Here is a 63,643-nt window from a genome sequence, read left to right as displayed (position 1 = left end):
GATGTATCGATCGCCTTAAAAGGTTTAGTCCCCTCCTTTGAGCAAACGAACCATTTAGATTTTATAACACCATGATGCGTGTATTGAGAAGACTTCCTGGCAGTGAAGCCTGAAGCCATTGCATACTTCTGATAAAAGAGGAATGCGTTGTTCACCGTATCAAAGGTCATCTTATCCTTCAGCTTAAGCGATGCATCTACCTTCGGTAAATAAGTCTTCTTACCGGAGTTTGGAGACAGATGTAGTTTCCCAAGCGGCTGATAGGCTTGAAATCCTGCGAAAATAATTAAATTGAATGATTCTACAGTAAAAAAACAATACAACATAATACGTATAAAATAACACCACAAAACAACTGTTATAAAAAACACCCTCTATTTAGATGAAAAAACACATGTACGTATAAAACCCTGTAAGGAACATCACATGCAAAAAAAACACCATGACTCATCATCAACTGATATAAAGAACACATACCAGCTTCAACTTCGATAACATACATAAAAACACCATGCACGTATAAAAACACCATGAACGGGTTACACGTGGTGTCATTACAAATATTGCGTATAGTAATAACACACATGGAAAAACACCATACAGTGTACCAGAGTAAAAACACCACAACTAATATGCAAAAACACCCATGCAAAAAAAAAAAACACACCATACAGAGTTATAACTGGTGTTCATGAAAATTCCAATAAAAATAACAGATGATTATAAAATTGACAATTACAATTAAATGAACAATGTTCTTGAATATTGATTACAATTACATAATAAGTTACGAATCAAAATACAGAAATACCTTGATCGTCGTTCTCCATGAAGAAAGAAAGTATGAATCAGATTAACGATTGTAGGCATGATCAAATAAGAAATTGAAAGCGATTTTATATTGATCATTGATCAAGATAATTTAAAGATTTAGATGAATCTGATAATATATTCAAAAATCGAATTGCCTAAAAAACTCAGAAAAATCGGTTACAAAGATTTGATCCTTAATTAGGTTTATTGGTATAATGAAATTAATATGGAATGATCTAATGGCTGAGATTCTTTCTCACCTTTCTCACACTTTAGGCCTTTTTTACAGGATCCTTTACCTATATATAGATATATAGGGTGGGGTTCTAGAGTGAACACTAGTGTATTTGCGAACTGAGTGAACAAATCCTGACCATTGATCTACGCACGTGTATTGCCAGGATCTCATCATCAAATCGTAAAATAGACTAGTGTATTTCAACATCAAATCCTGACCATTGATCTACACACGTGTATGGCTAGGATTAGTTCACTCAGTTCGCAAGCTACACTAGTGTTCACTCTTGAACCTAATCCTATATATATATATATATATATATATATATATATAGGGAGCCGCTAGAATGAGAACCACCTCGAGTTGTAAGAACCGCGAGAACTACATCCCACGGAGCGCCGTTCGCCGCGATTTTTTTTTACAAGTAGATGTGTGCATTATAAACACGGCCGTAAAAAATCACGGCGAACGGCGCTCCGTGGGGTGTACTTTTTTACACCTCAAGTTTGGTGAAAAAAAAAGAAAAAAGAAAAAAAATTAAAAAACACCAAACTTGAGGTGTAAAAAAGTACACCCCACGGAGCGCCGTTCGCCGTGATTTTTTACGGCCGTGTTTATAATGCACACATCTACTTGTAAAAAAAAATCGCGGCGAACGGCGCTCCGTGGGGTGTAGTTCTCGCGGTTCTTACAACTCGGGGTGGTTCTCATTCTAGCAGCCCCCTATATATATATATATATATATATATATATATATATATATATATATATATATATATATATATATATGGGGAAGGATAAATCGAAAACCCACTTGAGTTGAGAAAACTCAGAAAACCTTTGTAAAAAAACCATGTAAACTCAAGAAACATTTCTAAAAAAAATTGGAAATGTAGTATACATATGTTTGAACATTTTTAAAAAAGAAACACAAAAAAACACCAAGTAGTTTTTTTTAAAAAATGTTACAAAATTTCAGGTTACATAATATATATGTCCAAAAAAAATGTAACATACAAATTTTCAACATTTTTTTAAAAAGAAATTGTAAGCGTTTTTTTCATTTTTTTTCATAAATAGGTCCGTGTACATTTATATTACATTCCCTATTTTTTTTTAGAAAAAAATAAAAATGTTACATAGGGTTTATTTGGGTTTTCTCAACTCACATGGGTTTTCGATTTATCTTTCCCCATATATATATATATATTGTCTATGACCGTTTGGTAATGGTCAAATTTGAAAAAAGAGACAACGTGTAGTGTTTTTTCAAGCATACCTCTCCCCAATTTTTTGAAAACAACGCCCAAGGGGGCGGGTTGTCGACGTTAAGGGGCTTTTTTTAGGAAAAAACACCCAAAAACCCCACACTATGGGTGTTCTAAGATATAAATGAATATGAACAATACTAAAACTTATATTATCAAAATCACCATCAGGTTTGCATGTTGAAGCAATGCGTTTAGGGTGGAGGGAGTGGTCAAACACACCCCACTTTCACTACCCAATAATCTCATGCTATGTCAAGTCCCCACTCCACTTCCTATTTTGAACCCAATCACTAGCAATGGTCAAACACATGGAGAGTGGTAAAAAATCAAAAAAAAAAAAAAATGTGATCGGTTGAAAAATGATAGAGCCCACTATTAACCCCCTCTCTCTCCTCCATCAATTCTCTTCCCCGTATCAATGTATACTCACCGCCCTTATACTATCTCCAATGGGAGATCCATAATCTCATCCAAGATGACTTGCAATAAATCCTTGTTTAAGGGCCCATTAGAGAACATTTGATTTTGGTATATCCAAAAGAAAAATCCTTCTCAAGGGCTTCATTTGTTTTGGTTAGTGTGCAAATTTCTTTATTTTATACTTTTTCTTTCCAATATTTATTCAAGAACAATTAAATTATTTTACTAATTTCTCATATAAAGGCATACATTTATTTACCATTAAGAGTTTACCATCCTTTAAAACTTAAACTTCTAAAACAAAAGATTTTTTTTTTTTTTTGAACGGGTTTCATATTCAATGACCATTAATTCATGTATTTATGTTTTTATTTACTTTTTATTTTTGATATTACTTATATGAATTATCTAATCATTTAATTATTTAAATCCATTTCAATAATTTAAGTAAGTAAACTTAAAGAAAAAATGGACGATGATGTGGAAAATGTAAGGATATGTAAAGATATATCTTTTTTTATGCAAAGATATATCTATAAAAGATATATATATATATATATATATATATGGAGAAGATCATGCGAGAACCACCTCTTATTGTGAGAACCGCGAGAACCAATGTGAACACACCAAAAATGCCTAAAAATAGCTAAAAATCACACAAAATTTTTTTTTTAATATTTTTTATATAAAAATCGCTACTTTTCGAAGCAAAAAAAAAAAATTTAAATTTTTTTTTGCCACTAAAAGTAGCGATTTGAGCATAAAAAATAATAAAAAAAATTTTGATTTTTTTTTTATTTTTTTAAATTTTTTTTAGCTTTTTTGGGGGTTTAGTTTTTAGTATTTTAGTTTGGGGGAGGGTTAGGTTTTTGGGGGTGGGGGGGGGGGGTGGGGGAGGGGGGTTTAGGTTTTTGGGTGGGGGGGGGGGTGGGTTTAGGTTTTTTGGGGGTTTTAGTTTTTATCATTTAGCTTTGGGGGGGGGTTAGGTTTTTTTTTTTGGGGGGGGGGGGGGGAGGGGGTTAGGTTTTTTTAGCTATTTTAGGTTGTGTTCACATTGTTTCTCAAGGTTCTCACAATAAGGGTGGTTCTCGCATGAGCCCCTCCCTATATATATATATATATATATATATATATGTATAGTGGAATATATATATATATATATATATATATATATATATATATATATATATATATATATATAGTGGAAGGTTCAAATGAGAAGTTTTTTTTTGTAAGAAGAAAAAAGAAGAAATTTCAACCAATAAGAATGCTTTATTTTACTTTATTTATTATCTGCATTTAATTTTAATATAAGGGTATATTGGTAAACTTACATAAATCATTAATTTGTATTATTCCTCTTTAATAACTAACTAAATTAAATTTGTATCTCCTTTTTCAAAATATATACTTTTTCCAAATTAAAAAAAAACAACTTTATTTAAAGTATAAAATAAATTACTAGTTGTGTAGGATAAATTACGAGTTGTGTAGGATATATTTCGAGTTGTGTAGGATAAATTTCGACTGTGTAGGATAAAATTCTATAATGTGTAGGGTATATGTTGGAAAATTTTGATATGTGTAGGTTTTGTAGACTATATGTAGGATAAAATGATTGGTTGACTAATTAATTAAGGGTTATTGGATTTTATCACTCTTAACTAATGGGTATTGGCTACTGCCACTCCCAACTATCACTTTGGCTCCCACCACTCTCAACTTAACACTTTGTATGTTCTGTCACTCAGGTTGAGTGGTTTTTGGCTCCCATTTTGTCTTTTAGGAGCAGATGTACCTGTATTTATTAGTAATTCACAAAATGTTAGCATAATATCACCAATAACATAAGTCAAACACAAAGAAATGTTCATCTGTGGGGTGATACAGCACCCAAAGTGTTAAGTTGGGAATGGTGGGAGTTAAAGTGATAGTTGAGAATGACAACGGCCAATACCCAATAGTTGAGAATGATAAAATTCAATAACCCATTAATTAAAGAGAGAAAAATTAATGATATGAGTTATAAATGAAATAGTATTTTAATAATATGTCATTTCTTCTTTTTCTTCTCACATTAAATTTCTTCTCAAATGAATCTTCCCATATATACATATATATATATATATATATATATATGTATATAGGTAGAGGATCCTGGAAAAAGTGCTCAAAGTGTATTATAACACTATATATAATACTATATAACACCATATAAACACCGTATAACAATATGTAACACCATATAATACCATATAACACTATGTAACACTATATAAAATTATATAACAAATATAACACTATAGATTGTCCGATAGCATGTCTATGATAGATGTATAGTGTTATATTTGTTATATAATGTTATATAGTGTTACATAGTGTTATATGGTATTATATGGTGTTACATATTGTTATACGGTGTTTATATGGTGTTATATAGTATTATATATAGTGTTATAATACACTTCTCACACTTTAGGCCCTTTTTACACTATCCTTACCCTATATATATATATATATATATATATATATATATATATATATATATATATATAGGGTGGGGTTCTAGAGTGAACACTAATGTATTTGCGAACTGAGTGAACAAATCCTGGCCATTGATCTACACACGTGTATGGCCAGGATCTCATCATCAAATCGTAAAATACACTAGTGTATTTCAACATCAAATCCTGGCCATTGATCTACACACATGTATAGTCAGGATTAGTTCACTCAGTTCGCAAGCTACACTAGTGTTCACTCTTGAACCTAATCTTATATATATATATATATATATATGTTTTCTTAAATTTTGTTTACTTTTCATTTTAAATATTATTTATTTACGTATATTGATTGTATAATCATTTAATTATAATACATTTACATTTTAATAATTTAGATAATTAAGTTTAAATAAAAAATAGGTGATGATGTGGAAAATGTAAGGATATTTGTGTGATTGGAGATAAAATTATGATCTTTAAGGATTTTTAAGGATATATAAGGATACGATGTGGCAGCTGACTAGGCAGCTAAGGGCGCCTAAGAACACCCTTAGCATTGGAGATAGCCTTACTCCTCCCCGATCACCGAACCAGGACCGGCATCCCCATCACCGCTCGACAACCCCCTTCCCCGTTCAAGTCCCCGAGAGCATACCCCCCCACCCCACTCACAATAAAAAGTGAATGATAAAAACTAAAACTGACCAAATATTCACCATGACACCATCATAATTATATTATACATATATTAATATTAATAATAAAAATTAAAATTAAAAATTGAATGTAATGAGCAGTGACAAAAGTTTTTGTCTTCACCTACAAAAAAGGCCAAGTGTTGGGGTATGGGGCGTGGGTTGGGTACAAACGGCCAAGTCACCACTCCGGGTGGGCTTGTGTTTTGGTGTGGCCCTTTGGGCGGGGGTTTCAGCCCGGGTGTTGGGCGTGCCTAGCGGTCTTCCATGGCCGGCTCTCATTGGCTGGTTGGCTAGGCTGTAGCGGCTAGGTTTAAAATTTAAAAAATAACCGTTTGGCCATGCCAAACGGTTCACCCAACTCCTATACGACTGCGGGTGATATAAGTCACGAAGACCGGATGGTGGTGGCCAACATCGAGTTCCGGGGCAAGGAGCGAAAGCCGTTTGACAAGCTCGCCCTGTTCAAAATCTACCTAACGCTTAACTAGGCTTTTTTTTTGTAATCCTTTTTTTTTGTAGGATTTTGTAATTTTTAGGAAATTTTAATAATAATTTCAGACTTTTTTTTTTGTGTGTATTTTTTAATTTTAAACTTTTTTTAATTTTTATAACACTGGTCAACCCACGCGGGCTAGCCACGCCCCGCCATACCGACCCAACACGTCACTCACCAGCGATGCCCCTCGAAGTCCATGTGTCAACCCTTGCCCCAAACCCTCGCCCCACCATACCCCACGGTAACATCTACAAACAACAGTGTCGGCGGCAATAGTTGTTGGCCTTTATTGGTTGACATGGGCGGCAAGGGAACAGTGCCAGGCAGCTGCTTGGAACTCCCCTATTCGCCTAATTAATATACGATTTTATATGCGCTTTAAAATTACGATTTTGCCATCGGTTTAAAATTACGTATTTGCCCCCGGTTCAAAATAAAATGACGCTTTTGCTCCCAGCTAAATTTCTCAGTTTTGCCCTCGGTTCAAATTGATTACGATTTTGGCCACAATTTAAAATTACGCATTTGCCCCCAGTTAAAAATAAATTTATACTTTTGCCCCCAGCTAAAATTTACGAATTTCCCCTCGGTTCAAAATTACGATATCACCCTCAATTCAAAATTACGTTTTTGCCCCAAGTGCAAAATAAAAATATGGTTTTCCCTAGCTAAAAATTAGGATTTTACCCTCGGGGAAAAATATTTGATTTTTCCCTGAAGTAAAAATAAAAATATGACTTTGCCCCAGCTAAAAATCGTGTCAAAGAGCTGCCTAACACTCTTTTTACTTTTTATTTGTAACAAAACTATAGTATTGTTTTTTAAATTGGTTGAGAATTATTCAGCCATCACCCCGCAACGCGGATGGACAATCACCTAGTAATTAATAATAATTCAATGAAATGAACAGTAACTAAATATACGTTTATATTTATTTATTTAATATTCTGAATTGATATATGAGGATTATGAGGGGAGGGTGTGGGAGGTGGGGTCACTAAATCAGCTAATGAGGACATTATCTATTATCTATATATTAAAATTACAACACAATGAACAGTAACATCATCAAGAGGATGAGCAAATGGTATTGGGTATCAGTATCGGTATCAAATGTACCAAATCGGGTATATTTTTGGTACCGCCTTTTGACATTTTCGGTATCGGTTTGGCACCGGGTTTTACCATCAAATACTGGTACCGTACCAATACTGACCGGTACTGAACCGTACCGTGCCAGGTATATTCGGCACCGGTACCCACTTTTGGGGATTTTCGGTAACGTATTTTCGGTACCGGTTGGTACCGAGCTCATCAAATCCTGTAGCAACGTAGCAAGTATTGCACCGTTTAGATTACTTTTCATACACATTATAAGTAAATTGTATTTCGTTTGAATGAGGTTTTATATACACAACTTATTTTATTTTATTTTTTTGTCTTTTTCTATAATGAATGAATTGTAGTATGTAAAATTAACTTGGATGTTTAGATTATTGATGAGCAAATCATATCAAATCCTGTAATCAAAGCGGTATCGTATCGGTACCAAATTTACTATATCAATCATTTTCCATACCAATTTGGTACCCACCTTTTGGCGTTTTCAGAATCGTTACTTTCGGTTCGACACCGATCTAGCACCATACTTGTATTTACTGATTTTTACCTTCAAATACCATACTGTATGGTATCGAGCATTTTCGGTGCCGGTACCTAATTTCGATGATTTTCCAGATCGGTACTTTCGGTGTCGTTACCGGTACCGAGCTCATCTATATTTTAACGTGTTAGCACCGTAATAACTAAACTGAAAACAACAGAATTTCCAACGTGTAGGACGTGTGGGTCCTATTATTATATATTAGATTATTTAAATCGCTTTTTAGGACGAAGTGACTATCGTTACAACGTCATTTTTATTTATGTTTTGATATTTGGTATCTGCTTACCGTTACCGACACGCGTTTTACAGACATTAGGTCCCCGCCGCAACACGCGAATGAAAAATCAACTAGTTCTTACAAAAACTGCCAATAAATCTAATGGAGTTTGTTTCACAAAAAAGACATTACATTAATGTTACATTAATGTTACATGTTACATTAATGCACGAATCCATTTTTTTTTCTTTGAGTAATAATCATATAATACCGTTATGTAAATTGAATTACATCATATATACACTACGATTTTAATTCCAATTAGTTATGAGAAACATGTTACTTTTTTTTGTAATATAAATGAGAAACAATTGTCTTCATATATGTTCACAACTCATTAACTTTCACCCATGAAGATCTTATTTTTCTTGCTATATTATCTTGCTATCACAGGAGATGCATCTCCGATACCATCTCTCATAGCGGATGCATCTTCGGCATCATCTCAGATGTCTGATTCAACGGAAAAGGTTTGTTTATGGACTTATTGGAGTGTTTATATCATCAACATGATTCCTGATCCTATCGTGGTTCATCCGCAATCAGCCGATGACGATCTTGGAAACCGTCGGCTCACATTTGGCAATCATACAGACTGGAATTTCTGCCTACATGCCTTTTTAAAGACTCTGTACTATGCTCATTTCTACTGGAAGTCAAAGACTGCTTTTTTTGATGTTTACACCTATCATCTAGGTGAGTCCTATTGCAAGGATGGAGATGAGTTTTTTAAACAACAAAGGTGTTATTGGATTATCACACAAGACGGGTTTTATTTGACAAAGAATCCTAATAAGTTTCTCATAGGAGCAACTAAGTTACATATTTGGTCGTGAGTAATGCAATGTATGGTTTTATTGATAAATATATATTGCAAATTGGAAAATAATAATCCAATCTTTCTGAAATTGGCCGATAATCAGGGGCGGACCCAAGCCCACCTCAAGGTGGGCGGGCGCACCCCCGGGGAAAAAAAAAATTAGTGCTAATTTCCGTCAAAAATCCCGTCCGCACCCCTTGGAATTTTTCGTCCGCACCCCTTAGAATTTTTCGACCGCATCCTTGAAATTTTTCGTCCGCACCCCTTAGGTAAAAAGTGTTATCAATTTATATTTTAAATTTTTTTAGTAAACTTCTATTTAAAAAAAATACTACCTAAATTATATAACTTTTAATACCTAACTAAATAAACCCAAATATTCATACCTTTACCCACTTATAATTCCTAACTAGTTAGCCCACTAAGTTTTAGCTCATTAACCAAACCCAACAATACTTCAAACTATAATAAAATAATTAAAGCCCCAAAACCTTTAGAAATTCTCTCCCGCCCTCTCTCTCTCTCTTGCGTCCCTGCACTGCCAACGAACAAGATCACCCAACGACAATAGTCCAGCAGCCGGTGACCACCGTAATCAGCCACCATACCACCGTCGTTTGACACCAAATCTAACCGGAATTCGAACACGGGTAAGTTTCTTTGTTATTTTGATGACTTTGGTTGATATTATAGGAGAAAAAAGGGTAATAAAGTTGTTAAACAGGTTTGAAATTTTGTGTGTTTTGACGTTGTTTATGGTTGTTTAGATGATTTTTAAGGTGATTATGTTTATATATTTTTAGATTATGTTGTTTATATATTTTTAGGGTGATTACAACTTACGTTATGATTTGTAGGGCTTCAATAGTTGAAAATTAAAATTAAATTTGAAACATTATGTTATGGAGCGATAAACTTATGTTATATAGAGAAAGAATTGCTTAAGAATTTTAATTTTAGATGATGTTTTGGATAGATTTTAAAAAATGAAAACCCGTAGGGCGTCGACGTTTTAATTATGTTTGTAACAAGGTTTGACATGTTTTTGATGATTATATAAATTTAGTTTGATGTTCGTTTGTTTTACATGACCCGACCCGACCCGATACGAACCGGTTTTTTTACTTATATACCTAGGGGCCTAAAATTTTTAAAAATGTTCCGCACCCCCATGAAAAAATTCCTGGGTCCGCCACTGCCGATAATAATCCCAAGTCAGTTATTAGCCAATAATAATCCGACCTCGTCCAATTTTTTTGTAAAATAGTCTGCCGTTAAAATAAGCTTAACGGAGTTAAGTGTTTTTCCGAATTACAAACCGATGTTTTAGGCTTTTGATCAGAACGAGGATACGAGTCGATTGATGTAAAACTTACCTCGAAATTGTGTTCGAAATGGCTTGAATTTTTTTAATTGGAAGTTAAACACCCGAATTGAAGCATCGTTTTCGTGGGTTGGGGGCAGTATTTCGAGATAAGTTTTACATCAATCGACTCGTATCCTTGTTCTGATCAAAAGTCCTAAAACATCAGTTTGTAATTCGGAAAAACACTTAACTCCGTTAAGTTATTTTAACGGGGGACTATTTTACAAAAAAATGGACGAGGTCAGATTATTATTGGCTAATAACTGACTTGAGATTATTATCGGCCAATTTCAGAAAGATGGAATTATTATTTTCCAATTTGCCTTATATATATGATTTACGAATTCCCGTTTTGTTTTACATACAAAGGGTGAGAACCACTATCAGTCAATCAAACCTTTTTTTAATAATATGTTACTTATCTTACGAAATTAAAAAAAACAATAAAAAACTACATGTAGATCGACTTATTACACATATGTAATATAAATGTCATATACTATAATAACTTGAAAAAATGTCGGTGGGAAAAGCCACCAACCACCACTACGTTTATAGGTTTTAGTATTTTACATTCTGGTTAATTCTTAAAACAATTTCTAAAGCATTTGGTTATGTGCTATGGTTGAGTTTGGCATCGACCAGGGCTTGGTCCATTTGGTGGCAAAAGCCAGCAACCACTACTACAATTATTGTAAGTCCAGGAACACTAACAATCGGATATCAAACATTAATCAAAGCGCGGAATACTAAGAAAAGTGTAGAAGAACAAGAACAAACAATCGATTGATTAACTAAAGTGCACACGGTTTCTAGATAACCGTCTGGTACACTTGATAAGAATTCGAATATGATGATGAAGAACCTCTCAACCTCTCTAAAATTGTCTAACCTTCCAATAACCTGGGTTCACCCTATTTATAGTTACATAGGGTGACCTAGTTACAGACTGGGCCAGGCCCACATGCACAATGTTACTAATCAAACAAGCCCAATTCACTAATTAGCCCACATGGCTTATTCCATTACTATCTAACCCACTACAAGGCTAAACCCAATAGCCTATATTTGTGTTTGATAAAGATAGGAGTAAACCTACACCATTATAGGGCCTTACAATATCTCCCTAGGTTTATGTTGTCTTTATCAAACTGCAGTCTTCATCGTGTGGGAAGATACTTCATCTTTTCATCTTCAAACTTAGGCTCTTGGTTCTTCTTATCACGATCAGCTTTGCTTGAAAAACTTGTTGAAAAGAATGCAAGCGGAGGATTCTCAGTAACTCTTTTCTTTGTCAATGTCTTCTATTTCAAGCAGGTTCACAGGTAGTTCTTTAAATGTACTATCCTTGTCAGATGATGACTTATATCTGGTTCTTCTGACTCAGGTACATCTTGCTATTCTGATGCTTCAAGCTTTGTCAGCAACCAACAACATCTCAACCTTCAACAACCCCTGTTTCTTGATTTAAATTAATTTCTGCACATGCTCAGAAACTCATAAGCAAACATTTATGTGCAACAAAGGAAAGTACCACATGAACACTCAGTACATCCAAGTATTTGTACTCGGATTTCACAATTCAAATTTTATTCAATTTATGGTGATCAATCAAATCTTCAAGAACGGTGAATATTTTTAATAAAACAAATAAGCACTCTATTTTTGGATTTTTGATTTTATAAAAACTAACAATATAAACTAAAACACCAATAAACAAAGAAACTAATATACAATTACAATTTGCAATGAGATCAAATCACCGTGTTTCAGGCCAGACTACACTTATCAACACTAATTTACTTTGGGTGATCCGAGCGATTGCTAGTATGTTTGTCCCCTTAAACTTATCTCCCTAGGCCTTTTTCAAGTGATGGTCTGCAACTGATTTATCATGTTTACCAATTTAAATTAATATGAACACTCAATTTAATCACAATCAAATCCTGGAATTTTAAATCAGAACACGCTATCATACGTGTAGTTTCCCTACCACATATTTCACAAGCCGTTCTAGGATTCTGAAATCTTGTCTGGGACAGGATTGAGAAGAGAACAGAATAGATCATTTGCAGAGATGGATATAATATACAGATCAAATGAGTTTTCTCAGTTTGATATAGGTTTTATTTTTTTTTCGGGTTTCTTTTGGGCACTAGAGGGCCTCTTTCAGGTGTAATTGATCTATAGCGCGACAACGTACAGCTAGGTCAGCATGTATCTGGATGCAGCAGAAGCTGACGTTGCCTAGCACCTCCAGGGCTTTGCTCACGCAAAACAGAGGAGATACATGAGTTGGTCAGAGAAGATTTCAGAACTAGAACAAAATTGTGTGTATCAGGACATCACACACGCATTCAAATAGCCATGTCCTAATTCCAAGTGATGCTCTTTCCTGAGGTCATAGATTAATATTAGTGTTCTACGCAGAACCAGCCAAAGAATCCAGCCATCAGGATAAAGCCTACCAACATATCGCTCTAGAGTCAGACCATGTCAATATTGGTCTTACATGAGTCAGCCTTAATCCACATACTGAAATTATTTCATTTCCCATTTATGCAACAAAATTTTTTTGATTTTTTTTTTGTTTTTCGAATGTTTTTGTATATATCTTTTTTATATATTTTTTTTATTTTCTCTATTTACAGATATCTCTGGATATCGCCCTAAATTTGTGCGTAAATCTTACGCGCAAATTTACCTGACAAACGAAAACATATGTACAACGAGAAACACAAAAGAAAATCAAAATATTTTTGTTGTTTTTGCCTAACCGTTCCATCACAAGATTTAAGAATAATCAATATTGAAATTAGAATACGAAATTCAAACTTTGTACCTTTTCGCTGATCTAGTCTTACTTCTCTTTTATCTCCTTCAAACGAAACATATCAACTGTAAAGAAATGTACATTTTGAAACAGTGAAATGTTACCCGTTGTGTATATGGAACAACCTCTATCAACATCCAAGGATTGTCAACAACTCCTCCTTGGTTGTCCCTGAAAAGTAAGGAGATTAGTAAGACATTGGTACCCAGGCCATTGTGGTCCTGGGTATTCCTGAAGCATCAATGTAAGACACTTCTCGAAAGCACATGCCCCCTTTAGATTCAAGATTTGGTGAAGTTGATGCTTTATGTTTTGCCTTCCAAACTTGTTTAGGCTTCTCTAATTTCTTAGATGCCTTGGGCAAAACAGTTTGCTTTTCAACCTTTTTGTTTTTCAAAATTTGTTTTGGTTTCAAAGCTTGTTTCCTTTTTGCTTTTGTAGCATTCCAGTCCCCATCAGATGGTTTAATCTGGGGATGCTTATTCTTCATTGCCTTAGGTTTTCAACCTTCAGTGGCTTAGAATACGATCTGTCCCTAGATGTAACCTTCTGATGCTGTGTATAATATGGCACATAGGGACGATGTGTGCAATTTCTTGCAATGAGACCGGGTATGCCGCAGTTGTAGCAGGTCTGCTTCTTTACGTAAGGAGCATATCCCGATCCATTCGTTCCAACTGATGCTGAGTATGAGTTATAACAATTGTTGGATGATTTGTTTGCAGCCTGCTTAGCCTTTCTTCCCTGCTTCATATATCCCTGTTTACAACAGTTAGTACATTTACTGGATTTAGCATTTTGTGTTCTAACTATTGGCTTTGGAGGCACATATTTGTTTGAAGGGCCACTCAAAGCTGGCTTAGAAACAGCGTTTCTCACATATGGAGGGGCATCAACAGACAAATTTGGTGTTTTTGAACAAACATCGTCAACCTTTTGGCAAACAATATCATCCCCCTCAACCCAATCCTCTATTATTACCTCATCTGCACATGAAGTAGAAACATCAGTAACATTCACACACTTAACATCAGGGACTGGCCTTGTTGTTACAATTTCGGACGTTGTGGGCTCAGTCACTGTTTCACTACTTGATTCAGCTGAACCACCTGAGTTACATTCCTTTTGTAGTTGCTCTGCTGAATCCTCTGCTGCTGAGTTAGCTGCTTCACAAGACTCACAGCTGGATTCACTAGATTTAACTGATTCTAATTTCTCAGAATCAGTTGCTTCAGGTGATTCACATTTGGAGTCAGGTGGAGCAGGTGGCTCAGATTCTACTATTGTTGGTTCTGATTCAACCATTTCAGGTGATTCATTACTAGACTCGGCTGAATCAGCTAACTCTGACTTTTCACAGTTAGTTGTCTCCGAGGAGTCACATGACGAATCAGATGAAGCAGTTGACTTAGTTTGTTTGCGAGACCATTCAACAAACTCATTCAACATAGCAAACTCAAAATTGAAAAATTTTGTTTTAGACTTGTTCTCTTGTTGTTGTACTTCAGGTGAATTTTGAGAAAAACTTGACACAGAATTATCTAATACTTGAAAATGTTTATCAATGTTCGCATTATTCTCAAAATTCAGAGTCTCGGTTTACTTTAAAACATCAGCAGGTTTCACGAAAGTTTTATCAAACGCCTGTTTTTCTAGAACAATTTCAGTTTTATCTGGCCTTGTGATTTTAACTTTCTTTGGCTTAACAGGCTCAGCCTTCCTGTCCCCGGGCTTCCCATAATCCACTTCAGGCAAGTCGGCCATCTCCTCCTCAGTCATAGGAATAGATGTGTAATTGTGATTGTATGGTGGAGGTATGCATACAAATCCCAATCCCTTACTCCTCACTTCCTTTTTGCTATACTTTAACTGTTGATTTATCATCTTTTCGACCTTTTAACTTGAAACATCAAACTTTTTAAAATTAAATTCAGTATTTTCAAAAGTTGATTTTAAGTCATTTAATTCAACAGTTAACTTTTCAGATAGCTCCTTGAAGTGGAGATATCGACATTTTGCTTTGCTTAGATCACTATGCAACTGTCGAATGTCATGTTTTTGAGCCTCTACCACTTCCTTATACCCATCCAGTTTCTTTTTGTTGGTACATACATCTGTCGACTTCGTCTTGTATCGAGTCTTAGATTGCATTGTATAGATCATGGCACGTTTTACGAGAAAATAGGAGAGTGTATGTATATTAGATGCTGATTTTGCTCCAGGGGTCACATGGATGATTTCGGGCGAAATCACATGGCTGATTTCGCTCCTGTGGTCAGGTGTCATCTGGGGCGAAATCTGAACACTATATATAGGTCACTTCTGAGCGAAATCTGTAGTAGATGTACGAATTCCATACTGAACTGCTGCCGGTGTGAAGACTGCTTGTATTCTTGATCTTATCAATACAATCAGTAGTTAAAGTGAAGAATCAGCTGTTTCTAAGTCAATTACTTGTTTTCCGCACCTGTAATTGATCAAACTACTCTGAACGACTCATTCAGGTCAGCAAACCGATCCTACAAGTGGTATCAGAGCTCAGGAGGAGGAGTTCTGCAGAGAATAGCTGGAATTCATTGATATTTCTTACTTCTACACCTTCTTTCTTCATCAGAACGAGATTTAACGGTCAAAACCTGCTCAAAATTTCACAGACTATAGATAATGGAACATAGACAAATCCCTGAAAGTTTGACACTAAAATTCACATTAAAAATGGACCAAAATGCCCTCCGAATTGATTTCGCTCGAGTGAACAATATCTGATTTCGCTCGTGTCAGATTGATTTCGCTCCAGATACATCTTGATTTCGCTCCAGAAGTCCAATATAGTCTGATTTCGCTCAAGTTCACATCAGATTTCGTTCCAGAGTGAAAATTGTTGTTAATTTCACTCCAGAGACACAATTGTCTAGTTTCGCTCCTGGGATTCAAAGGGACTCTCGTGATTTCGCTCCTGCAAGCATTCAGATTTCGCTCTAAGCAGCAAATATCTGATTTCGTTCCTAAGTGGGTGTTTTGGGATTTCGTTCGAAGCTGCAATCTGTTATTTTCGCTCGAAAGTGACTGTTTTTTTTAAATACGTGAATTGAAAAATGGATAACGAGTTTTACAACGCGTTTGCAACTCCGTCTGCTCCAACTGTCATTGCTCAGGCCATGAATTTAGAAAATGAGACGGGAACTACACAAAAGCCCCCGAAATTGATGAGTATCGAAGAATACTACGGGTGGAAAGACAGATTCGAAAATTGGGTCCAGGCAAATCATCTAAGGTCTTGGGAATGTATTCTGAAGAAATATGTGTTGCCTCGAACAGAATTGCAAGTTATCAAAAATCTATCAGAATTTACTGATCAAGAACGGAACATGTACAAAGCCGAAAAGATGATGATCAGTCTGCTTCAACAAGCCATCAAAGAAGACATCTTCATTCTGCTACAACATGATAAGACTTCAAAGTCGATCTGGGATGCTCTTCGGGTTAAATTTGAGGGTAGTGAGAATATGATTAAAATCAAGAAAGCGTTGCTCAAGAAAGAGTTTGATCTGTTCAGCAGCTTACCGGGAGAAGATACAAAGAAGCTGATTGAGCGATACTGCCACTTAGTGCGATCAATGTCGATGCTGAGTATTACAAAGGATCGTGAAGAGTGGGTAGACAAGTTAGCAGACGCATTACCGCAGAAAGAATGGGGAACTTACTTGATGATTCTGAAAAATACCGGTGTTTATGATGGGTTAACGATCTCACAGTTTATTGAAAAGATTGAAAGTCAGGATTTGGAACAGGAGAAGATCGCTAGGATGAACAGTCCAAGTGGTCAACAGGATGTAAAAATGTATTACAAAGGTAGTGTTCCGGTTCAAAAAGCTGAGAGAAGTCCAAAGTTTCAAACTACTTTTAGTGCTAGTGACTCAACAGAAAAAGCTGATCAGACTTCAAACAAAAGCAGTGGTTTATCTTCATTTCCGAGCGTCAATCCGAAAGAGACTACATCAAGTTTCCATTCTCAGAGTACTAAAAATGGAAATGGTTATGTGATCCAGTGTAACATAGCTTTGAATCTTCCAGAGGATCAAAGTTTCTCTGAAGAAACTGCAAAAGATCACATGGCTCTGCTTGGTTCTGTATTGCTTTCTTACGAGGGTTTAGTGGCTGGACGGATCGGGAATCCTATGCTTACAAAGGAGGATTACGATCAGATAGATGCCGAAGAGATAGAGCTGATGGACATTAAATGGTGTCTTGCTAGTGTTCTCAGACGAGCTGAAAAGTTTAAGCTTATTACTGAGAGAAATGACTTTCTTGATGCTCATGTATCAACTTTAGGTTTTGATAAATCTAAAGTTACTTGTTCTCGATGCAGGGAGAAAGGCCATTTCAAACGGGAATGCAAGAATAGAGAAGCTAGTGGAGCTCAGAATCCGTTCGGTAAAGATGACTACTACCGGAAAGCCATTTATCAGCAAGTTGGTCAACAGCAAGAACCGCAAGTGGCTCATGGCAGAAGAATCGAGGATTCAAAGAGAGCGTGTTTGGTGGATTTTAGCTGGAGTAACTACATATCTTCTGATAGCAAAGCATGCATAGTCGATCAAGATGATGAGAGGCTACCTGAAGGCTTTAGCTGGGATATGTTTATGGATGAAAATGGAAATTTGAAATCATTCATTGCTAAGATAGTGAAAGAACCAGATATGTTCACTACATGGATGAAATCTATTGGTGAGACTGTGAAGAATGTGGAGGAAAAGTCTGTCACATCTGATGAAAGCTCAGAAAGTGCTGATGAAAGCTCACAAAGTTCAGATGAGAGTGTACAAAATGATGTTAGCTCAGAAAAAGAGGTTGTCTTTGATCAAACAACGCCTGATTCTAGTTTCTTAGATGCTAGTTCTGAAAAGTCTGTACAGTTTGATCAGTCACCAGTTGATGACAGCAGTGATGATGAGGAAGAGAAACATATCAATGTTGCTAAATCTCATTTTTCTCCTGAAAGTTTTCATTTCTATTTTGCAGGTCGCTTGTAGAAACTGAAGGAGAAAAGAGCTGCAAAAGAACAACAAGAATTAAAGGCTGAAAATGTTGTTCAGAATGAGAATGAGACTGAGCAAGTGAAAGTAGAAGAAAAGGTAGCTGAAGCTAAGAAGGTGACTGAAGCAGAAAAGGTGATTGAAGTGGTGAAAACAATTGAAGTTGAAAAGATTGTAGAAGTTGTCAAGCCTTGTGAAAAGTGTCTTGAAGCTTGCAAGGAATGTGCAGTCAAAGATGAGATGATTGCTGAGTATGAAAAGAAGAAAGAGCAGTTACTGTTCAATCTCAACTATGTGAAAGAATCTTATGATGTCTTGAACAAAATAGTAACTTGTAACACCTCGAAAAATTTCGTCCAATAATGTCTTGACACGTGTCATAAGGTTCCGTTATGTGAAAACATACTTTAGAGGGACTAAAAGTGACAAACAGTGAAAACTATGGAACGTAAGGGTTCAAAGTGTCAACAATGGATAAATAGACTCTATGATAACCCTACATAATGTTTATAACCTTAAACGGATGGTTCATGGATCATACGACGCGGAAATTGCACAAAAGTGAAGTATTTCAAACTATAGGGGCCAAAAGTGTCAACATGTTTAATTTATACCTCTGAGTGAACTTTTGGCAGACCCGAAGCTTTGTAAAGCTAAAATATACTCACTAGAATATGTGGTAAAAATTTCATGAAGTTTCGTCAACGTATGAGAAAGTTATGGCCAAAACCGTACTTGAAGGACTAAAAGCGTCAACGTCGAATTTCAGGGCTTTTCGGTTGAGCGCAAAGTTATCTGAGGACATTTCCATGTTGGTAAAAGTCCTAAGGTTCTTAGAAACCAAGTTTGGGGGTTTACGGGTCGAGAAAAGTAGCCGAAACATCGCGTACAAGCTCAGGGACCATTTCTGCCAAAATTGAAACTTGTTTGGCTGAACAGGGGGTCAGGCGACCCGCCTGGACTGACCCAAGCGGGCTGCGTGGGTCTGCCAGCGACAGAATTCGTATTTGGGGCTGAATTGGGTCCGAATTTGAGTTGTAAACAGCTGGTTCTTGCCTCCTTTTGCTCCAATAAAATGCCATGCATGGCTATTACTACAGTAGGCTACTCCCAAGACTTAATTTCCAGCTTTAAATCAGATTTAGATCATTGTTCTTGGCACTTGAAGTTGTGAACAAGGAGCTTTCTACATTCAAGAACTCTCTCAAGCTTTCTGGAGTTAATCTGATCATCAAGGCCGAATCCTAGTGTTCACTAATCACCTATAAGACCTTTGTAAGCTTTCAATTCGTTCTCTAATCCGTTCTTGTTGTGATTATTGCTAAAAGTCAAACTGGTTATTCATAAGCTTTGACTTTCTGATTAAACAAGTTTCAATCAGTCATTTCTCGAATTGAAACCTGATACATGTTGGTAATATTATGGGAAACAAACCCTCAAAAGGGTACTCTCTGATTCCCACTACATGCATGCTAAATGTCGAGTCAAACCTATTTCTAAAAAGTCAACAGAAGCGATTTTGTGAAAAATGACATGAATAATGATATAGATGACATGCAATCTGTTTGATCTTCATAGAAAGCTTTATTATGAATATAAGAATGTATTTTTCCACGATCAACTCGACGATCTTTAGTGTAAACCCGGATTGGAACCGAAAGTCTTAATAAACGACTTTTTCGTAAACTATCGGTTCGGATCCGTACATGCATGTGTGAGATCTGTATTTTAGAGCATTTTTGACCATTGGCATTTTAGTTAAACTTTCTGGAAATTTTATGTCATAAGTCTATGCTTAGCCGATTCGAATGCATGTTTCCGATTTATGCATAAAGTTGACTATTTTGCCCTTTTTGATTTAAAACGTGATTTTTGGAAAAGTGAAAGGATAGAAATCTTTATTTCTAATATATAAACTTGCACCGAAAATTTCGGATCAGTTGGTGGTCCAGATTGTGAGTTATGGCCATTAGCGTAAAACTATATTATAAATTTACATAAACGGTCCTTTTCGCGTAGAACCCGTTTCTGGCCACGTTTTGATGCAAAACTTTGTACCAACAGAAGTAATATAATATTCTGGGAATTTTGATGATTTTTAATTAATTTTTGGCTGAACGGATCCTAGATCGCCTAGTCATTTCGGCTTATGTCGGTTTTAACCGTTTTAGCCATAAAATGAGTTTTACACATCCTTTTGACCCGAAACCTTTTTCTACTGATTTTATATGATGAATAAATTATTTTAAGTATTCTGGAAATATAAAAATCTCAAATTTAATTTGAAAACCCGAAAACGCCCTTAAATCGCATATTTAGCGTTTTAAGCGCATATTGAGCGTTATACTTGTTTTAAACATACAAGACCTATACCTACTGATGTGTTTAGCATATTTTCATATAAAAACAGTAAGTATAAGTATATGAACTCAGATTTCCAGTCTTGGCACTTTTAGCCCTTGTGAAATTACTAAAATACCCCTACGGTGCATAGTTTGGTTTTAAATGATAAATTTGGTATATGGGTCATACCCTACTGATATAATATGTTATATTAAGTATAATTACTGTATGAACCAGACCCGAAACTCAGAGTTCTAATTTTACTCTTTTATTATCTTTTAAATGACCAAAATGCCCTTCTAAGGCATAAATTGGGTTTAAAATTATTCCGGGCAATATAGAACATAACTTACTGATATAATATCATATTTTAAGCATATTATATCAGGGAACTTGCATTTGAATCATTGGTCTACCCGTATCGCCCTTATTGCATTCGGTTCGGTTTACGTAACTAGTTTGCGTAAATTGACCGAAACGGGTCAAACGTCATCATTTTTATTTCAAAATCCAGAATGTATTTAGTATACCCATATTATACAAGTATTCAAACTTGTCGGGTCTAAATCACATTCTATCCGGTCTTTCGCTTAATCGTGCGTAAACCGTATCATTCTTAAAACTAACCGGTCAAAGCTTAGGCTTAAATAAAAGACCCGTTAGGAATCTAATAGGTTAATTATAAACCTTTGTTCCAGATTAGGAGGCCCAGTAAAAGCTACCACACTTACCGTTTGTGTTACATACTTGCTCAGGTAAATACATTTTGACTTATTTTCCCTATACGGGCTTGGGGTACGGTATTTAAAATACCGCTTGATCGGGCGCACAAGTCCTGCGCCTTATGGGTGTACAGTCTTGAATAGCTTGTGCGACTTCGTTTAAACAGTTTTGTCTTACTTAAAGGCTTTGGGGGGTTATTGACCGTGTCCCGGATATCCTTGGCATTATCTTACGAGATGGCCACGACCAGAGCACGGGGTGTAGGCGTACACCCGACGTGTATAACTCTTTAATGTGGTGTGTCATTTAATCTCTAGCCCGGACAGCAGATCCCGGGCCACCAGAGATATAAGTGCATGTAATTCGTTCACAAGTTTATATCTTATAAATATCCCAAGTTAATAAAAATATTTATGCCTTGTGCATTTAAATCAATTTTCAATCATTTTCAAAATGAGTCAGTCGATTTGTATTTACCAGTGTAAACTGACGTATTTTTCCCAAAAGGTTAAGTGCAGGTACTATACGAAAATAGGCTGGCTGTTTCCTAAGAGCGTCCGCTATAGTCTCGCAAGCTCGGACGACAAATATCTGTTGAACTATTTTTATCTTATTTTATTGATCCGCCTGTGGATCCGTTTCAACTACTGTGATATTATTATTGCACTTTATTTTAAAAGTTGAAACGTATCTATTCTGCTTCCGCTGTGCATTATTATATTGTGTTGATTGTCTATGACGATGCCAACTACGTCACTGTACCCCACACCGGGCCCACCGGTGACACGTGGAAATCGGGGTGTCACATAACTGGTATTCAAAAGACAAATTCTGAGAGAGAACAAGCACTAACGATGATGAATGCTGTGATGATGTCAAAGCAGAAAGCTATTAACTTCTACATCGAGGAGAGTGCTAAGTGGAAGCAAGAGTTGGAAACCGAAAAAATCGAGAATGAGAGGATCAGACGTTTATTACAAAGTTATTCTAGTTCTGATTATCTTATTGATAGAATTTATCCGACTGTTGCAGGTATGGAAGCTTTTCAAGACGACAAGCCGAAGAAAAAGGATACTGGTAAGAAACCGACTGTTTGCTATAACAAGTGTCCGCCTCCGATATGGGAAGGGTATTCTCCTAGAAAACCAAACGAGGAGCAACTTGAAAAAGCTGTCAATATAAAGCTAAAAACAGATACAACTGATGAATTACCAGAAAACATTGACGTCACGTTCACCTCGTCTGACACTGATCATGAGTCTGAGTTAATCAAAAAGGTGGTCGATCAGGTGTTAGATACTGATGAGGAGTCTGAATCAAAGTCTGAATCTGGAGGGTCAAATTCATCAGTCAACAGTGATAAATCGTCGGTCAAACGGTCTTATAGTAAAGAATTTTTATTATCAAAGGCAAATTTGGATGATGAAACATTTGAAGTCGCATACACTTTAAATGATTCTGACAAATTATACTCTAATAAAGAGTTTCCAATAAGAAGTGTCCGTTTTAACATGATCAAAAAGGTTTTCAAAATGACAGAAATTAATATTCATGAAATAAAAGTTTTAAATTTTACTGGAAAACCTAAAAACTACACTTCAAGAGTTCAACAACGTTTAAACAAGAAAAAAGGTTTCAATTCTGGTTTTGGTTTACAAAAGAAACCAAACCAAAATAGTAAACTCAAAAAGAAAGGTCTTGGTTTTATTCCATCAGAAAATGATAAAAATGTGAAAAATTCTGAAACAAAAACAGAATTTGTTTCAGGAGGAAGTTCAGAAAATGAACAGAAGAAACCGTTCTGGAGACAATCAAACCAAGAGTTTCTTGCTGAGAGGAAAAGAAATGGAACTGAAGTGTTTCATCCGAGAGAAACTAGAACCTGTTTCAAGTGCAATGAAGCTGGTCACATTGCATGGAACTGCCCAAAGAATATCAAGAAAAAACAGGGAGTTTCTGAAAAGTTGAAACAAAAAGTTGTGGATGTTGAATCACCAACTGAAAACTTCAAAGTTTTTGAAAATTCAGTTCATGAAGTTGGTGAATGTTCTAAAAATGTTTACAAAAAGAAAGCTGAAAACAACCAAGTGTGGGTTGTTAAAAAGGTGGATGATAATGTTGGTGATGAATCTGGTTCCACAAAGCCAGAAAAGCCACAAGTTGAGATGAAAATTTCAGTGAATGATGATGAGTTTCCATCATTGAAATTTGAAGAGGTTAAACAAAAGCTTGGTAAGGTTGAAATCTCGGGACAGTTTTACACCAAGAAAAATGATTTTGATGTCGAGAAAACATTCAACGGGAATGTTAAGAAAATTTTTGGGAAAATGCTCAATGGGAAAGCAAAAGGGGTTAAAGATTTTTATGCTACTAAAAAGGCAACTTACAACCCTACTGCGCAAAAATTGAAAACCATCAAGTCTGAAAAGACTTGGATGGAAGTTTGTTTCCCTTGAAGTCTTAGGACTATGCCGTAGATCCCAAGTTTGTAATCGTGGATCAGGAATCGGCATCTTTCATGTTTATTGAGTTTGTATGAAATTTTTTGATATTGTTTGCATTTTACAGGTTGAAGGACTACGCTGGAGCTTCCAGGTTAGTAATTGCGAAGCAGGAATCAGCATCTTCAAGTTGGTAAAATGGTTAATGTAGATGTTTTATTCCTACATGTGACTGTATGCGTTGGATATACTTACTAGTGGTACAGAGGTTGCTTAATTGCAAACGGTAAATCAGGGACATTAAGTTGTACTTGATTTACTATACATGATAAAAGATGAACAAAATGATGAACCATAACCCCGATTTTAACAAATGGAAAACCTACAAGTGCCTACAAGTGGTAAAAACAAACTCATTTTCCGAAAAAATCATTTTGATTAAAACAAACTTAAGTGTTTTGAAATCTAAAATGAGAAAATGGTTTGTTAAAAGGGGGGTTCTGATTGTTTATGCCTAGTGAATGGCGAATTGATGCGATTCGATGTCAGTTGTCAAGTTTCTGTATAGTTTGTGTTTCATTTTATGTTTTTCAAGTGGGTCAAGAGTTTAGTTGTTTTCAATTTTTCTTTAATGTGTTTGCATTTTAGGGGGAATAGAAAATTTCAGAAAATCCAAAAACATTAGAAAATTTGAAAAAGCCAAAAACATGATAAAATCAAAAATGAGTTTTGTTGTCAAAAAGAGGAGATGATAGTACATCAGTGGACTGTCACAACATGCTAAAGAATTGGAATGTAAAAATGTGATAAACAATCTCACTGTGGATATGTCAGTAGGTTTTTGCACTTTTAGTAAATTGTGACGAGATATAAACCTAAAATCAAACTTGCTTATTATGTGGGTAACAACTTCTTGGATATATAGGTAACCCCTGAAATCTTGTTTGAAAGGTCCCTTATTCTGAGATACTAGGTCTTTATGCTCAGTGATATCTGGGGTATTATCCCAGGACTTCTGCTGTATGGAAGTACTGACCTAGTCCTCGGATAATGCTTTCTGCAAATGCTTTGAAATATAAGCGCCGCCCTCAGCAAGCTGATGAAACAATAAAATTGATAGTCGCTGCTGTTGAAACAAAAAGATCCTCTAAAGGGGACACACCTAAAGTCGAAGCCGTCATCTCTCTGCGTATACGGAAGTATCGACCTGAGCTCTCACGGCCCTCGCATTTTAACCCCTATACAGATATCATCTGTGGTATACTCACCTGTAAGACTGAATATTGGGATCTGGATACGAGAGTATATACAAGTTGTGGGACACACGGATAAGTTCAAGGTCCTAAAACAATAACATCGTATCTCGGAACAGTTGAACTTTGTGTGAAAATTTAAGTGGACAAATATATTGACAATCTAGGTGAATTGTTTAGAACTTAATATGAAATGAAGCTTAACGGTGTTGGTGACATGTCTCAAAAACTGATATGATCCTCTTACACGAACTCAAAAAAATATTGTCTGTAAATATTACTTTACTGCATTTTCTTTCTTTCAGAAAATCCAAAAAGATTTTGTGTGTTTTAGCATAAATTTTTGAAAAAAAATCAAAAAGATTTTCGACAACTGTTATTGGAAAGCTGATTTTCAAAATTCCGAGTGCTAAATAAGATGACCACGAGGTGAGGGGGAGTGTGTGTTTAAAGCTAAATTTTTTTCCAAATAAATTCGTTTAAGTGGTTCATCAGAAATCTTTGGTTGATTTGAGGGAGTGTTAGAGTTGGTGCAGGCCTCAATATTTGAAATGTTAAATATTTGAAATTTATTTTGAGGTAGAGATCTTGCAGGAAGCTAATCTGAGCCAGGTAAATCGATCCTGATGCTGGAAGAAAGCCAAGTTTCAATCTTGGAACAATCTCCTAGAGAGCCAGGTTACGATGCCTGAGGACTCTGATTGAAGAAAGCCAGACATCGATCCTGAAGCAGTTGATGCTGAAGAACAAAAGGAATGCCAGCATATTGTTAAGGGGAGTCTGATGATGAAGTTGAAGATAGAAAGAATGAAGCCCAGAGTCTGATCAAGGCTGAAGTTTGTCAAGACTCGACACTTGTGACTCGTCAACATCTGAGGGGGAGTCTGTTGGTGCATACATCTGTCGACTTCGTCTTGTATCGAGTCTTAGATTGCATTGTATAGATCAGGGCACGTTTTACGAGAAAATAGGAGAGTGTATGCATATTAGATGCTGATTTCGCTCCAGGGGTCACATGGGTGATTTCAGGCGAAATCACATGGCTGATTTCGCTCATGTGGTCAGGTGTCATCTAGGGCGAAATCTGGACCCTATATATAGGTCACTTCTGAGCGAAATCTGTAGTAGATGTACGAATTCCATACCGAACTGCTGCCAGTGTGAAGACTGCTTGTATTCTTGATCTTATCAATACAATCAGTAGTTAAAGTGAAGAATCAGCTGTTTCTAAGTCAATTACTTGTTTTCCGCACCTGTAATTGATCAAACTCCTCTGAACGACTCATTCGGGTCAGCAAACCGATCCTACACTTTTTAACTTCGTAGCTACTGGATTTGGTACATTGAAGTTGCATAAAAAGCGATTGAGCCTGTTCTTTAAAACCTTTTACTTTCTCTCTACATTTTAAAGTACAACAAACATTGTCTACACATACCTCGTTGATTGTGGGAGTGAAGTCGTGAATTTGAATACCTGCATCAGAAGTGGATGAGCAAACTGCAGCAGGCAATGGAGCAGTAGGAGTAGGAGTGGGTGAGCAACTTGCATCAGATGTGTTGCCTTGAGCAGACTGCTTGTCAGCATTGTTATATGATTTGATGAGTGAGATCAGCTCATCCGGCTTCATTTTGTAACAGTAGCAGTCGGTTGTCACAATTATCTCATTAACATTCCTAAACCAACTACAGTTTGCCTGATCTGGAATCCTTTTTAGAACATCTAGAAGCTTTGTGTTGCTCGTGCGATTAGACACCTCAATCTCAGCCTTCTCCATTTCAGAGAGCAGTTCAGCAAACCGGCCTGTAAGTGCTTCTATAGATTCACCATACGAGTATTTGAATCCTTGAAATTCCTGTTCAAGCACCTCTCTCTTAGAAGACATGTTTAAGATTTGATCCCCTGAAAATGTGATCCCCCGAAAATGTGATTCCCCAAAGATGTGATCCCCCAAATATGTGATCCCCCGAAAGTGTGATCCCCCAAAAATGTGCGCCTTTAACTGTTTCCACAACACAAGCCCAAAGCGAGAACCCGTGTACTTGCTAACTCAGACCCATTGCCACACACACAAATCAACAATCTGTACCGCACCTTCAAATTTGTCAAAACTTATCACCAAAAATAACCAAACCCCCTTTTTAATTTTTTTTTAATAAGATAACCTAAAACAAATATTTATTATTATTAATATAATAATTAGGTAATGATTACCAAATGATTATATATGATTATTATTATTATAAGGAAAACCCTAAAACAATTAAAATAAACCGAAATATTCTGATATGCTTCTTCTTCGTTTCAAATGCACCAAACCCTAAAACAAAGTTTAAACAGCCGTAACAAGGAGGTAACTGGTCTCATCAAGTCAACTTCGTCTTCTTCGTTCTCTAAGCAATCACACAGACCAAATCACTGACACGGAATAGCGATGGTATGATGAACGACGGTGAGGTGTTCGGTGAAATGGTGAACGACAGTAACCGGTGACGTGAACAGTGGTTAAGATGGTGATTTGCAGGTATTGAAGTGGTGACCGGTGATGAAGACGATGGTGGTCGCCGGAGTTTGAACGGATAAGGTGATGGTGTCGTGACCGGAGAAGATGATGAAGTTGATAACGGCGTGTACGGTTTTGGATGAAAATGGTGATTCGGAAAGGTGTTTCGGATGATAATTGATGAACACAACAGCTATTTATGAAAACCCGAACTCGAAATCTCGAACTCGAACATGAAACGATGATGATGCAGGGAGGTGTGGTGATGACTGAGGTGATCGGGGGTGGTGTTATAAACTGATTGTTGCCGTTGGTGAACGATGGTGATGATGATCGAGGGTGTTGGTAGATGGTTAACTGTTATCGGAGGAGAACGGTTGACGATGATGATGATGAACAGTGATTTGGATAATAATTTGATCGCACAAGAAGAAACCAAAGATAATCGCACAAGCCAGAGATAATCGCACAATATCCCGTAGTCGCACAAGATGTCGGTCGCACAACAGATTTATATAATCGCACAAGTGATGACTGGTTGTTTGGAGATAATGAATTTGTGTGATTGAATCACACAATTGAGAATGATGATGATGACAGTTGTTTGTTGTTGTAGTCAATGTTTTAAAAACCGGTAAATACCGGCCGGTTATACCGGTATTACCGCTTTCAGATGTAAATCCGGTACGAAACACCCCGGCAAATAAGTGAAACGGCATAAGGTTTGTACCGGCGGTAAAATCCGATATACCGGTTTAAAACGTAATACCGGTACCGACCCAGGGTTATTTTAGTTCGGGTTGTTACTTATTTTTATTATATATATTACTTATGTTACGTAATTTTATATATTATGATAATTCGTAACTAAAATTTCTTATTTAATATTGTATGAAACAGAAATTGTTATCTTCTAGTTGATAAGGATGGCTATAATAGTAAATTTCTTTTTTTATGTGATCGTTAACTTTATGTATTTAACACTCAAATGGCTTAAACATATCATACTTTCATTTGAAAGAGCTTGTTGGAAAATTGAATGATTTTCGATTATCTTTTGGATTATTTGTTATTATGATTTAACTTTTGGATTATCTTTTAATATGTAATCATACATTTCTGGATTAAATTTTGAGTTGATGTTGTAATTTATTAAATTATAGAGTTAACTAGTTAACCCGGTTGAACCGTTTGGTACAACCTGGTTCAACCGGTTAAACCACTTTTTTTAGCCTAATCCGGTTTGATTTAAAAACCGGTTTGATTTAAAAACCGGTTTTTAAAACATTGGTTGTAGTCGCACAAGTCAACTTGGACTTCTTTGTATATAAATCAGCCAATCAAATAATCAAATCCCGAAATTCAAGGATATGAATTGAAATTCAAATTCTTTGATTCTATCCACCGATATTTTTCTAAAATTCAGCAAACACCTTTAATTTTTCCCAAAACAAGATCAAACATACAAATTTGCAACTCTTCTTGATGTCTTCAAAAATTTCTTCGTGTTCTTCGAATCTGAAAAAAAAAATTCTTGTTCTTCGAATGATATCCAACACAACCGGGCCTTCGTGAGACTACTTAGGCTCTGATACCAATTGTAAGTCCAGGAACACTAACAATCGGATATCAAACACTAATCAAAGCGCGGAATACTGAGAAAAGTGTAGAAGAACAAGAACAAACAATCGATTGATTAACTAAAGTGCACACGGTTTCTAGAGAACCGTCTGGTACACTTGACAAGAATTCGAATATGATGATGAAGAACCTCTCAACCTCTCTAAAATTGTCTAACCTTCCAATAACCTGGGTTCACCCTATTTATAGTTACATAGGGTGACCTAGTTACAGACTGGGTCAGGCCCACATGCACAATGTTACTAATTAAACAAGCCCAAATCACTAATTAGCCCATATGGCTTATTCCATTACTATCTAACCCACTACAGGCTAAACCCAATAGCATATATTTGTGTTTGATAAAGATAGGCGTAAACCTACACCATTATAGGGCCTTACAATTATAGGTTTCAGTCTTTTACATTCTGGTTATTTCTTAAAACAATTTCTAAAGCATTTGGTTATGTTTCATGGTTGAGTTTGGCATCGACCAGGGCTCGGTCCATTTGGTGGCAATACAATTATAGGTTTCAGTCTTTTACATTCTGGTTATTTCTTAAAACAATTTCTAAAGCATTTGGTTATGTGCTATGGTTGAGTTTGGCATCGACCAGGGCTCGGTCCATTTGGTGGCAAAAGCCACCAACCACCGCTACAATTATAGGTTTCAGTCTTTTACATTCTGGTTATTTGTTAAAACAATTTCTAAAGCATTTGGTTATGTGATTTGTTTGAGTTTGGCATCGACTAGGGTTCAGTACATTTTGGTTTGTAAGTTTTTTTTTTTTTTTTTACTTTAAAGTTTCTTATATGTTTTAGTTTAAATTTCTTTATTTAAATTAATAAGTTGGAACATGCATATAAAAGAAGTCGAATTCGTGTTTCGTAAAGATCGTTTTACAACACAAAATGGTTATCATGACTTCTAATTTTTTTTATCCTACGTTTTGATTTTCATAACAGAACTTACTCAACTACATACACTTCCCTTAGACTTCCTAGCCACATCGATTTCAAAGTCGTAACCGAGTTCGCGGTAAAGGTTTTATTATAAATTCATATACATTTTCATTAACCAACTATATATAATTTAATGTCACACCACCGTGATCGACTACCAACACTAACACTGAATTTGCGGCGTGTTAATGCTAAAAAAATAGATCGTAACGTAAAACACAAAAGATAATAACTAAGTCGGTCTAGGACCTGCATATTTTGACGAACCCGTCAAACGGGAAAAATAGACAACATAAAAACGCTAAACAACACACGCATGTTGCGTCGTGTTAACTCACAAAACTTAGAACGAAGTGTAAAACGAAACGTAAAAACGTTGAAGCACTAACGCACGTTGTGTCGCGCTAACTCGCAAAATTTAGAACGAAGTGTAAATCGAAAAAATTAGCGAAAGATGAAATGTATATGGGACCAAAGTTGAAAGTAAAAAAGTTGTTAGGTTAAATTTGAAAAGATGAAGAGTTTTGGGTTAAAAGTAGAATTTAAAATAGTTTTGGGTTATAAGTAATTTTTCAAATACTTTTGTACTAAAACTAAAAAATCCAATTTTTTTTCTTTGAAAGACTCCCCAAGCATTACTTACAACACCTAGATGCGTATATAAGTTGCTAATTTACAGTATTTAAATTAAATGGGTTTAGTTTTGTAGGATCGTTTTACCGACCGATTGAGTCAATAAGAGGCAATACACACTGTTTGAGAGGCGGAATCAAACAAACAGCTTTGAATCAGTAAGAATGGAGTAGAAAACAGAAAGTTCACTTTAATACTTGCTTCTCATTCAAAATAGATGTGATTACACGGCAGGAATTCGGCAGCACTTCGTGACACTGTTCGTAATTCCGTGCCAAATGAGAAACTGATCACACATATATAGGCCACCTAATTCCGCACGAAATTGTAATTCCGCATGAAATTGTAATTCCGCACGAATTGTAATTCCGCATGAAATGTAATTCCGCACGAAATGTAATTCCGCACGAAATGTAATTCTTCACGAAATGTAATTCCGCACGAAACTGTAATTTCGTGTGGAATTACCTCCCAACCTATTTTTAACACATTTCTCGTACTACGTGACCTAGATCTATCATTTCTATTACAAGACTTGATACAAGACAAAGTCAACAGACATACGCACTAACAGCCTCCCCCTTGGATGTTGACGGAGTCTTTAGTACGAGACTTTAGTATGTCAAAACTTCGGTCTTGATCAGTCTACTCTCTCTTTCTCTTAAATCAACATTAACAGCTATTCTTCAGACTTTAAGTCTAGCTCTTTCACTCTTCAGACTCCCCTTTGCTAATAGACTCCCCCTTAAGTTGTTCCGGGATCGTAATCTGATATAGCACTCTCTATCTTCTCAGAATTAGCAGCTTTCACAAATTTAGGACCATCTCCTGGCTCTCCGTAGCAACATGATCAGGAACCTGGCTTTTACGTCTACAGACTCCCCCTTTCGACAAGCTGGGATCGCAGTCTGGAATTCACTAGCTGCATACCTGCATATACTCTAACCAACAGTAAGATTTGACTTTATGCTTACCACTTGAATTTAAAATGATTAAATTGGTTTCAAATTAATGAGCCATTTAGACATTTCAAAAAAAAAACCTTTCTCATTTCAACAAACTTTCCCAATCCTGTTGTTCATCATGTTTAGCACTAGGAATTTTGAATATCAGCTTCTCAACATCAGTTGCCGAAAAATAAGATGAAATAAAACCTTTTTGATTTTTTTTTAAATTTTATGCTAAAACACACTAAAATCTTTTTGGATTTTGGGAAATAAACTATTCACAGACATATTTTTGGGTTTTTGAATAAGCAACAAACTATAAACTGTACAGACAATATTTTTGGTGAGCATGTTAGGGAATCATATCAGCTTTTGACAAGATACAAGCACCGTTAAGCTTTGATTTGATACTAAGTTTTAAACATTCCACATCTAATTGTCGATATACTGATCCACTTAAATTTTTACACAACTTTCAATCTGTTCAGGATACGATTTATAGTGTTTTAAGAACTTAACTTTTACATGTGTCCCACCTCAGAATATACTCCCGTATCCAGATCCCAATATTCAGTCTTACATGTGAGTATACCTAGATGATATCTGTAAAGGGTTAAATGCGAGGCCATGAGAGCTCAGGTCAGAACTTCCGTTCAGCAAAAAGATGATGGCTCGACTTTTGGTGTGTTCCCTTTAGAGAATCTTTTCTTCAACAGCACATGATTAGCATTTTGCAATGTTTCATCATTTTTTATGCTGAGGGTGAGCTTTATGAATAAAGCAAGCGAAAAGTATTATTCGGGGACTAGGCCATTGCTTCCGCAAAATCAGAAGTCCCTGGATAATACCCCAGATATCACTAAATATAAAGACCTAATATCTCAGAAAGAGGGACCTTTCAAACAACATTTCGGGGGTTACCCATATATCCTGGAGATGTTCCCCACGTAAAGGCACGTTTATTATAATTTTGTTTATATCCCGAACAAACTTATTGATTGTGTAAAAACCTATCGACACATCATCAGTGAGACTGCTTAACAATTTTTAATCTTTACAAATCTTTAGCATACTTCACTGTCTAGCTAATGTACTATCATTTCCCCTTTTTACACAAACTCATTTTTCAGATTTTCTAATGTTTTTGAATTTTTTAGAATTTATCATGTTTTTGTATTTTTCAAATTTTTTAATTTTTTTTTTAAATTTTTCTCCCCCTAGAATCCCTTGCTCATTGTAAAATTTTTGCATGTCATTCGAGGTGAATTCCCCACCATTGTCACTTCGAATCCTTTTGACTGATTTTCCGAATTGGGTTTTTATTAGTTTGTGAAAATATATTAAGTAATGACTAGCTTCATGCTTAAATTTTAAAAGAAAAACCCAAGTAGCTCTACTGAAATCATCAACTATGGTTAGAAAATAACTTGCCCCTGAAGAAGATGGGAATCGGTATTTTCCCCAAATATCACAATGCAGAAGTTCAAAACAATCCTTGGTTTTAATATTACTGCTTGTAAAAGGGTGTCTAGTATGTTTTGCTTTAGAGCAAGAATCACATACTTCATTAAAGGAATGATTGCCAAGAAAGTCTATGTGAGTAAGTTTGTTACCGGAAGCATGACCCAATCTCTTATGCCAAACATCCATTTTTGTCGTCATAGCTTTCTTTTCTCTTTCGAGCATCCCCATTCGGTATAGACCATTTTTGCACTCCCCCACACCAATCAAGCTCCTCGTGTGAAAACCAAAAAGAATCATCAGACCAATCGATTCGGGCCCAGGAACAATTATCAGATGAACCGGACCAACTAGGTCGACCACAACGAAACCGTTCACAACCAAAACATCTTGATGACTACATCGTTAAGCTACCCCCATCGGTTGACAATGCACAAACCGCACCAACTCATGCCTCCTCAAGTGAAGTTTCTGCATTACATAAAAACCAGGAAAAAATGTTATGGCCGATTGCAGGTCTTTACATAATCTCTTGACCGATAAAAGATTACAAGTAAACTTAGGGATGTGTAAAACCCCTTTAATTCTGGTTCCTCCTGGTAAAACACATTCCCCTCTCCCTTCAACAGGTATGGCATTCCCATTAGGGATTACAACAGGGGATTCAAAATATCTTTTCGTTTTGTTCTCAAGAATGTCTGCAATATACGTGATGTGATCGGTGGAACCCGAGTCCATAATCCAATCGTCATCAACTTCATCTTTACTAGTTAGGTCTGGAATCCTGCTGGACTCAGACTCGATGCAGGCTGCCTTCGATTTAGTCCACCTCGCTTTCGGTTTCCCGGCCACCACACCAGATAACCTTTCTGTTTGAAACACCCGTCATATATATGAATGCCCATCTTTCCCGCAGAACGTACAGTGCTCGAGTATATTAACTTGTTCGACATAATTTTGGATCAATTTATGTTGCTTTTGGCTCAGGGTTCCTTCACGACTCACTGGAACAGAAGATTTGAAGAATGGCGCCTCCATCTGATTTCTTGTCAGCTAATATGGCTATTGGTCGGCTAGGGTTTGGTGAGTATGATTAATCCTGCTCTGATACCATATAAAATGATAATCAAAAGCATTCATGAGTTTTATTGATTTTGTTCATCTGATACAGCCATAACCATTTGGTTAAATACAATAAAGAAAACCAAAGAAAAGAAAAGGCTAAGATTAAGGAGCCGTGAAAGGGAAGGCAATCAATCAGAGGAAAATATGGAATAAGATCAATTCCAATAATACATAATTAAGTTATTCTTCTAACATAAATATGTGTTGTCTATTGTGTGTTGTGTGTTAGTTAGCATAAAACTCGATTAAACTTTAAAGGTAAACGGGTCAAATTTGGAAAACATTTATATATAATTCCAAAGTGTATTAGCTATTAGTTTTATATTTTTAAGGGTCATTTTGTTAATGTCGCATTATGTTTTGTTAGGCGGTGTCTACGGATTGAAGAGCTCGGTTTGGGTTCCAAGGTGTATGAAGCAGCCGGTTTGACATTTTTGGGTTGTAAACGTTTTTGAGTTTCATTTGGAAAACATGTATATTTTCTCAAATTATATATGCTTCGTGTTTCGTTCGGAAACATGGACTTTCAGAAACGTGTTTATTATTAGTTAGAAATTTTTGTTTGTTATGTGTAATTAGTTGGGGTATTTGATGAGATATAAATGAAAAATCCTGGGAATTATATTTAAGCAAAAATATATTTTATTATTTGAAAACACTGGTGATCTAAATAATATATGACGCGATAGAAGCTGCCACGTGTTGAATTGGTATTTGGAATAAATTAATTTAGGTGGTGCGATTGTTTATTAAGTGATGCGGGTTTCTCGACCGCACGATCAAAGAATGGGATTTAATGGTGCCTAGTTTGTTGGTGCAACCTCAACACTGCACCTCTAAATCAATTTCACCGCACCTCAAAAGCTTTTGTGTACTAGTGAATGGACTCGTATCATCGTCGTTCTGATCAAAAGCCCTACAAATCTGTTTGTAATTTGGAAAAAAGCTTAACTCCGTTAAGTTTTTTTAATGGGGGACCATTGTAGAAAACATAGGTGAAAGGTGAGGAATATTCTGAGGTGGGATTATTAAATATTAATGTCCAATAAGATTAGGCCAATTCCCCCTTCTAAACAATTAAAAACACAGTTGTTTTATAAAATTTAAAACTAAAAAACACCTTTTGAAATCTAAGAATAACCCCACAGTCATGAATCATGGATTCATGGTTTGTATGAGCCAAACTCAAGTTTTGACCCATTATAATCTTTTCTACACGTAAAGAGATTTGTTTAAAAATTCCCAAATTAACACACACTACAACACAAGTATAGGTGCTATATATTGCACCATTTGATTAAATTCCACAACCGAATCAACATCCTTCATCTGAAGATTTTCAAACTCCATCCGTAAATTTGAATTCGAGTTGTTCTAACTTATCCATGCCCAAAAACCGTAGCTTTAGTGCATCCCAAACCTGTGTAGTCTCAATGTAAGCCGCTAGTTGCAACACAAGATCTTTGGGTATGTGCTTCAAACAAAAACTCAACTCTCATCTTCGACTTCTTTGGATCCACAACATCTCCAATTGTAGGTTCGATGGCATCCCAAAAACCATTTGCAACATTAATTGTCTTATCGCTTATCGCCCATAACAGATAGTTTCTAGACACTAAAATGGGACACTGATAGTTCCTAGAGCCCACAAGATATATAGTGATTCAGTTAAATATTTATAAAACTGTTTGGTGATAATCGCTACGTACTACACTAAATTTAGGGATTGTTGCATGGTGACGTTTTCGGGCTCTAGTTAAACGATGTGTTAAACATAAAGATTAAAGTTGCATGTTTTGGTTATACTAGTCTTGCAGCCATCACACTATTGTAAAGTTCATCTTAAATACTTGATAGCGAGAATATACGTTTGATAACCGTTATCTATTTTTGGTGATGTAAAAGCCATTGCAATGGCCCAACTTCTCTAAGCAGAAAGAGGATATGTGTAGCTACGTAGGTACAAGTTTTCATTTTAGTAACCAACATATATGATCAAAGAGGGACAACGATAGGAGCCGTGGTTAGCTTTATATTTTTGGGTTCAACCTCCCAAACCAACTCGCCGGTCTCCTTGGAACCGGATAATACAAAATGTTTTGGAACCCATGTTTCACCTTTCAACATCCTGCTTCTTGCTAGTTCTCTCTCCTTTTCTTCAATGGCTGTTTTTGCATCATTGGCTTTGTCCCATGACTTGCTTAAAATACCTTCATTAACTTTGGACCATATGACAGCTGACTCACTGGCCCATAATTCCTGATTCCATGCATAAATTGTTTTAACTTATCTATAATAATATGATATGATTTTTCCTGAATGTAGAAAAATCAGTACCTTTGGTTCCTTGACAATAGGCGTTTTGAGCGATGAAATCACATCCTTCGCGTTATAAATCACCGTTGATTTCCCGTTGCTGATATCCTCAATTGTTACACTCCTGTGTAAGATTTACAAAGAAACAAAATCGTCATTGCGTGTCAACAGATTCCAATTAAAATTGTTTACTATGTTTTTATATGCGTAAACAGTAGGGGTGTCCAGGGGCGATGCTTTGAAGGGGCCGGGAGGGGCGCCCGACCCTCCGAACTTTTCGGCCAGTAGTGTTATATATGTAGTTTTCGTATAAAATTTTTGGGTATATATGTTTTCGACCCCCCGGTTCTATAGAAATTTTTGGGTATATACGTTTTCAACCCCACGTAAAAAATTTCAAGCTTCGCCACTGGGGGTGTCAATCATGACCCTTTTTGGGCCAACTCAAACTGTACAACATGTGGATCCTTCTAATAAATATGGTAACTTAGAACGGGTCCAAATGGTTAGAACCGCCAACGAACATTTTTTGTCTGGGCCACCTACATGTAGTCTTACCACCACCCTCGCTCACCTCCCCCATTCCAACTAGCCGTCATAAAAATAAATATAGCCGGTGAACCTATTTAGATTAAAAAAAAATACCTATCCCAACGGCCGTTGATCTCATAAAGAGTTTTCATTTCTGGTGAAGACACAATCTTTCCTCTAACAGACCTGTAATTTCCTTTTCTGCCTAGAAAAGAATTGCCTTTGTAACACAAATGGGCTTCAAGCCCGGATTCTCGACATTGAATTGTGACATTTCCCAACCACTCCACATCAGGCACCGGTAGAAACTTTATAACAAGATTCGGGGAATTCATCACGTAAGATTCGCCCTTGTTTAGTAGCCTCAACTCTCTTTTTCCAAGCACACGAGTTTCAATCGACGTGCCTTGGAACTTTGGAATCGCGTATTGACACCATATCATTTCTATGTTGTCTTTCTCGTTTGTAGCATGGAGGGCACTCACAGGCGGATGATGTGAAACCTGCCAGATAGACAGATATAGTGTTTTGGGTCAACCCAACCCGTTAGTTTTACCAACACTAATTCTAATGAACATGGTCATGGAAATATATACCTGTTCTAGTAGGACATTTAGGTTGCCTCTTGAGGCATAGTGAGTCTCACCAAGAATAGGATTGTAGGGAGCTACACCAAACATTAGAGGCCTATACATAGATATGCTCCAACCAATAACCGATGCCAATCGTTCAAGCGGGGTCCCACCGTTTGCACATCGGCTAAGAATGTCATCGTTGACGCAATATACTGATTCTCCGTAACATTGAAGCTGTGATTTCGGAATGTTGAAGATGGCTGGCAACTGAAATGCATAGAAATATTGGTCCTGGATCTTTAGAAATCTAACCATGCACACAAATGTGAAATGACATTTGATATTTTTAACAAATGAATGTAACCTCCATAGAAAAGTTTGCTTCAAGAGTTATCACTTTAGGGTCACCATTAATTTATTTATTTTTTATTTATTATTATTTTTATTATTATTATTTTGTAAAACTGTTGCTTTTGGAAATAAATTTGTAATAACCTGCCAGAAATAGGGTTGCAAAGGGCCCTAGTTCAGAAATGGCAGTGGTCCATGACCCTGGATTCAAGGCATAGTAATTTTCTAGTGTAGGACCATTGTTTTCAAGAGCAGATGGGGGCCTAGGACCAACCCGGATTCATAGGGTAGGCTCATCTACATGGTCAGCGAACCCGGGACCATAAATTTTTTACTCTTGCCTTTTCTGGACCGGGGCCAACTACCATGGTTTTTTGACAACAGATAAATAAATGAGCCGGAGTCCGGAGACAGATTTGGCCACCCACTAAATCCGGATCAAGGACCACCGTATCAGCCCCGTCCAACTAGAGCCTGTTTTTTGAAATCGAGATGAATAAATCCGAGGACAAACCCCCATAAAACACACATCCTTGACTAGTTTTCCACCGCAAAATCGATCATAATACAATTTTTTTTTTTTTTTGAAAAACAATTCACATAAGAAGATAACTGAAATTATAACCAAACCCAAATTTTAGAAAATTTTCTGGACATTATAAAAATTGCAATAAATTCAAAATCAAAACTTAAAAGTCAATATCTGCCATCAAACAGTAGTGACACCTAATGTGACACCAACAACATTTCAAATACTAATAGACACACAGTCAACTTAACTTACATAAATAGTAAACTCAATAACACACATAAATACAATAACTCAATCACAAAAAAAAAGAACCTACCGAGAAACGAGTAAGATCAGATCCTGGCCGAACATTTTTCAAGAGACTAAATATGCGCTGTAACAAATTCGGTGCTCTATACTCGTTCGCGGAGTCACCATCCAACGACAAGGGCGACGTTAGAACCGCGGCCAACTCTTCCTCTTCATTTTCTTTCACTCCTTCATTCACCTGCAGTTTTGTGTCCATTTTTTCCGAAATATAATTTGAACACATGAACTAGATTAAAAAAATTTTTAAAAAGAACCATATACTTCCAACAGGAAACGTGAAAACCAAGTGAACCTGAAACTTTAAGAATGAGAAAAATGACGTTGGCCGAGAATCTTTGTATATGGCACGCAAAGAGAAAGGATAACAAAGAAGCCATAGGTAAGTGTGTATCAAAAGAAAAGAACTGTGAGTATAAAACATTTTTTTTTTTGGCTTTTGATGCTGAAAAGCAACAAAATCCTCGTGGCTTTCTGCCGTTTGTAAACACTAAACATTCTTGCGGATGCTTTGAGGTAGCTGTTTACATTTGAGATGTTTCCAAGAACATTTGTTGATGGTGAACATACATATTTTTTTCAAGTTCTTCGAACATACATTTGTCGAAACAGACCGTTTAAACCGGAGCAAGTTAGACAGGTGTTATCTTAAGATGCATTTTTATGTTCTTTTTAGGAATATGCATTTATCCATGTTTATTTTATATTCAAAAATCATTAATGTCATTTTTTAAAAAATTAATACAACATTACTCTTTTGAAAAAAAATGGTTCAACTTCAACATACCCAACCAATCTCGCCGGCTTGGTTCGTTGTATTGCGAAACCATAGCTGTGGCTCAAGCCAAAAATATAAGCAAACACACTAAAGCGGACCACCAACGATATGTAATTTAATTATATTACTTAAATAATAAAATTTAAATAATAAGTCTGGATAAACTGGATAAATTTAAATAATCATTTTAATTGGCCCCTAAATTAGAGTTTAAGATCACACAAAACCAATCAAAACCTAATATTGTTTTGTTCTTGTTAAAATTTTCTTAAAAAAAAAAACCACAACAGAAATTTTAATACTTCACAACTTTAAAGCTATAAAGTCGTATGTTTATTAATTAAATTAAAGTTAATTAATCCAAGTATGTATTGGCTCCATGGATTGATCTTGATGCCTAACCAATTTAGATTAGTTCGACTTCAGTTTTGATTTGTAAATTTGACAGATAACAACTTAATGTACATCCTTTTCAACAATGTACAACACTTCTTAAAGATAAGAGATGAATTAAAAAAAGACAAATATTCTTTTGATATTTGTTTGTAATAAAGATATTTCATTGTAGGTCACTTTATGATTTTAAGTTAGTGTCATAATTATAATACGGTTCTAGGATCAATTAGAACACTAAATTCAAATTCGATTCAGTTTGAGTTTCGGTTTTTCCAAACATGATTCAAACAATGAGCGTCAATGAACATCGTTTCTATACAACGATTATTTTTCGATAATTTGGTTTAAAAACTAATATTGACTTAGTTTAATTTGAAAAAGCTTGAAATTGTGAATCATTGGTTCAAAATAGGTAGTGAAACCAATTGAACGTCGATGAACACCGTTTCTATGCAAAAGATTTTAAAGTTTGTTTTAGGCCTCGAAAACGATTAAGTCCCTACGGAGGGAAGAGAGAGAGAGAGAGAGAGAGAGAGAGAGAGAGAGTGTGTGTGTGTACCATTTGGTGTGATGGAAACTTAGGCTCCTTTTGAACTCCTTTGCTGCAGTGTCTTTAAAGAGAGAGGTTGCAATAGGAAGCAAAAAGATGGACACAATATGTGTGTGGTGTATGTTCACATATATAAGAAAACAAGACTTTGAGGGCAAGAGGGGTTAACGAACCATGATATGTATCTGTACACTTTAGGTATTGAATTTATGAATACAACTTGAAAAGGCAGACACTAAGTGTATGGTTCTGCAAGCTTATGTGTGGATATCTCAGAAATAAAAAGTACACATCCATGAGTTTGAGCTATTAAACATGTATGAATTTATGACGGGTCCAGAAAATCTTTATATGGGCGACGTTTTAAGAAAAAAGGGCCACGAAATTGAAAAAACGTTAATTTTTTTTCAAAATTTACACTACTGCCGAAGCATCAAGGGGTAGCAGGGGCTACCCCTGTTAACAAGGTAAGTCTGTCCCTATTTATAATCATGATTATATTAATTTTGCTAAATATATACTATAGTTGTAACATGGGTATAGTTAAGGAACCTTGGTACAAACATACCAACCTGCTCAGTTGGAAATAAATGCAAACTAGTATTAAACACCCCCGTGTTGCGGCGGGGGCGTGTACTAATGCGACACTGATGTCAGCGACCACCGACACTGAAGTTGCGGTGTTAATGCGAAGAAATTAAACCGAAACGTAAAACACAGAATAAAATAACTAAGTTGATCTAGGACTCACGCGTTACGATGAACCCGCGTCAATTTTTTCTCGTTTGACAGGTTCATCGTAATCTATATATAATATATATCATTACCACTATACAAACCATAATGCATACATTACAACTACCATTGCATCAATATGTTGCAAATTATATTTATACAAGATTTTGGCTAAATTAATTAGATTAGTATAAATAATAATAGTTTACAAATAAAACAACACAACTTTGAATGGATCAAATCGATTGAATATGGTAAGATAATGAAACCATTATTTGATTAGGGTACAACCACTTAAGCACAATTTACAACCATACATGCATACAAAAAGATTGAATTTGGTAAGGTAATGAAACCATTATTATTTGATTAAGGTACAACAACTTAAGCACACATTAGAACCTATATTTGATTGAGGTACAACAAATAAAGCACAAGTTACCCTATATTTGATTGAGGTACAACAAATAAAGCACAAGTTACACACAAGTATGCACACAAATGTTTCTATTTAATAGTATATAAATAATAGGTTAATTGTACATGGATTGCTCAGTAGCCGACAAGCATAAGCCTTTCAACCTTGTGACATTACAAGTGTAAGAAAAACAGACTAAAAGGGGTGGCTGCGCAAGTTGTTGTCCGACTACCTGCCATTGCTTTGTAATTGCCTTTTTTCGTGTGGAATGATATCGGACATGATTAAAAAAAAATATTTGTTTAAAATGGCAATTGTTAAAGGCCCTCACTATTTGCACACCATGGCAGGCTATCTGTACACTTAGGGTTTACATACGCTGCGTATTGACCAATACGCAGCATATAGGGTTACCTCAATACGCTGCGTAGAGGCCTATACGCAGCGTATGTAAGGGGTAGGTACACGACCAGACAGTCAAACCTAGTACCATGTCAAATCAGTCTGACATAGGGTGCGTATTGACTAATACGCATCGTATAGAGGTAACCCTATACAGTGGTCAATACGCAACGTATGTCAGACTGATTTGACACCGATACGATGTTATCCAGGCACGTGAATAAAGTAATACGGGGAGTAGAGAGCAATACGCTGCATATTGAAGTGTCACATGAAAGTCTATTTATCCATCCATTCATATCTGTTCACAATTCGGGTTCATCTCCTATGCTTTCTTTTTCATCAAACAATTTACACACTAAACCAAAATCATTTGTTCTGTTTTTTGTTCAATCTTGTTAAAATGTCATCATTTTGGAACGATAATTATTTCGGTAATTCGCTATTCTAACGACACATGGGGAGCAAATGCTGCCAATGATGAGGAGGAGGAGGTGTCTGGAGTCCCTGTTGATAAAAAAAAACAGTTGCCAGACTTGAACAAGACTCCCACTCCACCTGTTGATGAACCAAATTACCTGGCGCATGAAGTGTATCCAGATTACGGATACGGGTATTTAACATGTTCTGTTGTATAGATAAAGTTCTGGAAGTTTAATAAAATTCAGGAAGGTTATATACGCTGCGTATAGGGTTACGTCTATACGATTAAGTTTCATATAAGGAATTAAGTTTCATATACTAACAACTCCTAGTAGGAGGATAAACTGGTTAAGGCGTTGCGGTTCTAAACGAGAGGTCATGAGTTCGATCCTTGCAAGGGCCGGTTCTTTAAAGAAGACCCCCTTTTTACCCATTTTTGATATATTTACACTTTGGTCCCTGAAGTTTCAATTTTTACAAAAATAGTCCCTGACAGGGACCATTTGTGTCAATTAATAAAACATCAGGGACCATATTTGTAAAAATTGAAACATCAGGGACCAAAGTGTAAATATATCAAAAAAGGGACCATTTATGTCAATTTTTGAAACTCCAGGGACCATTTTTGTAAAACCCAATACGCTGCGTATTGGTCAATACGCGGCGTAGACACACCTTGTTTTCTGTGCAATGATTGGTTATCAGGCACTGAGATCTATGGTTTATCTACGCTGATATTAGTCAATACGCAGCGTATTGGGTTAACCCTATACGCTGCGTATTGGCCCATACGCAGCGTAGATAAACCCTAATTTTGCTAGGGTTTTGTTAGGGTTTGGTGTGCCAATAGACACTTTAGTGTGTCAATAGGCACACCCTTGTTAAAACACCAAGTTTTAAAAGGAAATCAAGGTTTTTTTTCGCCATTTATTATAAAGGTTTAGTAACTTTATTTTTAGTTTTTTTAAGGCGTAGCATTCTCTCGAAGATGAAAAGTAAATAGAAAAGAATGCAAAATTTGCAGACCAAACAATCAACTAGAAAACAATTTTGAAAACTTTAAATACCAAACCCACTTAACTTGCATCAATATTATATCTACTGTCAAATATACTAAATTATTTTTCCTCTGCTCTCACGGACCAACATGAATCTTCAAGCTCTTTTTCTTAAAGTTGGGATTATTTAATATTTTGTCACCAATGTGGTATTATGTTATAGAATAATTAAATCAAATGAGTTTGTCGATGTGTGCATATGAGTACGGCATATTAGCACAATCATTATGTATCACCGTATTTAAAATAACGAAGGAATTTTCAGATGCAAACGTCTCATATCTGTTAGATTTGCTCTTTGTCAGTTCATGACCAAAAAATTCCATTTCAAGATGCTGCGATAACATAACATACTAGTGCTAATTATGAATAGAGAAATTTACGAAAATAGCCAAGAAAATGTTTGACTTACCAAAATGGCCAGCTCATGCGTCGGTGGAGCAGGGCATCACTGATTACGAGAAAGCTTATGCGTCTGCAGGGTCATTCATGCGTCCGCCAATGTAGAAGTGACACATGTCTTAGTGACATCATGTGTCTCATGCGTCCGTGACTCATAAAATTTACTTTTAGGAGCTTTGAGGCATCCCATGCGTCCGTGACTCATCCCATCATCCCATGCGTCCGTGACTCATCTCATCATCCCATGCGTCCGTGACTCATCCCATGCGTTGCCGACTCATCTCATGCGTCTGTGACTCATCCCATGCGTCCGTGACTCATCCCATGCATCTGCGACTCATCCCATACATCCCATTTTTGTACTTGCTTCTTAATCCATGCACGCATCCATTTAAAAGAATTAAGAGGCATAAGAGGGGTGATGCCCCATTCCACCGACGCATGAGCTGCCCATTTTAATAAGTCAAACATTTTCTTGGCCATTTTCGTAAATTTCTCTTATCAATACATTCCATAATATAGTCTGTTAAACATAGCAGATGTCTCAATATGAAACTTCTTTGAACATTAACATATTTATTTTATAACTTTGAAATATTGTCAATTAATGATGGTTTATAATGCTGAGATAATCTATTATGTATTCTATAATGTAACACTTGTAAATCAAATATTATTTTTTTACGGCAAATGTTATTATATTTTACTTTATACCAATTACCAAATATTATAAATTCTCCCCTTGTACAAATTTAAATCTAAGAAATTCCCTCTAAAACATATGCCTCTAAGACTATGGGGTATGGGGCGGGGTTGGGGCGTGCGTTGGGTACAAACGCACAAGTCACCACCCCGGGTGGGCTTGGGTTTCGGCGTAGCTCCTTGGGCGGGGGTTTCAACCCGGGCGTTGGGCATGCCTAGCGGTCCTCCGTGGCCGGCTCTTATTGGCTGATTGGCTAGGTCATAGCGGCTATGTGTTTAAATTTTAAAATATAACCGTTTGGCCAAGCCAAACGGTTCACCCAACTCGCTATAAAACCCCCAACCCCACCGCCTGTCCACATCGCTACCCCAACCCAAGTCACTCCACCTACCCGAACCGCTATCCACACACACTTGATCGATGGCCTCTTGGACGCACGAGGAAGAGCTGGCCCTTGTCTCGAGCGTCGTGGACGCGATGAAGGGTCGCCAACCCGGTGAGACCCATTACTGGTCGGAAGCTTTCGCTAGCTACCGGCACAACGTGGGGAACGACCGGCACAATTTAAACGCGTGCCAACACAAGTGGCGCGAGCTACAACCGAAGCTCGATCGTTTTAAAGCCTACTACGACAGCGTCCCGGGCGGTGATATAAGTCATGAAGACCGGGTGGTGGTGGCCAACATCGAGTTTCGGGGCAAGGAGCGGAAGCCGTTTGACAAGCTCGCCCTTTTCGAAATCTACCTAACGCTTTAGGCTTTTTTTTATTTTGTAATCCTTTTTTTTGTAGAATTTTGTAATTTTTAGGAAATTTTAATAATAATTTTATGTTTTTTTTAATTTTGTGTGTATTTTTTAATTTAGGTTTTTATATTTATTTAAATAAAACTAGCCAACCCACGCGGGCTAGCCACGCCCGGCCATACCGACCCAAGGCGTCACTCACCAGCGGGGGGCTTGAAGTCCACGTGTCAACCCATGCCCCAAACCCCCGTCCACCATACCCCACGGTCTAACAAGTGAGCTAGCCCTACAAGGTCAAATATCAATTGTTTGGCTTGTGGTTTTAGAACCATAATAAATAGGCGAATTGGAAATAAATAATCTCACTTAACTCAATAATCTCAAGTTAGTTATTGGTCAATAAAAATCCGAACTGTTCAATTTTTTTTTTTAAATTGTCCGCAGTTAAAATACCTTAACGGAGTTAAGTTTTTTTCGAATTACAAACCGATGTTCTAGGGTTTTTTTATCAGAACGAGGATACGGGTCGATTGATGTAAAACTTACCTCGAAATTGTGCTCGAAATGACTTGATTTTTGTTAATTAGAAGTTTAAACACCCAAATTGAAGCACCGTTTTCGTGGGTTGGATCAATATTTCGAGGTAAAATTTACATCAATCGACTCGTATTCTCGTTCTAATCAAAAGCCCTAAAATATCGGTTTGTAATTCGGAAAAAAACTTAACTTCGTTAAGCTATTTTAACGGTGGACTATTTTACAAAAAAAAAAAAAAAAAAAAAATTGAGCAGTTCGGATTATTATCGGCCAATAACTGACTTGGAATTATTCTCGACTAAATTGAGTTAGATGAGATTATTTATTTTCAATTTGCCTAATAAATATAAGTTCCCTCGTATCATGTGAAATAAGAACAAGAATGATTTTTTTTTTTAATTTCTTTTCCGGATTATATGTTTGCTTAAAATTTGAACGCCCTTTTTATACAAGAGAGACGAGGGAAAACCCCTAGCTTAGTTGGTCAGTTGGGCTGGTGTTCTCTTTGGAGACGCTGGCTCGACTCCCGGCTGTAGCAAAAGGTGCGGGACGTCTCAATGATGAATCGTTTCTTACTGAGGCATGGTTTGATCCGGAGGGCAACCCGGTTTTACCCAGCTGTTACCCCAGCGAGGTTCTCGTGTGGGGCAGTATGGTTTTCGGGCGAAGGTCAGTTTGCGAGGCGGCCGGGGCCCGATAGAACATCGCATCCGGAGGCGGGGCTGACGGGGGATCGTCTTTGACAAGAATTCGGTGACCACTAGGTCCTGTACATAGAAAGTCACCCTTAAAAAAAAAAACTAGGTAGTTTCCACTTGTGCGTTTTTTGCGGGGAACCAACCTGTTTTGGAAAGCAAAAATAGCTAAAGTAATTAAGAATCTGGTTATTGATAACGATTTATGTTTCACTTATATATTTCCAGTACAATAAAATAAACTATTTATAAACCCAAAACTGAATGCATACATATCTGCCACACCCTGTATTTCCCGGTGGGCCCGGACTTGGGATACGTAATAGACTGTAAGTTGCCTGGGTAAATGCTTAAGAGGAACTTGCAACTCCTTGCATTTGAAGCCTACTAGTCTGCTTATGTATTCATTTTGTTATTTTCGATCCGTTTGTGGATCCTTTTAATACTTCCGTTTGTATAATTATTTTTGAACATTCGGACATTGTAATTTGTAAGAGTATTTTAAATCACATGACTTCCGTTGTGCTATTTGTGTATCTGTATCTAGTCACAATATATGTTCCCATACCCGACCAAGTGGTAATAGTTTACCGTATCCCAAGCCCGTATAGGGAAAATATGTTAATTGTATTTACCAGCGAAAGCTGGCGTATTTTCAAAAGATTGAACTGCAGGTACCGAACCTTGATATTAGGCTGAGAATCCGGGTCGGCTATAATAAAGACTATGGAATTTGCAACTCCTAGCTTAAGGCCTATGATATCTAGGCTTTGTTTTACCTCGATCCCACATGTGGGCTGTTATATGAACATGTGAACATCTTTCTATTTTGAATATTAAACACTTTTAATGTTATATATAGTTTTACTCTTAATACTTCCGCTACATTATTATTAAATTGTGATACTGTTATCCAATCGTCACGATCCATCCGGGCCCACCGAGAATCGGGGTGTGGACAATTACTCGCTAGTTATTCAACAGCCATTGAATATTAAATCTCGATAAGGACTCCCCATGTAAATAAGTTGGTGGTCTTTTGTATTCAATTGTTAGACCTTCTTCACTACAAGCTCTTAGAAGATCCCTTAGATAAGGTGGACCAGTTCTTGCTACATTGAAGGTAGTCTATTAGGTGTGCCGCCATTACAAAAGGGATTCAACAGGGATAAATGGGGGCCATATGGTTGGATGCAGTTATATAAGAAACTATACTTTTTAATAACATTTTTACGCCTAAATAACACTAAATCTTACACTTACATAAATTTTAATATATACCACTTTTGTGGGAGGCAAACATCATACTTATCATACTGCTATATCGTTTTTACCATTTAGCATTCATAGATACATATACCATGTGTCGAATACCCAACCTCCGGCTGGCGTTGGCTGGATCTTCGGTGACGTCAAGAGCTTCTGTCCTTGCTTACTACAAAAGAATAAACCGTTAGCCTCGCCACGGGGGACCCCGGGAGGGGGATCCGTGACCAAGCTCCGGCGTGAGAGTAAGTAAACTTGCCGGGAAAGATAAGGAGTATTTTCCGATGAGGATACTCACCGGAAAGTTCCTCTCTTAGTGTGAATCTAGTTAACGAGTTATATGCAATAAATGAGAGGAATGTTGGTCGGGATTTAGTGAGGGAGGAGTTAATGAGGGTAGTAAATGAGGAGTTGCCGGAGATTATACTTACCTGAGCTCTATCTTCCCTTCCTCTTATATAATGGCTAGCCCTTATCTAATCGAGGACTTTCCCCATGTTATCCGACGGTATTCGGAGTTTCTTGGGAAGGTCAGACACGTGTCTAACCCCCAACGGTGCGATGCCCCTTTCCATTAATGCTCAGCCGGATAAGTACAGTGATTTTGACCGGATACTCTTTCTATCAAGCATTAAATGAGCCTGTTTCTCCTTAGCTGTTTCCCGCTCATCCCAAACGAAGAAGAAACCTTAATGAACAAGGATATTCTATCCGGTGGGCTTTTAAGTAATTGGGCTCCAAAAGAGAAAGGCCCAAAGCGGGTAAAGTGGGGTTTCCCACTGGCCCGTCGTCAAGTCATCTTTAGTCCCTGGTTCTGAGACCCGAGGCTCATGATCCGGGGCTGAGTCACAACTGCTTAAGAGAGGTGGTTTCTCTTTTGGTGGGCCCACTCCGGGTCAGTTACTGCTTGCCGTCTCCATTAATCATGATATCGGCGAATCGACTGCAGCGGGAATTAACTCCCTAGTAGCACGTGCCCATTTTTAAATTTTTGAAGAGACCGCTGATGTGACGGTTACTTGCATGTCAGCAATTATCTCTTTAAATACCCCCTTTTGGTCTCTTCCGATTTCTCATTCAAATTTCCCAACTTCCTTTTCTTCCTGTAACCATCTTCCCCATTCATCGTTTTCTCTAATCATGAGTCGTGGTGGCCGGTCCTCGATAAGGTCTATCTTGACGGTGAAGGACCTGAAATCCTTCGTTGAGGCATACAACATTCCAGACAGGTTTTCTCCTTCCTTGCCCGGCCCCAGTGAATCGGCAGAATGTACGCCGGACAAGATACCTATTTACACTCTCGCCTTTTCTTCCTGTGGGGTCCGATGCCCCCTTTCTGCCTTCAAGATCTCTCTGCTCCGTCATTTTGGTGTTCATTTCTCACAGATTCATCCTTTGGGGTTCATGAGGGTGGTTCATTTCGAACTGTCCTGTGCCGCTATCTCAGGGGAACCCTCTGTCCCTTTATTCTGTATGTTTTACCGACTTATTTCCGACGGAGACTGGTTCACCTTCGCTAAGCGGCAGAACAGTGTTTCGAGGCCTTGCTACAGTTTCATGCCAACCTCTACCTATCCGAAGGACTGGAAGTGCAGATTCATCTTCGTTTCCGCAGCCATGCTGCCGGAGTCCCCTGTGCCCAAGGATCTTGACATCGTTATTGAAGACTCTATCCCTACCCTTTCCGCGGGTGAGACCATTCAGTGGAAAAGGATGTGTGACAACCCAACGAGGGCTTTTACTTTCTCCGAAGGGATACTTGCTATGGGCGGTCTGAGCCCCTCCTACCCAGTTCGTCCGAGAGCTTTTTTCGGCAAGAAAGGTACTTCCTCGTTCTTGGTTTGCTTCTTACAACCGTCTCCTTTTTTATGCCTTTGGGGACCCGTAGTCATCTTTAGTGTTTTCTTTTTGTGCAGAGATAACTTTGTAGCGGCTTCTCCAGGGTGATTCTAAGGATGTAAAATATGTGGTTGATGATGACGTTGATCCCAGGTTGAACGCAGAGGTGCAGGTTGCGGGGGGATCCGTCCAGGCAGGGGGCTCTGTTGCCCTGGGTGGATCTGAGGAGGATCCTTCCGGTGGGGAGGAAAGTTCTTCCGGCTTTCCTCCTGTTCATCCCCCTGGTCAAAGCGATGACGAAGACGTGGAGATACAGCTAGTCCGTAAGAGGAGGTCTGCCAGTCCCCAACCGGCTCCTGCACCACGTAACATCCGTCAGAGGCTCCGTAGTGCTAGTGGTCAGAAGCTTCCCCCTTCTTCCAAGGCTGCCTCTGACCTTCCTCCCGCCGGGGTCAAAGGCTCTCTGTCTAAGCATTTGAAGTCTTCAAGCTTAGTGAGTGCTCCTTTGTTGGTAGACTATCTTTTCTCTTCTTCTTTCTTTGTCTTTTTGTGTTACTTCTGATTGTTCTTTTTCTTGCTTCTTAGGGGAGTTCCAGGGAGCCTATAGAAATTCCAACTGGTCCCTCTCTTTCCCGTGTCCGGGATAAGGCCTCTGAAGTGGGAGTGGCTCGCATTTCCTCAGCTTTTGAGCTTTCTCCTTCACGTGCCACTAAGACCAGCAAACCCACTTTCCTCGAGGGCCTTGCACATCGATCCCCTCTTGCCCCTTTGTTTGCCGATGCCATCCCCCCTACTTATGTCCCTAATTGGAAGGTAACTAGTTCTTCCGTGATAGGGACTCCTGAAGCTGCTAGGGACTTTCTGAACCATGCTGTCCCTCCCTCACATAAATTTGTAAACTCTGCCTTGAGGGATGATCTCTTTGAAGATCAATACAGCATGTCTTTATGTGAAAGCTTCTTTAGGGGTGCTGGGATGCTGCAACGGATTGATGATTTGAGGCAGGTGAATGAGGGACTCAAGGCTGAGCTTAAGGCTTCTCAGTCAGTCGTTGCTGGGCTTAGGGGCCAGGTGGTTGATGCCGAGAGGAGATTGCAGGAGGAGAAGGTGCATAGTCTTCTCTCCCCCCCCCCTTTTTTATATATATACATTCATACTCACTGATCCTTTGTCTAAAGGGCTGGAGCAACGTTTGAGAGGAAGGAACGGGCTTGGGAGCAGGAGATGGCATCGTTGGTTGCGGAGAAGGAAGGGCTTATTGCTGAGCTGAAGCATATGAAGGAAGTTGGCTCCGTTTCCCAGGAGCAGCTTAATACCATGTATGCAGACTATGGGATAACTTCCGATGATAATCAACGATTGGCGGGGGAGAAGCACTGGTTGATCACTGAAGGTTTTGGGGCCTTCCTCACTGCTGTTGCTCAATCGGAAGACTTTAAAAGCGGCTTGGAGGAGGTTTATAGGGCTTATACGGATGTTGGCTATCAGGCGGGTTTGAAGGATGGCTATGTTTATTCTGCCCAAGGCCTGGGTAGAAAAGAGACTCCTCTTTATAACTCCAAGGCGAAAAAGAGGTTGTCCAAACTGAACGAGGAGTTTGGGCGTAAAACCCCGGCCATCCTTGCCAAGATCCTTGAGCATCCCCTGATTTCAATTGATGAATTGAAGACCCTGTTCTCCTCTGCCGGTCCTTCGTCTCCACCATCCCTTTCCGGGGCGATCCCCAGTGAATTCCAAACATTTGATACACTTCGATATGGTTGTAATAACTTTAACTTACTTTAGGATACTTGTTTGTTTTGCTTGACTATTTTGGATGGTCCTTTGTGTTGGGGACCATTTTGACCCTTGATCGTATGGCCTATGGTTATGTATAGCCCCCTTTGCTTTGTTGCCTGTTCCTTGTCTTGTCTGTTTTATTTTGCAGGGATTCTTATCGGAGGCTAGCTTGGTGATTCCCTGGGGATTTTCAGATTGTTTTAGCGAGGAGCTATGTTTTCATTTCAGCTTGCTGTGTTTGTAATCTTGTATATTGCTAATTCTTGCCCAAGTTACTGGGGCTTTTCTTTGTATATGTATTTTGTATTAAATAAAGCAGATTCCCCTTCGTAGTTTTGTATACACGGGTGTGTTTGCATTATTTGTTCTTTGTTGTTTGTTTCGTTAAACTGAGATTGTCTGTTCGAGGCCAATCGGTGGACAAGTTTATAATGCGGTGTTATGTTTTTAACTTGCTTTTGTCCGTTTTAGGTTAGCTAGACCTTTATTAGCCCCACGGTCGGGCTTTTGGCACGCTTTGAATGCCTCATACACGTGTGTTTGTTTGCTCTAGTTCAGATTTAAGGGTGCTCATAGGCACGTCTGCCCAGGTATGGTAACCCATTGTTTTCAAAATGGGACGTTTTCATCCGTCTTTCATTTAACCTTCGGGGGATTTATACTTCCCGTCATAGATTGTTTACAAAAAGGTTCACTTTCTTAGGGGAAAGTCCCCGTACATATAGTTTACCTACTACAAAAGTGGCCCTTGGCCGCTTTCTTTGGGGGTGTGCCCCTTACATGTAATACTTCCTGAGCTGCATGAGGTTCCAGGTCCTGGGGACCTACTTCCCCTCTAGCGTCTCCAACTTGCAGGTTCCTTTGCCGTTTGCCCACGTGACTCTGTAGGGTCCTTCCCAGTTGGGGCCCAACTTCCCGGTGTTTTCTTGCAGACTGGCCTCGTTGGCTCTGAGGACCAGATCCCCTGGGACAACGTTGAGTTTCTTCATCCTGGTGTTGTAGTAACTTTCCAGGAGCTTTTTGTAGTGGGCTTCTTTTACTGCTGCTATCTCCCTTCTTTCTTCCAACAAGTTTAGGTTCGTTCTGAGATCCTGCTCGTTCTCCTCATCCCGAAGCTTCATCCGGGCAGTTTGGGATCCGATTTCAGCAGGGATCATAGCCTCCGTTCAATAGGTAAGACTGAACGGGGTCTCCCCGTTGCAACTTTTGGGGGTGGTTCGCTATGCCCATAACACGAATGGAAGTTCCTCCAGCCAGCCCTTCTGTTTCCTTCCAAGCCTACCCTTTATTCCTTTAATAACGCTTTGGTTGGCTCTCTCCACCAACCCGTTACTTTGGGCATGGGTAACAGAAGTGAACACTTATTGAATCCTCATTTGCTCGCACCATGGCTTGCAGGGTCTTCCGGCGAACTGGACCCCATTGTCACTCACCAGCTCTTTCGAAACCCCGTATCTGCATATAATGTTATCCAGCACGAACCTTCTCATTTGATCCCCAGTGATCTTTGCCAGGGGCTTCGCTTCAATCCACTTAGTGAAGTAATCAATGGCTTCCACCACGTATTTGACCCCTCCCGGACCCTCCGGGAAAGGCCCAATTACGTCGATGGCCCACTTCTGGAATGGCCATGATGTTGAGACTGGTATCATGGGGTGTTTGTGTCGATGGGTCATTGGTGCATGCACTTGGCAGTTGTCACACTTCTTGATTTCCTCAAATGCTGCTTCGTACATTCGTGGCCAGTAGAACCCTGCGTTCATTGCCCTTCTCACTACTGTTCTTGGTCCTGAGTGCATTCCGCAAATCCCCTCGTGCATCTCCCTAATCACATATTCGGCCTCCTCCATATTAACACACTTCAGGGATGGGCCCAGATACAATCTTCTGTATAGCTCCCCCTGGATCAGTTCATATTGTAGGGCCCTGACCCTTATCCTTCTGGCCGCCCATTCCCCCTCGGGTAGCGTTCCGTCCCGGAGGAATTTGATAATTGGGGTCATCCATGTTTCTTGAGGACCTTCAACCGTGGCAACTTCCGCTGTGTTAAGGGAGGAGGATGTTAGGACCTCCACTTTCACCTCTTTCGCGAGATGGTCGAATGCTACCGAAGCTAACTTGCTGAGTGCATCAGATTTCCTGTTCCTTCCACGAGGGATGTACTCTAGTTTGAAGGTTCTGAATGCCTTAGCTGCCTCTTTAACTTTCGCCACATATTGAGCCATGGTGCTATCCTTGGCTTCATATTCTCCTTGGTACTGCTTTACTACCAACTGTGAATCGGTGCTAGCCTCCACTTGCTTCGCTTTCATCTTCTGTGCCAGCCTCATCCCCGCTAAGAGGGCTTCATATTCGGCGGTATTGTTGGTGTTTTCGAAATCCAACCTTATAGCATATGTCAACTCGACCCCCTCGGGGGCTTACCAGTGTGATACCTGCACCGCTCCCTTCTTCACTGGATGCTCCATCAGTGAACAACTTCCACACAGCCTCATCGTCCCTTCTTCTCTCTTCCTCCTCCAAGGCCTCCCACTTTAGTAGCTCCCTCTCTTCGTCCTCAGGGACTTCTGCCAGGAAATCAGCCAGTATCTGTCCTCTCATGGCCGTTCTGGGCTTGAACTCCAGAGAGTGTTCCCCTAACTCTACAGCCCATTTAGCCAGTCGCCCCGACAGCTCTGGTTTTCTAAGCACTTTCTGAAGGGGTTGATCGGTCACTAAGGTGACCTTATGCCCTTGGAAATACCTCCTGAGCCTGCGGGACGCAAAGACCAGAGCCAACGCGAGTTTCTCTAGAGGCATGTATCGTTCCTCGGGCCCCTTAAGTGTTCTGCTGATGAAATATATGGGGATTTGCTTCCCCTCCCCCTCTACCATCATGACCGCACTTATGGTCGTTTTCGAGGCGGATAGGTAAAGGAGCAACGGGTCCCCGGGAACCGGGGTGGCCAATGTTGGGAGCTTACAGATATAGGTTTTCATTTCTTGAAAGGCAGCCTCGGCCTCGGCGGTCCAGTTGAATTTGTTGGTCTAGAGGCAGTCTTTCAATACTTTCATGAAGGGAAGGGTTTTGTTAGCCACCTTTGATAAAAAGCGATTTAATGCTATCAGCCTCCCGTTCAGCTGCTGGATGTCTTTCAGGGACCTGGGGGAACGCATTTCAGCTACGGCCTGGGTTTTCTCCGGATTTGCTTTGATTCCTCCTTTGGTTACCACTACCCCCAGGAAATTTCCTTCCTCTACCCCGAAACAGCATTTCCCAGGGTTCAGCTTCATGTTTACATCCTACATGGTGTTGAGAGTCTCGGCTATGTCGTCTATCATGGCTGCTTCCGTCAAACTCTTGATGACAATGTCGTCAACGTACACCTCTAGATTCCTTCCCCTCTGTTCCCTAAACAAGGTGTTCATGAACCTTTGATATGTTGCTCCCGCGTTCTTGAGACCGAAGGGCATCTTGGTGTAGCAAAATGTTCCCTCATCTGTGATAAAAGCGGTTTTCTCTTCATCTTCTACTGACATCTGTATTTGGTGGTATCCCTTATAGGCGTCTAGGAAGCATTTCAAGGGGTACTGGGACAGAGAGTCCACCTGGGTGTCTATCTCCGAGAGAAGATAACAATCCTTGGGGCATGCTTTGTTTAAGTCTTGGAAATCGATGCACATCCTCCACCCCCCATCTTTTTTCTGAACCATAACTGGGTTAGCCACCCAGGATGGATATTTGACTTCTCTGACTATCCCCGCTCTGAGCAGCTTTCGTGTCTCTTCACAAGCGGCCCTTCTTTTGTTAGGTCCCATACTTCGTTTCTTTTGCTTCACTGGCTTCGCCCATGTGAAGGTGTTGAGCCGGTGCTCTGTCAGGCTTCTGGGAATTCCTGTCATGTCTCCATGTTGAAATGCAAACACATCTAGGTTGTGGAGGAGTAACTCCTTTAGGGCACTCTTGCACTTGTCACTTAAGTGGCTCCCCACCTTGACTGTCTGTTCCGGGAACTTATCACAGAGGACCCATTCCTCCACTTTCCTTTCCTGGGATCTCCCTGGTTCCTCCCCTTTGGATACTGAAGAAACCACTTCGTAGGTTGACTTGACCCATGCAAGACCCTTTGGTGTTTAGAATACCAAAGCCCCGTGGAGGGTGGATGCTTGTGCCTGCAGATCTCCAATTCCGGGTCTTCCCAGGATTGCGTTGTACTTGGAGGGTGCCCTGACTGCTGTGAAGGTTAAATTTATCGTCCGGACCCGATCCCATATACCAACTGTAATTGGGAGCCTGATCTTTCCCAGGGGATGTGACACACTATTGTTGAATCCCACTAATGGGATAGAGTCTTCCTCCAACCTATCTCTTATGTCCCTGTCGAATCTGAGGAAGCAGTGTTCGTATATTACCTCAACGCCTGACCCTCCGTCCACATGTATTCTAGACACCTTGTGTCTGATGGATGGTATTTGGATTGTGATTTATATGCGTTTAATGTCCAATCTTATGCATATTTGAGTGTTTATATGTGTGGAATTGGATAACTATGAGAAAATGATGCTTTGCAGGTTAAATGTGAAGATTAGAGGTGTTTTGGAGAATGCAAATGGAGAGTAAATAAAGATATCAAAGCATGATATGATAGAGAATTGGATTACAAAGACGTGGGCGCAAACGGGGAAGAAAACGGAGTTAAAACGAAGAAGTTATGAAGAAAACAGTTTTGTGAATAAGCTGCCGACAGTAGCCTACGGATCTGACAGTAGCCTACGGTTCAGGGGTTACGGAAATCAGGTTTAATATGCGAAAATTAGGTTTTTATGGGGATCTTTTATTCCATTCGACCTGTGACGATTTTGGGGAGACCATTAGGGGATTTTTGGGCATTCTTCCACCATTCCACACCTTCCAATCATCTCCTAATCATCAATCATGCAATTTCTCATCAAGATTGAAGATCAAATCAAGAGCATGAGCGGCTAAACCACCTGTGATCATCTTCGGGGTTAGGGTTTATGTACGAAACGTTGGTTTGCTTATTGTTACAACTTTTTGGATTAGGATTCAATTAAACTTTCGGTTAGTCGTTCCTATTGTTTTTGTTTTGATTAAACATTATTTGATTATCGTATTCATTCGTGTTCATCAATTATTTGGTTTGTTCATCAACAACCGGGATTAAATTCTAGGATGTCATTGTTTAAACCTTTAATCATTGAACTTGACTATGTGTATGAAATCTGAAATTGGTAATTAATTGGACTACTATTCATTTGCATCAATCTTTCGGTTTCGATCGTGGATCATTGCAATCAAATATATTGTCTGTTAATTATTTATCAAAACAAGTTTTACAAATCATGTCTATGTGATTTTCAACTGGTTGTAACTAAGTAACCTGATTTTCTGCATAACCTGAAAACCCGGAGATTGGTCCTTCTTCTCATAATTGTTTACAACTCTAATTTACATTTGTTTTCGCAATCATTCTCAAAACTGCAAAAAGCAATTAGTTTAGACGTAGATGGTAATTAAAGCAACGAACTTTCATACTTTCCACTGATTCCCCGTGGATTCGACACCCTACTTGCCCTTTACTAGTAAAAGGTGAATAGGACACTTTTAACTTTATTTTTGACCGACCTTACGACATCGATCAAAATGGCGCCGTTGCCGGGGAGTCGGTGCGCTTAGTTTAGTTAGTTGTTTTTCGAAAAAAAAATAGAAAAAAAAAAACAAAAATCCAAAAATATTTCTTTTTGTTTGTCTTTTATTTGTCTCGTTCAGTATTACGCTCGGTTTCTTGTTTGTCTGTGTGCAAGTGATTCTCGAGTTGCATGCATACCAGGTTCTAAAAGAAATCATCACCGCTTTTGTTTGATCCAAAAATAGAAAAGACTGCTCGACAGAATCTTGTTCTTCGTTCAGCAGTGAAAGCTAAAGCTCAGTCGTCAACAGTTGCTCAAGATCTTGAACAAGCAGCTCACGAAATGGCTGATCAAGAGCCACAAAACCAAGCCCAAAACGATCCAATTCCACCCATTCCAGATCCACCAATCCCTCAAAACCAAAACCAGCCCAATAACCAAAACCAGAATCAACCACCACCACAACCATTTCCACAATTCAACCCAGGCCCACAAAACCAACCGGGAAATCTGAATCTCCGACATGGGGAAATTATTCGTCTCAACCAACCACAGCATCAACACGGGTATGATGAGGGTTTCCAACACAGAGAAGGCAGTGTGCATACTTGGGAATCCGGTTGGGAAGATGATGATTATCAGAATCAGTACGATGGGAGATATGCTGGTTACAGATACGATGAGGGGTACAATGTGAATCAAGGCTATCCAGAACAACAACAGGGCAATCAAAGACATCGCATCCCGCAACCGATTCCACAAAATCAAGTTCATAATGGAGTCCCGCAGTTTAATGCGGGAAGAGCTAATAATCGGTTTAGGGGCGATCAGATACAGTTTGTGGATGGTGTCCCACAAGTCGTTCAAGGGGCACCAATTCAAGGCGTTGAAGGTCACTGTCGACCAGTTGTAGTACCTAACTCGTCGGCTATAGTCACACCGGTTGGAAACAATAACTGACCTTTCGAGGTGAGGCCTCAATACTTAGGCCATTTGCCGGAGTTTTATGGAAAAAGGACCGAAGAACCATACTTGCACATTGCAAGTTTTGATTCGATTTGTCAAACGATTGGGGTTTCGGGGTTTACAAAAGATGATGTGAAACTGATGCTGTTTCAGTTCACCCTGAAAGACAAAGCACGCCACTGGTTCGCCACATTACCTCCAGGTAGTATATACACTTGGCAAGAGATGCAGCTGGTGTTTTTGGAGGAATACTACACCATGAATAGAACTAGTGAAGCTCGAGATGCAATCAGAGCATTCCAGCAACATTCAGGGGAACCGTTCCATGAAGCGTTCACAAGGTTTAAGGAGTTGCTTAGGAAATGCCCACATCATGAAATTCAGACATGGGAATTAATTAAGGTGTTTTATGATGGGCTACTTCCTGACGATGTAAGAGATCTTATAGCCATCAGCAATGGTACGTTTCTCACAAATACAGAAGCTGCGAATTGGGCATATTTGGAGAGACAAAGTGCCACTTCAAAGAGACAGACACAATCAAGCAGGAGGGCAAGATCAAGTTCAGCAAAGTCAGTCGATTATGAAGCTGAGGAACGGGTCGAGAAGTTGAGGCACCAAAATTTATTGCTTGAGCGGCAGGTAGCTCAAATGAATCTTGGAAAGGGAGGTGAAGTTAAAACCGCCAATACATTTGCGGTATGTACTGAGTGTGGAGAGTTAGGGCATCAAGTCGGAGAGTGTGTTGTGTTGGGTGGTCAGACTGATGAAGTGAATCAATTGTACGATGAACGAAAGCAATATGATATGAAATCAAATACATATCATCCAGGTTTGCGAAACCACCCCAATTTTAGTTATGGTAATTCTGCTAATCAGTTGAACCCCAATTTTCAGGTACCTAACCAAGGAGGTCAACAGTATCAGAATCGGCAAGGAAATTACCAACAAGGAGGTTACCAGAATCGGGGCCAATATAATCAAGGGCCTCAAGCCAACAACCAACAGCAAAATCAAAGCAATTATCAAGGGAGTTGGAAGAATCAAAGTAACCAGCAAAGTAATTCTTCAGGTGGGGCAGGCGATTCGAGTGATTCGAAGTTGGATGCAATCATGTCGTTCATGAAAGATATTCAGAAGGAAAATGAGGTGAGAGATAAGACTTCTGTAGCAATGCAGAAGCAATTGGGGCAATTAGCAGAGGATATAGCCCAGTTGAGAAGAGACCCCGGAAAATTGCCAAGTACCACCACGGTCAACCCGCAACATCAAAGCAGTAGTTCAGTTACCAAGAATGCACGTGTAAACCAGGTAAGTGTACTTCGTTCTGGTACAGTGTATGATAATAAGGTTGGCGTTCCACCACAATTTGTTGATGGTGTGGTGGAGGATTGGGATGAAAATGAAGAAGAGGAACATGAGCCTGAACCTGTAAGCCCTAAGAAATCTAATAAAATGACTTCTCAAGAAACTAATGATAGGGTATTAGAAAACGCGGCAACCAAGGCTACGGAAAAGGGTGCGGGAGTTAAAACCAACCCGTTTCCTCAAGCTTTGGTAGAACCGGGAACTAAAAGTACTAAAAGAGGCCCACAACAGGAAGAGATGTGGGAAGTTTTTAAGCAGGTAAAATCAATATCTCGTTGTTAGATGCGATAAAACAGGTTCCGGCTTACGCTAGGTATTTGAAGGACATGTGCACCCAAAAGCGGCAAAACAAATTTCCAAAGAAAATCGATTTAACCGAAAATGTTAGTGCCGTTTTGTCGGGTGCCATTCCTCCTAAACTCCGAGATCCAGGTGCTCCGTTAATACCCATTCAAGTAGGTGACTTTAAAATGAGCCGAGCACTGCTGGATTTGGGAGCGAGTGTGAGTATTCTCCCGGGGAGTCTTTATGATCAATATGATTTCGGACCGTTACAGAGAGCCGACACAACAGTAGTGTTGGCCGACTTGACTTTGAAATTACCCCGGGGAATCGTGTGTGATGTCATTGTCAAAGTAGAGGACTTTTACTACCCAGTTGACTTCTTGGTTTTAGACTATGTCTCAATTGATAAAACTAAACAACCTAATGTTATACTCGGTAGACCATTTTTAGCAACTGCCAACGCTTTAATTGATTGCAGAAATGGAACAGTTGACATGACCTTTGGTAATAGGAAAGTTCAATTAAACGTGTTTTCCCGTGCATCTGATTCTCTGGTTAGTGATGAATGCTTTATGGCAGACATCATTGACGAGTGTCATCCTCATGAAAATGGGGTAAACACAACAGAGACGTGTGTTATTTGTGACAGGGAACAAGCTGAATTATCGGAATGCTTGAATGAAGCTGAAAAGGAATTGGAGGTGATGGCAATTAAAGACGGGAGACCCACTTGGACTCATCAAGTGGAAAGTCTGCCCGAGCACATCGATACGCATTTAAAGCCATCATTGGAATCACCTCCACAAGTAGAGCTGAAGGAGCTGCTGAAACACCTCAAGTACGCTTTTGTGGGAGACAATGACACCCTTCCGGTGATCATTGCAGCAAATTTGACAAAAGCTCAAGAAAAGGCTTTGATGAGGGTGTTAGTGGAGTATAGGGCGGCAATTGGATGGACGATTGCAGACTTAAAAGGGATTAGTCCATCTATAGTGATGCACCGGATCATCACCGAAGAAGGTGCAAAGCCGGCGAGGGATGCACAGAGACGTCTGAACCCGAATATGCGGGAAGTGGTGAAGAAAGAGGTACTAAAGTGGCTGGATGCAGGTATAATATATCCTATTTCTGATAGCACGTGGGTCAGCCCAACTCAAACGGTACCAAAGAAGGCAGGGATACAAGTTGTCAAAGGTGAAGATGGCGAACAGATTGCCACTCGGCCGGTAACCGGGTGGCGGATTTGCATTGACTACCGGAAGTTGAATGCTGCAACTTCAAAGGACCATTTTCCCTTGCCTTTCATAGACCAAATCGTAGAGAAACTCGCAGGTCAGCCGGTGGTGGAAAACCCACCACACATTGACTACACTTCCCTTCCGCCTTATGATGGTTCAGTTGACTACCCAGTGCCTCCGGTTCACCATTCAGAGTGGGTGGACCCACACCAAGAGCGCGCTCAAAATCAGGAGGAAGGTCGGGTAGTAGGAGCATTTGGATTCGGGGAATTTGTGGACACGTTGACGTCCATCTTTGGACCTCCTCGGCATCGTTATCACTGAGCACTCGCTGATCGGTGTCGATCAGGTCCATGTGTTCTTCCTATCTCTTGTGTTTTGTATTTTTTTTTTCTTATATTGTGTGTTGGGTGGTGGTTTAGACCATAGGCGGTTTGGCGGTGTTTTGTTTTGTTTATTTGTGTAGGATTTATGTGGTTGTCTCTTTGGTGGTGTAAAACATTATTGATGTGCGTGAAGTGTAGTATATTTTAGATGTATATTTAAGCCCTTTTTACACTTTTAGCCAAGTTTTAAATTTATAAAACACGATACTCACTAACACTAAACACACATATGGGCAAGTGCACCCATCGTGGACGTAGTATAGTGTTGGTAAGATACCGAGGTCGTCCAAGGACACAAGAGCTTTTAATACCGGTTTATCCTCAACGTCTAATCAAATCAAAAGGTTAGAAAAATATTTTAAACTAAGAAAAATAAAAACTAACTAAATGCTGAAAATAAAAAATAAAATAAAAACAGATAGACAAGATGAATCACTTGGATCCGACACGTGTATTAGTATAACCTTTGATTATTTTCGCACTTTTGCACTTGTTTAAGAGATTATCTTAGTTATTGTAGTAGGCCCCTCTTTTGAAGGCGACGTTACCCTCAACCCAGTAGTTTGAGTCAGCAAGGATACAATCCTAAAGGGTCGGATTATTGAAAGATAATGAATTAAGTTATTAATGCAAATTGTGGTAGGCCCCGCTTCTGGCGGTGACGTTACCCTCGGCTAAGTAGTCTGAGTCAGCAGGGATACAGTCCTAAATAGCCGGGTTATAGTATTAATAGTAGTTAACTTATGAGGGGGTCAAAGAGTTTGGCTCCCCGCCATCCAATACCTATGGGCATTGAAGGAGATCCTACTAAATTTGACCCAGGTCCCAAGCAGGACCTCTAAACGCTGAACAAGGGCAAGACCCTTACCAAACCGTTCCCTTAACCCCCGACCAGGTAGCCAACATACCTCCATATAGACCGTGGAGATATGAATGGTGAAAATCTTTTATTTTATATAGACAGTAAAATAATGCCAAGACACCACGGACAAACGATAAGGAAAGATCACCTTCAACATAAGTAACTAGTTATTAAAGTCATTAATACAAAACCAAATAAAAAGTGCAAAAGATTAAAAATAAAAAGTATTATACTAAACACTCGTCTTCACCAAGTGATGTAAGAGACTTAGGCAAACATGGCCTTGATTGTCAAGAACTCTTACGATCAATCTTGGATCCCGAGACGACTCACACACTCTACGATGGACAATGGATGATGGTGGTGGATGATGGTGTTATGGTGGTGGTGGGTGGTGGATGAGGTGTGAGAGAGGTGGTGTGCCAAGGGATGAGAGAGAATGAAGCCAAGCTCCTCTATTTATAGGCTGAACAGAAGGCTGGACACGGCCCCGTGTCCGCTGGACACGGCCCCGTGCCCGCCTGACACTCTCTCTCCTCATTAATTGTAATTGCAAATTACAATTAATGCGCCTGCTGTACTTTCACCACGCCCCCGTGCTCGATGGACACGGCCCCGTGGTGGGCAATGGAAGCTTCTACTGGTTTGTCTTTTCTGCTGCTTCCTGGGCACGCCCCCGTGTTCGCTGGACACGGGGCGTGTTCAGACTCTGTTTCTTTCTTTTTGCTTTGGGAGGTGCCGTTGAGGGTCCGGGCAGTCTACTTTTGTTCCTTTTCTTGTATTTATGGTAAAATTAGTGGTCTTTTTGCTTCTTTTGTGATTTTGAGCTCATTTCATCCTGAAAATACAAAAGGAAGACAAAAACACTCTTTTTCCAACATTAGTACTAAAAAAGGGTTAGTTTTATGCCTTAATTGATGTGTTTTATATGTTGCATTTTACACACATCAAATAACCCCACACTTGAACTTTTGCTTGTCCTCAAGCAAAACTCTTTAAATGTGGCTTACACTCCCAAATGGAATAGGTAGAAGAGAAGTTTTTTTTTTTTTTTTTTTTAGCTTGTCCTAGAGTGTCGGGAATCCAAGGTTTTTTATAGGCTTTATTTTTATTTATT

The 63,643-nt window shown here is 38.6% G+C and overlaps 2 protein-coding genes across 3 annotated transcripts; both read right to left on the bottom strand.

Annotated features, from left to right (window-relative positions):
* Positions 1–36,323: 36,323 nt before the first annotated feature.
* LOC110894022 (oxysterol-binding protein-related protein 4C) lies at positions 36,324–41,059 on the bottom strand. Of its 2 annotated transcripts, none has more exons than XM_022141181.2 (6): positions 40,799–41,059; positions 39,076–39,246; positions 37,898–38,143; positions 37,416–37,804; positions 36,792–36,894; positions 36,324–36,713 (listed from the first exon to the last, which is right to left on the bottom strand). In XM_022141181.2, exons 1-6 carry the CDS (start codon positions 40,799–40,801, stop codon positions 36,450–36,452), a joined length of 1,176 nt encoding a protein of 391 aa, XP_021996873.1. In that variant the 5' UTR covers positions 40,802–41,059; the 3' UTR covers positions 36,324–36,449. The 2 variants fall into 2 exon arrangements, with proteins under 2 accessions (XP_021996873.1, XP_035836654.1); XM_035980761.1 differs by lacking the exon at positions 40,799–41,059 and adding an exon at positions 39,361–39,964 and having other exon boundaries at positions 39,076–39,294.
* A 12,092-nt stretch (positions 41,060–53,151) lies between these two features.
* Positions 53,152–54,769, bottom strand: LOC118484990. Its single transcript, XM_035981169.1, has 2 exons — positions 54,226–54,769; positions 53,152–54,134 (listed from the first exon to the last, which is right to left on the bottom strand). Exons 1-2 carry the CDS (start codon positions 54,767–54,769, stop codon positions 53,152–53,154), a joined length of 1,527 nt encoding a protein of 508 aa, XP_035837062.1.
* Positions 54,770–63,643: the final 8,874 nt, after the last annotated feature.

Source organism: Helianthus annuus, chromosome 12 (genome assembly GCF_002127325.2).
Source record: "Helianthus annuus cultivar XRQ/B chromosome 12, HanXRQr2.0-SUNRISE, whole genome shotgun sequence".
NCBI classification, from domain to species: domain Eukaryota; kingdom Viridiplantae; phylum Streptophyta; class Magnoliopsida; order Asterales; family Asteraceae; genus Helianthus; species Helianthus annuus.
Note: the sequence above shows the minus strand (reverse complement) of the source record. Positions and strands in the feature narration are given on the sequence as shown.

What these genes read in the sequence shown, in the direction of transcription:
- LOC118484990 (XM_035981169.1), bottom strand. Translation starts at nt 54,769, where the DNA reads ATGAAAACCTATATCTGTAAGCTCCCAACATTGGCCACCCCGGTTCCC. An exon ending in TGAAGAAGGGAGCGGTGCAG is followed by an intron (nt 54,135 to 54,225) that starts GTATCACACTGG and finishes CCGAATATGAAG; the next exon opens with CCCTCTTAGCGGGGATGAGG.
- LOC110894022 (XM_035980761.1), bottom strand. Translation starts at nt 39,489, where the DNA reads ATGTTTTATACTCACAGTTCTTTTCTTTTGATACACACTTACCTATGG. An exon ending in TCTCATTCTTAAAGTTTCAG is followed by an intron (nt 39,295 to 39,360) that starts GTTCACTTGGTT and finishes TTTTTAATCTAG; the next exon opens with TTCATGTGTTCAAATTATAT. An exon ending in CTGATCTTACTCGTTTCTCG is followed by an intron (nt 38,144 to 39,075) that starts GTAGGTTCTTTT and finishes TATGCATTTCAG; the next exon opens with TTGCCAGCCATCTTCAACAT.